Source organism: Phoca vitulina, unplaced genomic scaffold (genome assembly GCF_004348235.1).
Source record: "Phoca vitulina isolate PV1807 unplaced genomic scaffold, GSC_HSeal_1.0 scaffold12, whole genome shotgun sequence".
Lineage (NCBI taxonomy): Eukaryota > Metazoa > Chordata > Mammalia > Carnivora > Phocidae > Phoca > Phoca vitulina.
In genome coordinates this window covers 35,731,904-35,803,992 of record NW_022589715.1, presented here as the reverse complement: position 1 = coordinate 35,803,992, position 72,089 = coordinate 35,731,904, and the positions used below count along the sequence as shown (strand labels likewise).

The 72,089-nt window shown below is 41.4% G+C and overlaps 1 long non-coding RNA gene and 1 pseudogene across 1 annotated transcript; both read left to right on the top strand.

Annotated features, from left to right (window-relative positions):
• Nucleotides 1-18,380: 18,380 nt before the first annotated feature.
• Nucleotides 18,381-57,107, top strand: LOC116636278. The gene is made up of 3 exons (XR_004300307.1): nt 18,381-18,533; nt 25,944-26,065; nt 45,579-57,107. It is a non-coding gene; the product is annotated as an uncharacterized LOC116636278 (long non-coding RNA).
• On the top strand, nt 30,522-30,630 carry LOC116636510 (annotated as a pseudogene).
• Nucleotides 57,108-72,089: the final 14,982 nt, after the last annotated feature.

Sequence of the window (72,089 nt, the reverse complement as noted above, 5' to 3'; positions counted from 1 at the left end):
CAAAGTTGCACTTACACAGCATTCTGTCTAGGTCCATAAACTCTATTCAAGTGAATCAGATGGAAGACAGAAGCTTTATATGATGCAACAAAATACTTCTAAGGAACATGAGTGACTTTGTAGTAGTCTGGAATGGAATGAGAAATGCAGTCACAGGATTAATAACGTACTAGGGTAAGAGACAGTGAATACCATCATCCTCTCCCTGCCCCCCCACCCCATGATCTTTATTAGCTTTGTCCTGACAATCTGACCTTACAGAGTTCGACCCAGTCCTGACAGCCGCATAAACCCCACAAACAAATAGGGAACTGGTGCAGCCTTTTCAGATTTAGGATCATGTTTAAGCTTATGAATCAGATTTTTCTATGTGTGGACATGACAACTATGGAAAAACTGTAATTTAGGACATATTCTCTTTATCCTTTTATGTAGAATTTCACTTTAATGTGATGCAAATGACAGTAAGAAATACATTCAGTGAATGTTAAAGCCTTCCCATTAAAAATTCTGTATGCATTTTACATTCTAATTCATGTACAGTCAAAAACCCTGATAAAATCACAGTGCTGATTTGACTGCTGCACTTATCGTATTAATGAGGATACTTTATGCCTTTTGAAAATTGGGATATGGTCCATTATGTGATTGTAAATGATGTGATTGTATCACATAAATTTGTTATTCAATCCCCCCCTCCCTCCAGTCAGCTTTGTATATAAGAAGATTCATTGGTGAGCCAGAACTGAGGCCGGAAAACTGAACCACAAATTAGACTTTCCTCCTTTTGTCTCTATTTCCATTTATAGAAAAGAACATAATAAACATGCACACGTGTGTGTGTATGTCAGTATCTGTGTGTATTTTTTCTTCTCCTTCTTCTCCTTCTTTTATAAATTTCCCTAAAAGCCACAGGGAAAAGTGCACCAAGGAAGTCAAAATGAAAGAAAGAAGCAGACGGGCCTGCGGCTCCCAGAGGTACGTAGTGATTTTTCCCACAGCCCCAGCAACTCCCTTGGCTTCTGAGCCGATGCTGGATTGCTTGCAGATCTTTCCTTCTCCCCTCTTGCAACAAGTGAAAGGTTTGAGAACGGTCGTTGGCTAAGGTTGCCTGATTTGAGTTGCATTTGCATTCCTAAAAATACCAGCTCCTTTTTCTATTTATTTATTTTTCTGCCATGCCCGCCTAATTAGTCATCATTTGCTCCCAGGAGCACCGGGTGGGAGTGATCTATGAACACAGCTGCAGGAGGCCTTTGGCTTCTTTCTGCCCCTGTACCTTCTGTTTCTGAATCCTGGCATAGATGTCTACCTTGGTAAAGGTCAAAGAACTATTTTTTTCCCACCTGTTTATCACTGGAGACACAAACACCTCCCCTGGCATTAAGATCTTCAGAGTCGCCACAGAAGGAGTTAGAGCACTGCCAACAGAAGTGGCCTTAGAACCCTCGGGTTAAAGCAAGGGAGGGACCACCGGCCCTCAGCTGAGTAGCTCTCATAGCCTCGAAGGGCTACACCCGTCATTGCCTCTTTAATAATGGTCTCTGGTTTTACCTCGCTGTTGCCCAAGAGGAGCCCACAGCCTGAAGAGCTCCCTTGTGCCCACACGTGGGTGATGGTCAGTTGTTGCCTGTACTGCGGTGTTTCTCAAACGTTTGGTTTGGGATTCTCGAGCGCTCTGTAGGCTGGATTTTTTTTTTTTTTTCTTTCATTCCTTCAAAAACCTATCTTCTGTTGCCTGGAACCTGGAGAAGTGGCAATGCCCTTCGCATTGGAGCAACCTTTGGGGTGGAGTCCTCAGAGTTTGGAAATACAAATGCCCAAGTTCTTGACACCCACCTGGCAATTTCACATTTCTGACTCTTGTTCTTGCTCACCTTGAAAGCTGACCTTTAGGTTTTATGAAGCTCTGTGTTTTCCCAGAGCTCAGCTATTATGGATGAAATTGCTTTCTTCTCTTTAAGGTCTCTGTCATGTGTAACATCAAAAATACAGTACCATGTGCTTCTTCCCCCGACCCTCACCCAAAAGGAGAGATGCTACAGGGAATGATTTGCCTAGGAGAATACAAATATGGTTGTAAATTGTATCTTTTAAATGGCTTATGGGAAAAGATAAGTTGCTTGACTAAGATGCCAAAAGCTCACAGGGGGTCTTTTGTGATGGGAGGTAAATTTTTTACCTTATTTCAGATTCAGGACCAATAAGAACTTTATACAATCTTCTGGACAAGCTTGCTACATCCTAATCTCTGCAAATCCACTCTGTTTTGTTCACCGCTCTCCGTATTAATCAGTTCTACACAACTGTACCTTTCTCAGTACTTTTACACACACTGCATTTTTATGCTTCTGTTACTGAGTGGCCTTTTCTATATTTTTGCTTTATCTTGCATTCAGTTACTCACAAGTTGGTCTTTAGAATAGGATACTATCATTGCCTACATTTAGGCAACAGCACATTATGTCATCTTGCTTCATATATTTTACTTCTATCTCTTTTAAGGGGAAGCACATCTGAGAAATTTTGGCTCTGCCTTTGGGGAGGAATCATTTACCTTCTTTCATTCAGGCTGAAATTTATCTTCTCACTCCCTTTGGTAATAAAAAAAAAAAACTTATTTACATCTTCTCAGATCCTATTAGTTGGCTCAATTGCCTAATTGTTGTAGTTTTAAGAAAGACCGTCATTTTCTTGCTTTCAGTCATTTCTGGTCTATTTTATGGGGTCCACAATGTCACATTCACGTGTCTGCTTACTTTCCTCAGAAAACTTTTTCTATTTCGCTCTGACGTGCAACATCACGTACATGGTCCATTTCCCTCCCACAAATAGGAAATGTGGCTAAACTATCTTCCTCTAAAAGAGCAGAGAGGAAGATATCCATCCTTGCCCATTGGACTCTATGTCCGAGGCTGAGCGTATTTGATTCTATATGAATTTGCTCTGGTTTTTCTTCTCTCTTGTCTTTCCTAGTGTCTTAATACTTCCTTGGAATAAATTTTCCTTCCTAAGATGGATCTCCCCTTTTCTCTCTTGACAGTGCTGAGTAAATCAGGGTGTGGAATATTACCCATGCAACCCACTCTCTGAGAGGTCTTGCTGGCTGAAGCCACGCTGTTCGTATGCCATTCTATACCCAACTGTGGATGATAACAGAATTGATTTTACCCGAGGAAAGACAAAGGAACCTCAGGGCTGCTTTCTGCATTATTTTGTTCTCAGGTTATTCTGTTCTGAATGGTAAGATCTCTCACTAGAATATTGGGTCACATTTAGCTTCCTTTATAGCAAATCCCCTGTGGGGGAACTTCTGGCATTGGGCTATGAGGTGTTACTGTTCTGTGCCTCCACGTGTGTGTGTGTGTGTGTGTGTGTGTGTGTGTGTTGTTGTTGTTGTTGTCAAATTGTAACATAAATAAGTTTGTGTTTTCAAGTCCCCATGAATACCTACTTCTTTTTTATAATTATTAAGAAAGTATATTTTAAGCTAAAGACTAAAACTTGGCTTTCAGATACCATGAAAGGGAGGTTTAAAGAAGAATGTTCTTTAATAAATTATATGATGACCATGAATAAATCAACCTACACAAATTATAAGGGCAATGCTGATAATAGACACTATAAATCGGGTGCTTAGTACATCTCGTGTATGTTCCAATTGCCTCAGGCTTACTAATTCACTAATTTTTTCAACTCCATTAGGTATGTATTACTATTATCCCTATCTTCCAGATGTAGACACTGAGGCATAGACCGAGGTTTTACATGTTCAAGCCACCGGTGGTAAGTGGCAGATCCAAGATTCAAACCAGGTGGCATTAGCTCCTGAATCTTGAGTCTTGAATACTGCACTTTCTGCCTCATTGAGATAAAAATCTACAGCCTTTCATATACTGAGCATCCTATCAGCAAGATCTTTCACAAATAATTTAAGGAAATTCTAATGAAATAATGTGTAATGGTAATGACCTCATTCCTAATACCTTAATTGTGATTCTTTCAACTACATTATCCCTTAATATTTAAACAACCCAGCACTCTATCTTGAATAATGTAGAGAATTCCGGGAAGTTAATAACATATAATGGTGGTTGCCTTTTAAAAAAAATTCCACATCTGGTGTGTTTGTGATATGATTCTTTATAGTGTTACTTAGAATTTACATTTCTGTCTCACTCGACTTTCTGTGGATGATCCCTGATTCTTTTATGAAGGTGAGTAGGTACCTACCCATCAAGGGTGTGTCTGGAAAGCTCAGAGAGAGAATCAACTAGAAGTCTCAGTTTCTGCCTGTGCTTAAACTGTGCACTACCAGATGTGCACTTTAGGGCTGATCTTCACAATGAGATGTTTGCAGAGAAAGTTAGTGAATGTTTAAGGGTCCATGCTCAAGGCAACTTTCTGAGCATTGTTAACTTGAGGTCGAGTTCTTTTAGCTCACTGCCCCAGAGTTGCCATGAATGCACTCGAGAGTCCTACATACACACAGACAAAGAATGTATTGGATGTTCTGGAATTTTGAAAGTTCGAAGAATAGTGGATTTTATGTTTCATATATTATCTATTACTAGCTGATGATTGCTTGCATCTACTTTGTATAGAATTAAGAATAGGGAAAGGAATGTTACCCATTGGATTGCATGAATAAGCATCAAATTACTGGTCAAGAATTACAAACTAGTACAATTTAGCATAAATACCATAAAGCTTTCTGGATCCCCCAAAGAATTCTCTCTATCTAGCTCTGGCTCCAACTAAGTTTTTACTATTTGATCAATACATCAGATCAAGAATAAGTGGAGCCCCAAAGTCACACCATCTTATCAAAATAATTATCTTCAATTAATATAATTATTGATCATGTAGTAGAAGTCACTGTCTACATGATATAAGGCTTTTAGGATTTCATGGGAATGCTTTAAAACTTAATTATGTTTCCCTAGGAGATTATAACATAATTCAATTTATTTTCCCATGTGTTTCATCAATCATTATGTGAATAGAAGGGATATCAGAATCTCATTTCTATGTCAATTCCTGAAGAATTTCGACAAGTCATTTCAGTAGTACGTTGCTGATTAGAAGACAAAGTCCCTCCCACATGAGAAGGATCACCTGCATCACTGTGGTGCTGGTGCCACGTTCTGTTGGTTTTGTAGTATGTGATGAGGCTAACTGAAAAAGCCTGTGATAGCGGGGCGCCTGGGTGGCTCAGTCGTTAAGCGTCTGCCTTCGGCTCCGGTCATGATCCCAGAGTCCTGGGATGGAGCCCCGCATCGGGCTCCCTGCTCGGCAGGAAGCCTGCTTCTCCCTCTCCCACTCCCCCTGCTTATATTCCCTCTCTCGCTGTGTCTCTCTCTATCAAATAAATAAATAAAATCTTAAAAAAAAAAAAAAGCCTGTGATAGCTCGTGTGTGTTCCAGCTTTCCTAGCAGACTAAATTCAGGCCTATGTAAAGTTTCCTTCCCAGATGTGTAAGGAACTGTATTCTTCTCAGAGCCTCGGTTTCCTTATCCAAAGAGGCAGGTGGTATCTGGGCTTCCCTTCCACTTGTAAAGCTCAGTGCTCTAGTTTTGCTTGCGATTAGCTCCAGTGTAGACACCTCCAGTGTCTACAGTGGTGCCTCACAAAGTCTAGTGTACTTCTGAATTACTGCGAATCTTGTTAAAATGCAGACTCTGAATCAGTAAGTCTAGGTGGGACCTGGGCTCCTGCCTTTCTAACAGGCTCGCAGGTGATGCTGAAGCTGCTGGTCTGTGAATCACTCTTAGTAGCAGGGATCTAAATGATGCACAGAGACAAAGGGGGAAAGACTAGCTCTTTATCTTCCTTTGGTAGCGTATCCATTTGCTTTCCTCCCAGGGCTACGATTCTCGATGACTTTCTTCTGCAGATCGCTGCAGCATGCCTCCTCTTTCCTAGCTATACTACACAGAACTGGGGCTTCAAGAAGACTGAGTGCATCCATACAGAGCACAAATCCCTTTGCCAAGAAGGAAACAACAGAGCTTATCAGGAAAGATGTGTGCTTGTAATGTCAGCCATCCCCAGCATGCTGAAATATGAAATAAATGAGGTGGAGTTTAATTTTAGGGTCTACAAATTTGTAATGTGTTCGTCATTCCTGCTGCCATTTTGCATGGCAGGTTGAAGTTGGCAGACATGTTTTGTGAGGGGAGCCGCATCGGAGTCCGGGTTAAATCAAGCACTCAGCCCCTCTCCTGTCCCTTCTCTCATCTCCTCTTGCAGTGATGAGAAAGAGATGCCACTCGTCTACCAGGGGGTCCCTCCTGGAGATGCCCATCTCTTTTGCTTTCCTGGGGGCAGGCTCTTTGAGGGATTTTCCCAAGCTGGACTGCAGACTGGCTTCCCAGCAGAGGGCGCGCTGCCCCAGTGCCGCAACCCCAGAGCAGTTCCTCCTCTCCTGGGGTTGACTTCTCTCCCCACTGGGCTGGTCAGGGCTCCTGGAGGATCAGACGTGGGCTCTTGCAAAGGGAGGAGATGAAGAATATTGTAAGGGAGAAAATCAAATCAAATCGTTTCCCATCTGAGTCAGTGACTTTTAAAATGAAAGGTCTACTTGGCTACTGTTAATGGGCAGCTTTTCATAATTCTCTGCTATTACAAGACTAACTCTCCTTTCTTAAAGCTTCTCTGAACCTTGCATTGTCCAGCATTTGTATCTTTCACTTTAATGAGAGCTAAATAAGAATTATATAGAGAATTTTAATAATTCTCACTGGACAGTTAATTAAGCAGTGAGAAGTCTTTAGAACTGTTACTCTTTCTGCCTTTTACAGACAAGTGCTTCCACAGATTCCAACGAAAAGAGGTCACATTTATACATATATATAAAATGATGTGTGGGTTAGTAATTTTTCTCAGTAACAAATGACCTCCCTAACGAGCTGAAATAGTGAAGTAAAAATCCACCTTTTGTGGCCCACTTTCCCTGAACTCTACTCTCCACTTTTCCTCAAACTTTTTTTGCACAGGAAATGAATTCCTCTACCTTTGGGGGGTGAGGGGGGCTTAAATGTGTTGATCTCAAGTTTTCCAAATTTGTTGTTCCTCTGTAAATCATAGGGGCATGACCCAGCCTAGTCATTCATTACAAAATTCTTTTCTTTTCTTTTCTTTCTTTTTTAAAAACAGCTTCTGTTTTTCCTCATTTTTGATGGATCCTACTATAAACTTCAGCTAGAGTGAGTGCAGACGACCATAACATTACTCTCACATAGAGGGTATTTTATTAAGTCCAGCAGTTAAAAATGTACAAAGTTCCTTGTAATAATCCATTCATTCTGTTCTCGCCTGATTCTTGGAGTAAGCCTGCACAATTATTCAAATCCCAGCTTTTAGCTACAGCATACACCTCGCCATGGGGCTATGCCTCTGTAATCTTGCTTTGGTCTTGCATGTCAAATGGAATTAACTCCCATAAGAAATGTGTGCGAAGACAACCCAAAGTGTCTAATCCTGCTGCTGTCTTAAATTTCTGAAACTCTGAGCTGTCATCTTTTTCTATTGCTTTGTTGAAGTTCTCACTTATGCTTCAGTCCATCCAAAGCTGGAGTTTAGGAAAATTTGCATTTTTATATATTTTTTCAGTTATGCTCTCCCTTGGCCTTTTCACATGTTCTCTTTGTAGAAGGATTTTTTTTCCCTTCCTTCAGATTCCAAGACCATTTTATACACAGTGGAATTTCAACGAGAGGTGAATTCACTTTTTTTTTCCCTGGGAGTACACAACTTGAAACGCAGACAACACTAGTTGAAGATTCACAAAGCCAAATCCAAACAGATATGGGCGAGGGGGTGTGTGTGTGTCTGTGTGTCTGCATGCGTCTGTGTGTCTGAATGTGTCTCAGAGTATTGTATGAGAGAGAGGAGAGAAGGAATAATGATATCATTATTACTATACCTTAACCACTCACCTAGCTAATCACAAAAACTAATTCTATCTCGATTGAATCTCAAACTGCATCATCTCCCTCATGAATAAAATTCTTGGTGAAATGAGCTTGGTGAGTCTACTTGTATGTTGTATTAAGAGTAGATTAGCTCGATGAGTAATTTCGTACTCTTCCTTCTCTAGGGGGCATACTGTTTTAAAATCTTGAATGTTGAGGGTGTCCTCTTCCTTCTTTACCATATCCTGAACTCCATTTACCACCTCCTGCTATCCCTAGACGTGAAGAATCTGGAAGAATACTCAGTATCTGCAATGCAAAGCAAGCCCTTAATAAATATGTGTTAAAGTCCTTTGGATGAGTAAGAACAGCTTGTTCTATTCTTTCTGAGTGACTTATCCTGTTGCCTCAATTTACAAATTATATCATTCAGTCTGGAAATGAAAGCTGCCCAGGTTTTAGTAAACTTTCCTCACAGCCTGTGTGTTCAGTCTGATAATTACACGTGGTACCTATTTTTAAATCACCAGTAATTCAGCATCGTGAGTTTTCCGAGGTGTCTTGACTAAGTGAGGTATGGAAGGGTGAAATTGTAACTTGGTGTGGTGGATATTTAATAAGTGGTAAACCACAGCATTCTCCATTTGGAAGTTAATTAAGGCCACTAGCTGACCGGGCTTGTGCAGAAAACATGTTCATGGTTTAGCCATGGAAACAGTCACAACAGCGCTCAGCTAAAAATAAATGGCCTTAAGAGACATTTTCACTGATCACTCCCGAATGCTTATTGTTTTCTTAATAAAGGAATTGTCACACTTTTGAGGTAATACCCAGCACTTTCGAGGTAATACCCAGTAGCACCAGCTCCTTCAGGGACTTGGAAGTTTTACTTCTGCCAGGCCAGTAGAAATCAAAGTGAAGAGTGATGTGCGGGGACAGCCGCAGGACCAAATCGTGTTTTTAATGCTGTGTGCAAGAATATCTCTTAGAAGGTAATCATCTGTTCTGTTCTCTTGAATCTCTTTGCCTAGTTAATAATGGCCTTTAATATGTGGATGCAACTAGTTTTGGCACAAGATAAGTGAACTCTCTAGCATCAAGCGGCTTATTTTATCCAAATTGGGTTTGAGTTTGTTGAAGAGCCCTTCTCTAGTGACAGACAATATAATATGAATTATGTTTCTGTGTGCTCATTGTTTCTTCATGATGAAAGTACTGTAATAAGACAATATATTTTACTGTACAATATATTACTTGGGCTAATAGGATTGAAAAAGCACATTAAATGTAAATGTCCTTTCAGCATCTGGATGGTGAAGTTAGATTGTCTTATCAAATATCTTAATGCTGTTCTAGAATTCAGCAATATTTAGGGCAGCTGAAATAGGTGATAGCAACGAATCAGGCAACTGTGATGAGGGTGTAACTAAGGTAAAGTGGTATCGAGGAGGCCAAAGTGACTCTGAGGCTTCGTTAGGCTGCTTGATTTCGAGTTGTTTTTAATGGAACTATAAGGACTCTGTTTTAAATCACTCCGGTAATGGACACACTGTACTCTTGGTCTCTGAATCCTTCCATGTGATTTTAAACTATCTTACGGACATTAGAGCGTATTGGGAGCAGGTACTACACAAATTCATCTGCCTTCCCATCCATCCACACTCCAGTGGGTCTCTCTAGGCACATCTTGAGCAGAATTTCAAGCTCAAATGCCACTTCGTCCTTGGCAGGATTTGATAGAGGAAAAAGTGGCACAATGGGACAAATATTCTTACCACCTTCTGAGATCGGTACCTTGTATGTTACAGACACCATCGGGTAAGCAAATAGAGATCATATCGTAGTCTGAGAGCCATAAAAATTCAGGTCTAGATTTAAAACATCCTCCTGTTTCTCTTGCCCATATCTACATCAGAATATTCTATACAAAACTGACCTGGAGTTGTCATCCCTACACATTCTCACTTGTGGCTCTTTTTAGCATCAGATGAGCCAGCAAACGTCAGTCTCTGCTGATATCAGTTGAGTTTTTCAGGCTCCATTTTCCTCATTGGCTACTTTACATGAATACGGTTTTGCTGGTTTGTGCCTCCTCCTTCCCACTCTCCTTTCATTTTTGTTATTTGTTCTAATTTAATTTGAAATGCCCAGCATCTGACTGTAATCAGGTGAGGAGGCTCGGGAGACTTCCAGCAAGAGCAGGTCTCCTGAAAAGGGTCTTTTGGACACAACAGAATGAGCCTTTATTTATTATCTCAGGGATAACAAAACCGGGAGAGAGCAAGACGGCGTGGCGGCTGTCCTTTCAAGCGGCAGCAACTTAGTGAAACACTCCTGTCCCTAGGGTGTGAACAGCCCGCCCCTTGGCTCAAAGTCATCCTGCTGTCCCTGGCTGCTGGTTCTCTAGGCCAACAAAAACAAGCATAACAAAACATACAGAGAAAGTGTCAACAGAAACCCCTCTCTTAGAGCCTGGCTTTTGGAAGTAGACTGGATTTGCAGTCCACACAAAGGCTCTGGGCAAGCTTTCATTGGCCATGGTCCATACTTAACACTGCGACTCCTGTCCATGAGGTGGGGCACGTGGCTGATTAGGCACATGTGATCTAGTTCTTCCGTGATTCCCTAAGGAAGAACCTCAGTTTCTCCGTGCACCAAATGAAGATTATTGAAGAGCTGGACTTTGCCAAGAATGATGTGGGCTTAAATTCTAGCTTTATAACCTGTGAAAAGTACCCTCCCTAACCCTCAGTTTCTTCTTTGGTAAACTGGGCACAGCAATATTTCTCTTCCTGATTGTGGCAATCAAATGAAATATAGAGATGTGTTATCATTGAGAAAAATATTAAAATGTTTATACCAGTGTAAAGTTTGGTGCGTAGAGCCCAGGAAACCATGCTGTGAACGTGCTTGAGAAATAGGGAAGCACTACAGAAGGACAAGATATTACCATCCTTAGTAGTAGTATTATCTTCAAAATAGTAGGTCATTTTTCTCCACACCGGAAATGGGTGATGATCCTCATCCCAAAATTCAGGCCTGGATCTACCATATCCAGTGGCTCTTCGGCTCTCTTGCAAAGAGTAGGCAGCTTATGTCTGCTCCTTCACTTCACAGAAATATTGCAGAACAGCTCAGTTAGAAGGGATGGAAGGCAGCATCCCCCGGGTCCTTCATGCCACAGATATTACAGATAAGCAATTATCTTGGGTATTTAATGTTCATGTGTTGTGAGTTTTCAGGGAGGGTTGAGAAAAAGTCAAAAGTTCATGATAGTCTGTGGTTCAGTTCTTGCAGGAGAGAAGCATGATGAAGTGGGAAACTGACAGCTCTAACCTATCAGACCATAACCAGTGTCCAGCTACATGATCTTTTCAGGATGTGGATATATTAGCTTTTCTGTAGTTAGTAGCCAAATGGATTTTTGGTCAATGCAGGTACTTCATCCTGCCACATAATCTGCCCAAGACTTGTATGTATAAAGAGAGATAATGAGACTCCTTAGGAAACAGGGATAGAACAAAGGAAGGATGAAAAGAAATGATAAAATCTACGACCCAGGCATGTTTGTTCCTTTTATCCCTAGCATTTAACCCAGGGGCTGTTTTTTTTTTTTTTTTTTTTAATGTTTCATGATTGAAAATAATTGTAGAAGACTGTGACCGTGCTGTCTTTTTTTTTTCCTTTTTTTAATTTAACACTCCACTCCCTTAAACCTATGCAGAACCTATCACAGTGCCATATACAGAGTGGGCACCCAGTGCTTTGTGGTACCAAAAGAAATTTGCCAGAATATTCCACGCTCACCAATAAAGTGGAAGGCCCTGGAGGTGTTGACAACATCTGGATGATGGACAGAATACAGTGGAGTCTGTTTCTGGCAGTCTGTGGACTACATGAACCATTGAGCCTTTTTCCAATGTAAGGGAAGGAGTGGCCGTGTTCTGAAGCCCAGACATCAACCTGAATTGCCTGGCATCTGGGCATTTCCCAGCTGCTTTTGCAACGCACACCCACAAGCCCATCCAGGGGGGTCGGGGGAGTGGAGAAGCAGAAAGTAGAAGCTGTTTAACCCCCATGAGCCTTCGTGTCCTCATCTATAAAATGGGCTAGAGCTTTTGGAGTCCCAGAATTGTAGGAAATGAATGAAATAATGTAGGTTAAACCGTATCCCAGTGTCTGGCTTAGAGGAAGCATTCCACAAAAGGGAGCAATTTTTATTAGGAGGAAGCATATAACTCTTATCTTTGAAAAGAGCCCCTTCTCTCTCCCTGCCTCCTCCTTCAAGCCTTTGAGGCATTTCTGTAGTAATTGGCTGCTGGGGCTTGGCATCTATCTGTAGAGAAGTACATTTTTGTGAAAGGGCTCTGAGGTGGTGGTGTGAGGCGTTTATTAGTGATCTAAGGCAACATAAGTTGCCTCTGGTTTTTATTGACGGTTTCTAGCTGGAGGCACAGAAATGCACAGGCACTAAAGGGTGAGTTACTGTTGGTTGCTACTCTCTGGACCAGCAGGGACTTGGCGAGCTCTTGGAGGACAGAGTGTCTTGCATCAATCAACAGTGACCCCTCTGGCTGAATATGTACAGGCATAAAGAGGCTCCTAAATTAGCCTCTGTTCTCCTTAGCTGGATGGAAAGAAGATGAAATGCAATCCCTGGAGTGGGAGGAAATGTGTGGTAGAGGATTGAGCCCTACTCTGGAAATTCAGGCTGACCTCTCCTGCCCAAAACAAATCTGATGTGGTTTTCTTTTCTATGGGCCTATTAAAGCATATATATTTAATAATCTGACATCATGGGAGAAAACAAAGGGAATGGGAGATCCAGGGAGAGAAAGGAGTAGAAGATCCAGGGATAGAAGAGAATGGACAGAGGGAATAATACCCAGAACTACTTGCCTGATGAATGAATTAAAATGGAGCAGGGGTGGCTTAGGACTGACTTCAACATTTTTCCCAAGTGTGTATTGATGAGATGGACTTACCCTCTGGGCAGGCATTTGAGGTGTGGTATTAAGCCAACTGATCAATTTTTAATACCATCTAGAAAATTTTTGTGTGTTTATTAAAAATTTCAGTGAATATTAATTTACCAAAGACTGCTAAAGAGCTGGCTAAACCCCATAAAAGCCAGAAATCATATAAAAGTCACTTTTTGAGGGTACGGTGAGGGTGCTCTAGAAATAATACTCTTATTTCTAAAAAATGTTAACAGATACCCAAGGAGTCTTCTTCTCCCTCCTCTCTAGTTATACTTTCTCCTCTGGTCAAAAAAGGGAGGAAAGAGAACGACTCTCCAGGTAAAAGCACAACTTTGTGCCTCACATTTTCTAGGTTTTTGATATATTTCAGTAGTATTCATTCCAATGCCTGTTTGAGAGCCGTTAATATTCAGAAAGGCTGGTGAGAAAATAGTAAATCCATGAGCTCAACATTATTTTTGTGTTATGAAATTTCCATTGCTTGCTTTCTATGAGGCATAAGACCAGTATTTTGAACCCTGTCCCAGTTGCATATGTCACAAAACTACATCCAGGGCCATGGAGTCATCCCAGAGACAACCAAGCCAGAAAGTGTGGCTAACTCACCACAAATGCAGCCCTGCTGCTGCCAAAGCGAATTCAGAAGGCTTACTCCACATCTGTTCATGCATACATTGGTCACCACCACACACGCTTGAACTGTGAAGAACTATGAGAAGTATTTCTTCCTCAGAATTACCAGGCCATCTCAGGATTATCTTCCTTGAGGGGCGATAGGTTGTAAATCTCAGAGGATTGTGGTGGTCTGGATAGGATTCCCTTCTTAATAACGATTCATGCTTATGGAGTCCTTAGTAAGGCCAGATGCTGTTCACATCACACTTTCCATATACTGATGCATTTAAATCTCTCAAGAACCCTCTGAAACTGGTCCTGTTATAATCCCCATGTATGATGAGGCGTTTAAGCAAACAGGTTGAGTGATTTCTCCAAGGTCATGTAACTAACAAGTGGTAGAGCTGGGATGTGAATCAGGCTGTCTGACTTCGTGTCATATGCTCTTCACCATTAAAGCATACTTATTCCACCGTAAGCTTGCACAGGGAAACCTGGACAGTGCAAACAGACTCTTTGTCAACAAATTATTCCTCTTTTAATCTGAGGGAGAGGGATGCTAAGGAGATCCAAATTTGGAGAGTATTCTTAGAATTTGTCCTTCTGAGATCTGCAGGTCCTCCCTCTCAAACAAATAAAAAACTCAAATTCAAGAGACAGTTTTCAGATTCAAAGTTGTCCTAATCAGGACTCCCTTCTAGGACCACTCTTAACAATATAGATAAGGAGGTGGCCTCAGGATTCACACAAGGAGAACAATAGCTCTGAGGTACTTTTGACTCTATTGAAGGAGGTCCATTGCTCTTAGCAGCAAATGATACAGAAAAATGTCAGCTTGAAGGTGTGTACCATGTTATCACAGGCCTGGGATTAACTTGTAAAAATTGTGAGCATTCAGGAATGCCACACAGTGACACCATTTACTTCTGTTTGCAAATTAATTCAGGAAGGACCTTTGAAACTTTTGTTATGAAAAGATACAACCTAGTTCCTCCTTTTGTGCCTCCTTCCCCTACCCCCTGACTCCCCTGTCTCCCACCACCAATACCACCATACATTCTTAAAGTCCTTTAAAGTTTCAAAGTGCTTTCATATACATACTCCATTCTTTATGTCAGGTCAGGGCAAAATTTTATTGCATTTGGCCAAAGGCCATTTTGAAACTTTAAGAGAAAAAAGGACATACAACGTGATCTTTGAAATAAAGGGATTACAACAGAGCAAAGTTAAAGTTAGAAAGAATTTATGAGTTTTTTATATATATTTATATGTATGTGTGTATATATGTATATGTGTGTGTGTGTGTGTGTATATATATATATATATATATATATATATGTAACAGACTGACCAAATACTTCATGTGTTTTTTTTAACAGTTGGGGTTTAGACAAAAACAACTAGAAGATGTAAACAGATTATTTAAAAATAGCATTTATCCATCTTTGGTTTTAAACAGCTAATACATGCTCATGACAGAAAAATTGAGGGATGTGAAAGTGAAAAATCAAAAATATAAACATCCATAATCTCATTATGCAGAAAAAAATGATTATATTTAGAGTACAATCCTCTAGTTTTATGTTACACACACACACACACACACACACACACAATGGAGTTGGAAATTTCTTCATGCTACGCTCAGATATGCAGAAAATAAATGCTGCCCTTTAATTTCTAAAAACTCTGATCTGGTCCGTGTAATTCCACTTCACTGAATGGTAAAAACAACTTATTATCCATTAGCAATATTTCAGTCATTTCTGGTTTGTGGGTCTCCTTTCATTTTAACATTCAATCCATTCAAAGTTATGATGGTTTATATAGAGTCTTCTTTGAAAGACTTAGTCTCTTGAGGAAAATGCTCAGTCTTTCAGATTGTCCTCGTACTCCCCCCTCCTTCCCTTCCTCAAGATGATGTCCTGGTGTCTGAGAAACAAGGCTATAGCTAACACAGACTTCAACCTAGAATGAAATACGAAAAGGCAAAGAAGACCACTCTTCTGAGATGACTGATGTCAGAGGAACTCCTGACCCCAGCCCAGGGCACATGGCTTGCCAAGCGAGGGTGACACCTTGAAGCACACGTTTGGGCACAGCTTTCCCAACCCTAAGGTACATGCCTGCCGAGGGGCTTGGTCAGAGGCAGAGGAAAGGGGTGCTTGAGTCCTTGTCCTGTGTCTGGTCCTGCAGCTCTCCGTGGCCAGGTCTCTCCTGGGCCTGGCTGCTCTTTGCCCCGCGGGTGTCTACAGCAGGTTTGAATTGGGACCTGCTCTTCTATTGTTTGGTCAGCACTCTCAGGTAACCCGCGGATGCCTCTGACTCACCTCAGTTTTGGTTGATGCTTTTTGAGTTTGTGCTATATAGCGTAGCCAGCCTCAGTCCTGGAAAGTCCTCTTTGAGTGTCTGCTGGGAAGGCACCATGTCCTCCATCACAGGGAGCCCCATGCTCAGCCCATGACGCTCAGCCAGGCCACTCTGAGTTCTGGGTCTTGCTCCTGCTACACGGGAGGTGGGAACAGCTTATAGAATATAAATTCCCCACCTTCCTCTTCCTGCCAAGACAATACCACTGGATTCCTTTTATGTGTGGCCATTCCCCATTGTGCTTCTAATTGAGATGATTTCAACTTCTACCTGAATTAGAACTGTTAAATTAATGGAAGGTCAGAGGAACAAAGGGAGAGGTTTTAAGAAACTTTTGTCGAATTTACAATGTGTGTTCTAACAAGTGGTAGAGCTGGGATGTCTCATCCCAAATTCCCACTTTTTCCTCATGAAGAACTTGAACCTCTTTGGAAGTGTCTTAGTGCTGTACCTCCTGAATCCAGAAGAATTTTCGAGGGAATCATCTGCTTCAGTGCTTTTGGCTTCTGCTTAAGTTTATGTTTGGCATCTAGAACAACTTCTGGTGAAAACTCACAGCATGCTATACAGAAACAATTTTAGCTGAAAGTTTGCATTTCCGCTCAAATTCTCACTTTGTTCTTTTTAAAAATAATTAGTGTTCTTAGCAATTGTTATCGAATTCGAATACTAGCCTTTTGAAACTTATACAGAATGAAACAGCAGAATCTTCAACATTGAGAAGATAAGAGGTTTCCTTCTGGTTACTTAAAGGAGCAAGAATTATGGAACTTTATAGCCATTTAATTATGTCATTAACGTGAGAGTTGGCTAGCAATGGAGGGGAGAGACCGCCTGATCTTTCAGGGCTCTGTCAGGGCTCAGACTGTGACTCACTGCATTTTTGAAAGATTGTTAACTAGATGGGCACATTGGTTAGAAAGATATTTAATAACTTAGTTAAAACGGCATCAATACATATTTTCCTAATAGGTTCTTTTGTTGTTGTTGTTAGAAGTGTTAAACATGGACACTGAATATTGCAAGCTAAAAGTGAAAATTTTCCTTCAGTGTGGTCAACAGTGTAGTTAGGCACACTTCCGGACACGTATGTCAGGTGGAAAAAATAATAATACCTTTGCCATACTGATCCTAGATGGTATTTGTATTTATTTATTTACTTTATAAATCAATATTATTTATTTAATCCTATGTACCAAGGCCTTTGTTTTCCCTCATTTAATCTTCTCAACAAACCTATGAGGTAAGTTTTATTATACCTGTTTTACAAACAATGGCCACTGGGCTCCAGAGACATTAACTAACCTGCCCTACATCCTACAGCTAATGAGTGGGATTCTATCTAGGCATTAATGACTAAAAAACCCTCTTCCCTACCTACTTTGATGCGCTACCTCCCTTCCCTACACTACCCTACCAAATTTGTTATGAAGCTCAAATACATAATCTGATATGCAATTTGATAATACAAAATAGGCATGTAAATACATAAGCTATTGTCAACTAGGCAAATTTTTTTCAAGGTATTTTTTTCCCTCTCAATGTTCAGTTACATTTTGTATCTTTGCACCATTAATAAAAATATATAAAGGAAGACAATGGAAAATAACAATTATTATATGTGTTGATGATTATAAAGAATTAAAGAGAAAAAAGAGGATATAATGGCATCTGCCTATTTGCACCATTTTTTGATTTGCCTTTGGCTTCTGTCAGAAGAATCATAAAATTATTTATAGTTTATGTATTAGAACTTGTGGTTGGGAGGGAATTATCTATGATTTTCCCTTATTTGTATTGCAGTTAATAAAGAAATGTGGTCGAACTCCTATTAATGTTATCCCTTGAAAGCAAGGTTGTCTGGGAAATTATATGCTCTCTGGGAGATATGCTCTCCTACTAAAATTATCTTCTTTGAAAAAGACATACACTTACGTGAGAAACAATTTTTTTCAGGAAGTATTAGAGTAAGATTTGCTATTAGAACATTGAATCCACGTAGCCTTCCAGGATGGTGGGAGTAGAAGTTAGAGCAGAGTGATACAGAGAGAAGGAAAGATAAATATTGTTAAAAGGCTAACTCTTCCATGTCATTGGCACAGTTTCGTTCTGACAGATATGAAAGATTAAAAAATAGAAAGCAGACATAGAACAAACACTTTTGGGGGATATACATTTACTTCACAAATTCAGTTAACTAAACATTTTCCAGCTATCTTCAAAATGCCTTCTGCTAAGTCAGAAAACTTTTAAATTGACCACATAAACTCTTGACCCCTTGGCTTCAGGGCACCTTCTCTTGTCTAATCAATCAACTCACAAGAATTGTTTTTGAGTTTCTGTGAAGTGCTCCAGATTCTGATGATCCTTTGTCCCTTCACACCCTGGTCTTGGCAGACCAAATTCCATCCTGGCTTCTCCTCTATTATACAATTTGGTCTTCTTCTTACATTCTAGACTTTCTTCATTTACTTTTTAATTTCTCTTTACAGACTCCCAGTGCCATTCCAAGAAAAAAAAAAATAAAGGCATTTTCAACAAGTGGACAAAACTGCTTCATTCAAGAGATTTTTGCTTTTTTCTCTCCTGGAATAATTGCTGTGTTTTGCTTCCTTGACATTTCATCATGTTCCTTGAGATTGTGGTAAGGTATGTATACTATATGGCAGGAGAGAGTCTTCTAGGACTCTGCAAACTCTTTTTTTTTTTTTTTTCCTCTTCCATTATACTAAAGTGTATACCTGGTCATTCCTGTAATTTTCCTTTAGGGATACACTGGTGTTTATTTTCTTGTATGGGGGCCACCCTTCCTATAAGCTTAAGCAAAAATCTGTTTGGGAACATTTCTTTTACATCACTATCTCCCTTCTGTATCTCCTCTTCTATTTCAAATCCCACTCTTTGTTGGTCCCTCAGTATCATCGAGATGCCCTACTTTTGTGTTCTTATGATGTATTGTTCAGTTGTAGCATTTACTTTAAAACAACATCATCCAATTATTTGTCTTCCTTCTCCAATAGACACCTCAGTGGCAAGAACTTTGTCTAACTTATAGCCCCAGGATTTAGCACAGGATATAGTCCGTAGTAGAGGCTGGGTGACAACGGATGGAAAATAGACTGTTCAGTGGAATCACTGCATGAAATGAAGGGTGGGGTGTTTGGGCTAAGGGAAAGGATTGCTAAGGAAGAATAAGAAAGTAACAGGAGTTGATTTGGAGAATACAAAAAGCTAAAAACCAAGTTCTGTTAGTATCTGCAGAGTTCCTCACTTTTCATCTGTGGAAACAGAAGAGAGTACTTTGCTTGACCCACAGGCATAATCTAGCTCCTCCCAAGTTAGAGAATTTCCAGCAGAGTGAAGAATTAAGCACAGGCCTGCATTATTTGCTGATGTCTTAATATCTTCCATAACTAAAAGCCAAGTAGAGTATAAGAAGCTTCTATGAGCTCTGAAAGTCAATTCATTTTAAAATAAATGTATCGAGAGCCCACTTTGTGTTGCAACTATGGATATAAAGACAACTGGGACATTGTCTCATAATAATTCCCTTTTCTCAACCGAATTAGCTGTTCTCATCACTATAGCTGTCTCTATATCAGACATTCATAACACCACTTGAGGAGATCTCTAATACTTTCTTGTGAAGAACTCCAAATAGCTTCTTTTCCTATAGGTATGCCATTCTTCTGTGCCCACTGCCAATTTAACCTTAAGTTTTCAGTAAATGAGATAGCCAAATCGGGTTCTAATAGTTAGTGTTAAATTGGTAGTTTCTTGGGGCATGTGGGTGGCTCAGTCAGTTAAGTATCTGCTTTCCCCTCAGGTCATGATCCCAGGGTCTTGGGATTGAGCCCCACGTCAGACTCCCTGCTTAGCAGGGAGTCTGCTTCTACCTCTCCCTCTGCCTCTGCCACCTGCTTCTGCATTCTCTCTCTCTCAAATAAATAAATTTTTAAAATGTTAAAAAATAAGAATAAGTTGGTAGTTTCTTACTATATATTACATTTTCATCTATCCATTTAAAATGTGTATTGTGCAATGACCATAAACCTAGAATGTTTCTGTCCACAGGAATATATACACGAACAATATAGAAAATATTCCTATTTTCATAGACCTTTTATGCCCATGCGGCAGACAATAAACAAACATGTAAATGGTATCAACCAGCATTTTTTCTACAATAATGCTGTGAAACAAATAGCTCTAAAATCTCTGAATTAAAACACCAAACACTCACTTATCTCATTAGCAATTCTTAGGTAAGCTGGAATTGTAGGTTCAGCTTACCATGGCTTGAAACTGTCAGTTGGGATCTGATTCGCTAGTCCAGAGAAACCAAATCCCTGGACCAGTTGCTATCTGGGGCCTGTGCTTCTCATGAAGAATGGCAAGAGTGCAAGAGAACAAGCAAGATCATGCCAGCAAGTCTAAAACTCTGCTTCTGTCACATTTATTAACATTTTATTAACCAAGACAATTCACATGCCAAACCCACTATGAATGGATCAAGGAAATATTTTTCATTCATAGTGGGAATACCTGTAAGTCCTATGGAAAAAAAATGTGAATGTGTAATTTTATGCTAGGAAATAAATGAAGAATTAAAAGTAATAATTCAATCTATCTACCAGTGTCTTCCCTCTTGGTCACAATTTTTTAGGATCCTTCTGCATTTGAGATATACTCAGTGCCATCCCAGGAAACCTACAAAGGCTCACCCAGTTGTTGTTGTTGTTGTTTTAAGATTTTATTTATTTATATAGACAGAGAGAGAGAGAGAGCACACAAGCAGGGGAAACAGCAGAGGGAGAGGGAGAAGCAGGTTCCCCGCTGAGCAGGGAGCCAATGAGGGGCTTGATCCCAGGACCCTGGGACCATGACCTGAGCCGAAGGCAGATGCTTAACCGACTGAGCCACCCATGCGCCCCATGGCTCACCCAGTTATGGCATCAGGTTCAAAGTCCATGATCTCATGAGCCATGTCAGGTCTAGATGGAACTGCTCTTGATTTAGACATCTATGGCATCTGTGAATTGAAAAGATATGTTATCTGCCTCCACATATCTAATATACAGTGTTGGAACAGGGACAGGATAAACAAACACTTGCATTCAACATGGAGAAAACTAGGAGAAAGATAGAAGTCACATAGAAGTCACAGCTCTATAGCAATTTTGAAATTCTGCTGGGTAAATTTTGCTGGTTCCCCTACAAAGAGGTTGGTTTATACCTTGGTTAGGCCCTGGTTCTACACCTGAGAGTTGATCAGCAGTCTACTCTGCCCTTGGAACTTCTTCTTTTTTCATCTTGGCCTTTCTGACAAGTACTGGAGAATATGCCCTTCTTTGTTGCTGAGCAGAGTTCTCAGCCTGCTTCCTGCCTGTAAAATTTTGGGGGCCCAGAGATCTTTATGTATCTCAAACAGACATAGTCTTTTTAAACCCAGGCTAGTGGCAATTTTTCCAATACAATTCTCTCAGAATTTTTTGTGGGATTCCCATGTAGATTTTAGTCAACTACATGTGCCAAATGCCTAACCCACTATTCTTTTAGAGACATGATTCTTTCTAGATGTAAGTGTAGGTCCTTTGCTCATTTATGAGTTACACCCTTGATCTCCTTAATCTTTTCAGGGGTCTTAACAAAGGGTGTGACAACCACTTCTTTTATTTTGTCTTTGCTGTACGGCAGTGTTCTAATGCCACACCTTTACAGGGAAATGGTTTAAGTTTTCAAACTCATAATCCCCAGAATTTCTAGGTTCTTTCAAGTCCCCTCATTCCTCCTGGCAAACTAGTCCATTTTTTCCAAGCTCATTTCTCTCTTGTAATTACTTATCACATGTGGCTGATAGCAGCCAACTCATACCATGAATATTCTGCCTCAGAAATGTCCCAGCCCATGCAGTGACTGTAGTATATCCTTCTGCCTTCTAAGTTATTGCAGATAATAGTTTTATCAAGTGTTTTGTTACTATTACAATATGGATTGTCATTTTTTTCCAGCTTCTTATTACAGTTTTTTATCATTTCCTCTCTACTTACTACATGATCCCAAACCAAATGATGCATATTTTAAAGGATTTTGACAGCAGAAGGCCATTTCTGGTATAATTTCTATGTTAATTAGCAATTGCCACATTAATGATGAATGATAAGCCTCACACTCAAACCCAAATATCAGAGGCTCAAACAACAAGTGTTTATTTTCTTGTTAATGGTCCCGTGGGTTCGCTGAAATAGCACTACTTCAGGTCATGGGGGGTTTGATTCTAGGCTTCTGATTAGGTTCAGTTTTGTTCTAACAGTGTCCTCATTCTTCTTCAAAAAATGACTAATTATGACATGTTTTTCTTATAGGGAATAGTAAGAGCACCAGGACACACAGCATATTTAAAGTCTGTTCGTATCAAGTCTGCCAACATTTAATTAACCAATGCAAGTTAGTCACATAGCTAAGCCTAACGTCATTTGGGTGGGGGTCATTTTCTACCTGTAGTTACATGGCATGCATGTTATAGCAGGTTGGGAATTAAAAATTGAGAACAGTTCGATCTAGCACACATGCCAACAAGAAAATATCAACTAGTATAAAGGCTGTTAAGAAAATAGAGCAGAGTCATGTTTAGAGAATGCCCAGAAAACTATTAAGAATAGTTTCTTGGAGATGACATTTACACTGAGGCCGAATGTCTCCCAGCCTGAAGGAATAGATGGTGTAAAGACCCGGATGCAAGGATAAGCTGAGGGTGATGGGGGAACTGAAATAAGACCATGGGGAGGATGGTAGGAGATGAAATCAATGAAGCAGGTAAAGGCCAGGTTATTTAGACCTCTGTTATAATTACTATTATATGCAATATCATTCTGGACATTTCAGAGGATTATTTACCAAATGCTGAAAAATAATTGTGAGTTTTACTGGCTGTCATAATAACGCATGAATTCAACCAGTCAGGAAATTTTTATATGAATTGAATTGTATAATCAATTCCAAATAATTTACCCTTTTGCCAGTTCTTATAACCTGCAAAGTGTTGACCTACTAAGTTGTTTCAATGGGAATACCTGAAGATACAAAGGATTCTTGACTAGAGAGGGACCAGCTAAAATACTCAGAGAAAATGGTGGCCTCTGAAACTACTTGGATTCTTAACAACTCCAGGTATTTATTTCCCCGTGAGCTTCTTAGAGCTAAATGGAGATATAAAGGCATTGGAGCCTCCGTTCTCCCCTTACTCTCACTCTTGGGAAAAATCTCTTATTCTTTTGCTCCCCAGAGGGTTTTCTAGAGCTGAAATAGCAACAGCTCCGATTGCTGGTGATATCTCCTCCTGGGGAAGTTATGTGCTGGCGCTCTGGCGGACAGGGTGGTCAGCTAAGGTGTAGAACCCTGGAGGTATAGCCCATGCCCTTGAGAAGTTCATGACTGATCAGGGTGAAGAATGACTTTCAATGGGGCTTACTCACAACCACACAGAGTGTGGGTTACATGCAAAGTTCGTTTTAAGTATCTCAGAATTTCACTAAACCAAAACCTCAAAGATGCTAAACACTCTGCCCCAAATCATGAGGTCTTGAGCACTTTCTAGAAATGACCGTTGATCTTTGTCCTATGTGAAAACTTTTGTTAAAAATTGGTATTTAATTAACCAGATTTTCTTTTGTCCTCGTCTTTCTGTAGACTTAAGGAAAAGAGAACTATTCTTTTTTCAAATACATGAAAAAAGTAAATGAAAACCAGCAACAGGGAGAAGCTACTGCTGTCCCTGGGTTATAATGACACCTCCACAGGTGTGCCCTTGACTTCTATTAAGAACGACCAGCTAAAGAGGTAAACTACACAGCTATAAATTTTCACCGCAGCATCTTTTAGCAAGAAAGGGACCGTGTCTAGATGAATCAGAATATGCTGGCTGGCAGAGCTCAGACACAATGTAGTTTTTCAGAAGAAATAAATGCGACAGTGTCTATCTCACACACATTTGTTTGTCAGACTTCAGAGCACTGGGCAGAGATCAGTTAAGCATCGCCACCTGTCCCATAGGTGGCGCCTCATTTTCAGGTGGGTCTCTGAGGTCATTAGCCCTGAGGCAGCCCCTCCTCAGTTCAGCTCCTGTGCTACAAGATAGGACAGGAATCCCACCAGCGGGAGGACCTGGGTCCTGGCTCCTAAGCATCCCCGTGGGACTCCAACTGCTAGCACCGCCCAAAGAAGAGAGCATGCCGCCTGGCCTGAAGAAAGCTCCCAGCCCAGGAGAGTGGCAGGTTAAAAGCCTATAGGATGGTTCAATCAAAGGCATTGCCTTCCTCTGTCCTGTGCCACTGTTGTACATTGGAACGCATGCTGCTAGGAGACAAAGAGGACACACGGTTATTTTCAAGCGTAGGACTTTGGAACCACTTGGGAAGAATATTCTTGATTGAGAACCAAAACATTCCATGATGCTTAACAAACCTGCAAATTGAAAAATCAGCATCGGCCTGTGCAGCCAGGAGGCAAGAGAAGGACCTATACCCTGAAAAAAAAAAAGATTCAGAATATTCCTTAAATGATATTTGTGTGCATTTGCAAAATTACCGCTTTCTGAATCAAAGTCTCAAGCTGTTTTCGTCTGAGAACATATGTTGTTCCGTGAGACAATATCTAGGCTGCCGCCGCCCATGACATACCCCGCCGCATTGCATAATGGACAGTCCTGCGAAGAAGGCGCTGCAGCTCAGTCAATGCCCCTGTAATAATATTTTAAAATAAATGATATGCATCATTAAATCACCGAGGATGACTAACTCAATTTTAGAAAACCCACAACTCCAGCAATCATAGTTACAGCTCTGATTTGAATATTTTCACTTTCACCTGAGCAGCCAGTGGGAGCCAGTCAAGCAGATTCGCATCCAGACTGTACTCTCAAAGGAGCAGGAAGGAACCTGTGATTATGTAGTTACAGTAACGTCGGCTCCATGCCTGCCGTCCGCCTGGGCTTTTTAGACTTTTGCTTCCTCCCTTCTTGCCTTCTTATTTACGTATCACAGGCATCCTCTTTGTAAAGTTATTTTAAATAATTTATTAGATTGATCTTTTTAAAATTCTACCTTGGCTAAATGTCATAAGGAGAGGAAAAAAAAAAAAAGTCTTCTAAACTTATTTAAAGGTTTCTACTGGAGTAGGCCAGTTACCTGCTTCACTGCTGATATTCTAAAAATACCTCCATGTCCGTACTATTATCCATTCTTCACGTCCAATTGCTCTGTTATGGTAATAGTCAGAAGCACACCATGCAGTAATTACTTACAGCTGACTGAAGAAAAGAATATTCAACTCCCCCACTGTTCCACTAGAAGGTCTTTATGCACTATTAACTCATTCCTGTTTATTAATACTCTACTGGTAATTCAGACTGCTGCCTCTCAGGTTTGTAATAGGAGGACTATTAAACAGCAATTACTGACCATATGGGTTGGCGAATATTTGTTGTTTTTTTTGGTGGGCATCCCCCCCCTTCCAACTTGTTTTTTAAGAAGCCGTATTACAACGTAGTAAAAGTAACATCACATCTGCATGAGATTAACAGGCTTGGCAATATTTCTCCCTTAGAAAATGCGAATTTATTCCCAGATTATCATTACTGGCTTAGGAGACCGAGATCATGGGAGAAAGAGGAAAATGGGGAAAGATTGTGTGAGTGTGGGAAGACCCCTACTTTGGATATCTCGGCTCTTACCTTCTCTATGTCACTCCATAGGCTGTTTTCTCTTCCTGCCTTTGAGAGACACTGACCAGCCCTCAACTTCTGAAAAAAATAAGCATATTTATTGAGGAATCCGAATCGAATACCATTTTCCCTTTCAAGTTCCCCCAAGCATTTGGAAGTAGCCGCTTTAAAATTTAGCATTTGGTAAATGCATCCCCCAAAGAGCACGTATGTATAGGACCCTGGGAGATGGCAAAAGGCCCCTCCTGGGAGAGGGATGGCATGAGTAATGGGTTCAAGTGTGGCAGGCAGGTGGTAAACGATGATTATGGCAATAATAACTCGTGCTTCTCTCACAGGTAGTGAGCTCCAAGCACGTGGCAAGCATTAAACGCATTGAAATGGAGATGCATCTTTGAGATAAATAGGAGTCCAGGAGCTGCTTTCCATGGAGGAGCTGAGGGGTTGAGATCCGGAGCAGGTGAGGCACTTGGTGGGCCACCTCCACTGAGGCAGTGGCAGAGACTGCCTGCCTGAGCTCTCCACACAGCCGGCTTTGGCTCCAGAGCAGCCAGCCTCCTTAGTGCTCCTTGGGACTTCTCTTTCCACTCTCTCCCCTTTCCCATAAGGATCATTCTCTGGGTCCAAACTCTTTTAGCCCGTCAACAAACAGGTCAAACCTCTAAAAATGCTAGCTTGCCCCAATCTCACCCTTTCCATTCTGCCAAGTAAATCTAGTGTTTACCGTTGGCAGGTGATCCGAGCTGGTTTAGCACTCTTCCTTTGTTACCTGCTCGTGTTACCTGTGGGAGGCCTTTCTCTCAGACACACTCTAAATCCCTGAAGATAGGGCCCATGTTCTTTAAACTTTTCTTCTATTTATCCCTGCACCTCATTTGGTAATGGACACTCAGTTGGTGTTAAGCAGAGATTGGAAGAATTCAATGGAAATATGTAAGGGAAAAAAAGGACACCAGTCCCTACATTTCCCTACTCTATGGAGAGGTAGGAGTTACAGTTTCTGTGTGAAGTATGGAAAAATAAACAAAAAATAACAAAAATAAACAACAACAAAAACAAAATGACAAATATCAGCCCCAAAGCATAACAGTACCAAGCGAATGCATAACATATAATTGATGTTCAATGAAATGAATTCAATTAAATCAGATCAGAGCTTCTTCACAGTGGGTCTAAGCCCTAGGGAAAACTACAAGGAATTTACTTCATCCATGACCTGATTTGAACTAGAATTCTGGATTGCTTTATGGCCTGGAGGATCCTCAAGGGGAAGGGGTGTTTCTCGAAGAATCTCTGTGGTGGGCTCCTTTAAAAACACAGACTGATCGCAGGCCGGATCAGACCTACTTGGGATGATTTGAACAGCACCCTAGGCTCAGTCTGCCCACAAATGTCTAATAGATTAAAGGACCTGGTAGGCACCTTAGACATTAGCTACTCCAGTGGATTTCCAAAGTAATTTTGTTTTTATTACTATTGTTTTTAAAGCAGAATTTATTTTTTTCCGATTAAGCATTATGCAGGATACTGACACAGATGAAGACAGAATAGTTCTGAAGTCAGGTTGGGAGGTGTGGATGCCCAATGTGATAACGCAGCTGATAAAGCCACAGAGACCCTCCTAGGAGACCCTACTGTACCTCTATGAAACTATCTGAGCACTGTATGGAAAGCATTTTTCTAACCCCAGCCCCCTTTTGATACAAGTGTGTCGACTGAATGCCTAATTTCAAATCCACACAGTTAAGACAACAGCAGGATTATCTCTGGAATCCAGTCTCTTGGCTAATTAGCCAAGTTTTTTTTGTTTTTGTTTTTGTTTTTGTTTTTGTTTTTTTCCTGTATCACCTACCTGTGCTAGTGGGTTACGTCTTTGTGACCAGCAGGCCACTGTTAATAGGTACGTGTGGGACATTGGGAGGACCAGTACATTGGGCCTCCTCTTACCACAGAGCTGAGACAGGTCGGAAGTCCTATGAGTCAAGGTGAATTGGATGGAGTAAGCAGAAGCCCTTGATGATCCTAAATGCCACACACGTGGGGCCGAGGTGGTTCGTTCCCACTTGGCCACTCCCGCACTTCATGGTTGAGTCTCAGCTCTGGCTTCAGCTCATTTGGGTATCACACGTGTGTCTGGGCCTGGATCAAACGCATGTACCCGTCTCAGTCCAGCCCGAGTTGAGTGGAACTGCCATAGGGACTTGCTCAGGGTGCTGGAAATTCTGCTCCTCCTGCTCACAGCACAGGATACGTTGTGCTGTCATCTTTTATAGTGTTTAAAAATGGGGTGGGGGTGGGAATGTCCCTATTGCACACTGTCCTTTCATCCTTTCACTGACAGAGGCACCAGGATATAGGAAACAATACAACATGGGGACTCAGGGGATTTGGATTCCAGACGAGATTTTTCACCAGTTAGCTGTGTGTCGTGGGGACATAGTATTTAACCTCTCTGTACCCCCATGCCCTCATCTCCAAAGTAATGGCCTCTGGCCCAGATGTGCTTCTAAAATATCTTTGGCTTTACTGGGCCATCAGAAAAATATAATGGTCTCTATATAGTAACTCTGAGTTAAATTGTATTAAAACAAAACAAATGAGTATAAATAGTCCCATTATGAATAAAATGCTCATATATGCCAAGAATTTTAAATTAGGCTGCATGACAAAAACATTTATTTCTGATATCAGTGAAAACTCAAGATAAGTCAGTAAAGATGGTATTAAGCCTTGTAAATATCATCCAACTGTGACTTGGAGCTGTGGAACTCTCCCCGTGGGTGAGAACATCTGGGCAGTCTGTTGGCTTCATTGCAGGCATTCACTTATTCCGTACATACTCACTTTGTTCTTACCATGTCTCCTTATTCAATTAATAAACATATATTAAGTTGATGCCATTGATTCATTCAGTAAGTGTTATTCAATGCACCTTTAAGGAGGAAGCTGCTACATATGTAACACTGTTTTCACTGTTAAAAAGAATAACAATAACAACAATAATAATAATAGTAAAAAGGTAAGTCCCTGATATGAAGAGCTAATACTCTCATTCAGAAGGGAAAATGTATATGGTAAAAAGATAAATAACTGTACATAACAGTGATAATAAGAGTCCAAGAGAAGTATAAAAGCTATAAGGTTTGGGAGTATGGGGGACTGGTTACGTGGCTAGTGTGCACCAGGAGGGTTCTAGCAGGCCTCGGGCTGTTCCTTGACACGTGATGATATTAGCACAGGGGGAGAGGATGAGAGAGGTCACTTAGGTAAGGGAACAGTAGGTGCAAAAGCAGTGACTTGGATAAGATTAAGAGGTGTGTGAATTTAGTAACAATCCAGGTCCATCTGGAGAAAAGGGTTTCCATAAGAGACTCGTGGAAGCAGTGAGTGCGGAGTCTTCCATTTTGGAGAAGTACGGAAAGCCAGGTGAAGGATTTTGGCCATTATATCATAGGCAGAGAGATTTTCCTTTTTCTTTTTCTTTTTTAAGGTGTTTTGATTAATGGAAATGTTTTTATTAGTGAAATCACAGAAGAGTCTTAAGGATCAACATGGAAAGAAAAAGGGAGACTGCAGAAAATCACTGGGGGAGCAGGGGAGACAAGAGAGGTGTTAAAACATCAGAAAACATGACTGAGGCCACAGAGCTTGGAGGGCCTGTGAGGGAGGCAGAGACCAGACGGGGGCCTCCATTTCGGGGTTTGGCTTCTCTTGCTCTGGATTCTGTGGGCTAGAAGGTAGTGTGCAGTACAAAAGGAAATATCTGGAGGAGGATACTGGGGGAAGGAAGAATAAAAGGAAGAAATGGGGAGAAGATAGATGGCAACAGAGATCAGACAAGAGTGAGGGGATGAGAGGAACCAAGAGCACACGGTCAATGAGGTGGAAGACAAAGGAAATTAATCAAAATTATTATGTGGCGGGTTGGAGTTCAACTCATAGATTCAGGTGTGCAAGTAAATATAACCATTCTTATGTGAATTTTTATCCTATTTCAAGGCCATGTTTTGCAGGAGGCAGTCATGTCAACCCAGTCTCTGTAGCTGCCTCCCATCAAATCCCTGAGATTTTCTCTCATCATAGTTCCGAGGTGATGGAGGTGCCTGGAAGGGGTGGGGCGTCTGCCCTTGGTTGCTGTCTGTCCGCTGGGCATGTGTCAGTACTGCCACAGTCACCAGACCATACAGATCACCTCTGAGGCAAGCTGCTTTCAGGGCCAACCAGGGCTGCTTCCGGGCTCTTCTCCACTACAGAATCATGGTGCTTGTTCCATGCTGGGGGTGGGGAAGTTCACCAGCCCACTGGCCTGGAAGGACCATGCAGGGCCATCTTCTTAACAGAGTTCCTATATCACTGGCTGGGTCTTCCTTGCTTTTGGAAAACAAAGGTATCTGAGGTTCTGCCCCCTGCCTTCTCCCCACCCCCAGAGACCCAACCCCACAGTAGGACCAACCTGTTTCTAGATCTTCCTCCCTTCTACTCCAACTTTCCTCCCCTCCTTCCCCCACAAATGCAGACAATTGTCTCTATTCTTGAGGGCATCCCATCTATGATGACACTCAAACATTTATGGGCAGGAAAAATGACAAAGAGGGTTATGTGACTTACTTAAGGTCACCCATCTTGTTAGTGAAAAAAATGAGTAAAAATGAAAATATTCTAGCTTGACTACCTTTTTCTTTTCCTTCCTCACTCCCTTCTTTCCTTTTCTCTCTGTTTTTCTCTTTCTTTCTTTGTTACTTTCTTTCTCTTCTTTCCTCCTGGTCTCCAAGAGGACTTAAAATGTGCCAGGTGGTATATAGGTACTGGGTATATCATCCCGAACAAATGGAACATACTGCTTTCATGAACTGCCATTCTAGTAGGGGAGATGGACATTGAACACATGCATACACAGACAATTTAAATTGTGGTCAGTACTCTGCTCACTCTGGCAGCACATATACTAAAATTGGAATGATACAGAGATAAGCATGGCCCCTGTGCAAGGATGACAGGCAAATTCATGAAGTGTTCCATATTTCTTAGAGAACAAACTGATGGTTACCAGAAGGGAGGTGGGCAGGGGGATGGATTGAATAGGGGGTGGGAATTAAGGAGTGGACTTGTGATGAGCACCGGGTGATGTATGGAAGTGTTGAATCACTATATTGTACACCTGAAACTAATATAGCACTGTATGTTAACTAACTGGAATTTAAATAAAAACTTAAATAATTCGTGATAAGCACTATGGGTTCTATGGGAAAACTCTAGGGAGGATTAATTTAGGTTAGGCAATCAAGGAAGATCTATCAGAGGAAGACACATTTGAGCTGAGAACTCGAAGACAGGGATGGGAGCATTGCAGGTAGAGAGGATGGCGTAGGCAAAGACTTGATATGTTCACAGAGCTCAAAAACATTTGTGTGACAGAAGTACTCCAAAAAGGGAAAATGGAACAAGATGTGGTTGGAGAAACAGACAGGATCAAAGTCTATAGGGCTATATCAGGCAAGTTAAGAAATTTGGATTTTATTTTAAGCTTAATAGAAAATAAACTTAAGCAGCAGAATGACATAATCTGATTAACATTTTAAAAATTATTCTGGCTGCACTGTGGAAAATGGGTTGAAATGAGGAAGTTTGGAAAAGAAGAAAGTCGTGGGAGTTGGGGGCTCTTCAGGCAGTCCTGGGCGACATGATGTGGCTTTGGAGCAGAGTTCTCCAAGTGCAGATGGAAAGAAATGGAAGAATCAGGTCATGTTTTGGAGGAAGAGTTGTCAAATTATTGGATTTTAAGTGTTAGGGGAACAAATGTCCCCAATTGCAGACATGAATGACTGGTTGTATGTGGTTCTATTTACTGATGAGAAAGACTACGAAAAGAACAGTTTTGGACAGGAAGATTTTTTTTTTTAAGATTTTATTTATTTATTTTGAGGGGGCGGGAGGGGCAGAGGGAGAGGGAGAGAGAGAATCCCAAGCAGATTCTGCACTGAGCACGGAGCCCAATGTGGGGCTTGAGCTCACGATCCGGAGATCATGACCTGAACCAAAATCAAGAGTTAGATGCCCAACTAGCTGAGCCACCCAGGTGCCCCTGGACAGGAAGATTTTTGGTTCCCTGCAAGAAGATATTTCATCTTGTGGTGGTGTGACCATAGCAGACAATGTATAGACTAACTCAGTGTTTCCAATTCCTGAGCATGAGAAAGAAAACGTTTACCAGCCTTGTCATAAATTGCAATCTTTTAAACAAGTTCAAGAAAATGAATTTTAAGGAAAATATGTCATTTTCTGTCCAACTCATGTGACCATCCCACCTCTTTCTGTCGTAATTTTGGAGGCAGTCTTTTCTAGATGGCACAGCTGCAAGATGGTGGAGCCTTTTCAGCCTGGGTCCCTGAGCGACTGCCTTAGAGCTCTCTGCTCACCCTCAGTGTATCCTTCATATGAGTCAGGATATGCTGAGATTGTGAGAACTGATGGCTAACTCTTCAGGAATTTTCTGAGTTGCTTATTAGGTACAACCACTATTAAAAATTAAATAAGGAAAACTTAGAGAAATCATGTTACAAAGAAAGGTAATATATATTCAACACTTCTCCCTTCCCAATTATCTTACCACATTCATCTGTACTCTTGAGGTGTTTAGGTCAATTGTATCCTGTGCTAAAATACTACAGGATGGTGTGATACTGTGCATCTCTTTCCCACTTTGTGCTCAATAGCATCATGTTGGGAGCCTGAACTCAGCCATGGTGGGAGTATTTGTACCTTGAAAATGAGCACATGCTGCAAATCAGGGCTTGGTAAATTGTTGATTTGAAAACTTATGAAAATGGTGGGGGAAATGTCAATAATACAGGTTAAAGGTATCTTGGGTTTGTAGCTGTTACATTGTGAACAGCATAAAAAGTTAAGAAAACATTCAAAATGATTATCTAATCAGCAAAGAAGTTGCCGATATCATTGATGGAGGGAAGTTCAGCACTGGTCTTTGCAGTTTCACTTTTGTCTAACTTGTCAATATAAGAAGGTTAGTGAGTCAGAGATTGAATAAACAAGTGTGGGGTTTTTTTCAATGGCAAGAGTGAGTGGTGCATTTCTACACTATCTATAGGCAATCTTTATAGCCATGGGTTTGTTTGCTTTTTTTTTTTTTTTTTTTTTAATATGGGGTAACATAATGGCCTCAGCAAAATCCTGTGCTGAGACACCAGTAAAGTTATATGAATTCGGGGTAAAGAAGGAAAACCTCCCTCTCTCTTTCAGACCCTGCATCTAACTCATGTTGTTCATTCTGCATCCTGTAACTCTCTCCACTTTGTCGTCCACGCTCTCTGCTGACATTGCCCTAGTTGAGCTCTTTGTCATAGTTTTCTGAGCTCAAAATAGTTCCAGTGTGTCCCTCTAGGTCTTCTGCCACATTAATGCTAGATGTATTTACTTTAAAATGCTGAAACCAGATTCAGGTACTCCAGAAGATGTGGTATAAGCATACAGTGGAGTATTATTCAGCCATGAGAAAGAGGGAATTCTGCTGTTTGCAACAACTTGGATGGACCTTAAGAGCATTAAGTTGAGTGAAATAAGTCAGAGAAAGACAAACACTATATGATATCACTTATATGTAGAATATAAAAGAGCCAAACTTAGAAAAACAGAGTAGAGTGGTAATTACCAGGGGTTGGGGAACATGCGGAGATATCAGTCATAGGTCATAAACTTCTAGTTACAAGGTTAAGTTTGGGGACCTCATGTACAGTATGGTGATTGTAGCTAGTAGTACTGTATCATATACTTGAATATTACAAAGAGAGTAGATCTGAAATGTTCTCACCACGAAAAAATGGTAATTATGGGACACGATGGAGGGAGTAGCTAATACTATGGTGGTAATTATTTTACAATTTATAAATATATCAAATCAACACATCGTAAAACTTAAACTTATACAAAGTTAAATTTCAATTACATCTCAATAAAGCTAGCAAAAATAAATTAAAAAAAATAAATACTGGTCTTCATTGTCCAAAAGACAGTATCTGGACATTTCAGTATGTGTACAAGGTCCTTTACTGGGTGTCCCTATCCTACTTTCAAACCTTAACTTCCATTTCTCTCTCACTCCCCTCACACAGCCACATCACCACTTGCTGGTTGCTGAATACGCCACACACTTTCAAATGTCCATGACTTGCCCCACTTTTCTACCTGTGATATCATTGTTTCAAAGCCTCATCAAATGTTACACTCTCAGTAAGCTTTCTTCAGTCTCTCCAAATCGTGGTCCTGCCAGTGTGCCCCTCTCTCAAGCAGCACATTGTCTCATCATCACTCAGGTAGGTGTCTGACCTGTCCACAAGCCTTGAGGGCAGGCACCTCAGACCCCCCCAGTGCTCAACACAAAGCAGGCACCCAAAAGTTTTTTGGGTATTTTTCTTTCCAAGTGATTCTTATGGACTTAAAACCCTTCTCTGATGTCATCCACAGCCCTGAAATGAAGTACAATTTATTGAAAAGCCCAGAACCCCAGATCAACTAGCTAAGTAGTGGTTTGCCTAAAATGAACTGCACACGTGGCAACTTTTCCAAGTTCTTCATCCCAAGTCAGCCACAATACACCACTGACTTATCTGAGAACATTGCACAGGACACACTTGAAGATTTCTCTTCATGCCAGGAGGCTCCCACCATATAGGCTTGATGAACATTCTCATATGCATTTGTCTAGTTATAGGCTAAACAATTGCTACATTAATTTATTTGCAATTTAGACAACTTACTTTAATGTCATGTTTATTGCTGTTTTACTGTTTAAAAAAGTAGTAGGTCCAGAACGATCCTTGGGCATCAGAGCTCAATGCTCTACAGTCCATAAAAAGTAAGTGACATCAAAGAGTGTTATTATATCCAGGATCTCTGCACACTGATATATGCTCCTCCACACTTGTGCATAAAGTCTAAGTTTCCAAGCATGCGGTATTAGGTAGTTAAAGCACAATGATGTTAATTTGTGAAAAAGTTGACTCACATAGCCATGCAATAATCACTAACCCAAGACTAGAATTAAGTGGAAGTAGACAGAATGGGTTTTGTTCCCATGTATTGGCGGGATGACTTGTACATCCCTTACTGTTATGGGCTGAATTGTATCCTCCCAAAATTCATTTGTTGAAGTCCTAACCCCCAGCACCTTAGAATGTAATTGTATTTGGAGACAGAGCCTTTAAAATGAGATCACCAGGTTGGACCCTGATCCAATATGATTTCTTTTTTTTTTTTTTTTTTTTTTTTTTTTTAATTTTTTTTATTGTTATGTTAATCCCCATACATTACATCATTAGTTTTAGATATAGTGTTCCATGATTCATTGTTTGTGCATAACACCCAGTGCTCCATGCAGAACGTGCCCTCCTCAATACCCATCACCAGGCTAACCCATCCTCCCAACCCCCTCCCCTCTAGAACCCTCAGTTTGTTTTTCAGAGTCCATCGTCTCTCATGGTTCTTCTCCCCCTCCGATTTCCCCCCCTTCATTCTTCCCCTCCTGCTACATTCTTCTTCTTCTTTTTTTCTTTCTTAACATATATTGCATTATTTGTTTCAGAGGTACAGATCTGAGATTCAACAGTCCTGCACAGTTCACAGCGCTTACCAGAACACATACCCTCCCCAGTGTCCATCACCCAGTCACCCCATCCCTCCCACCCCACCTCCCACTCCAGCAACCCTCAGTTTGTTTCCTGAGATTAAGAATTCCTCATATCAGTGAGGTCATATGATACATGTCTTTCTCTGTTTGACTTATTTCGCTCAGCATAATACCCTCCAGTTCCATCCACGTCGTTGCAAATGGCAAGATCTCATTCCTTTTGATGGCTGCATAATATTCCATTGTATATATATACCACATCTTCTTTATCCATTCATCTGTTGATGGACATCTTGGCTCTTTCCACAGTTTGGCTATTGTGGACATTGCTGCTATAAACATCGGGGTGCACGTAGCCTTTCGGGTCCCTACTTTTGTATCTTTGGGGTAAATACCCAGTAGTGCAATTGCTGGATCGTATGGTAGCTCTATTTTCAACTTTTTGAGGAACCTCCATACTGTTTTCCAGAGTGGCTGCACCAGCTTGCATTCCCACCAACAGTGTAGGAGGGTTCCCCTTTCTCCGCATCCCCGCCAACATCTGTCATTTCCTGACTTGTTAATTTTAGCCATTCTGACTTGTGTGAGGTGGTATCTCATTGAGGTTTTGATTTGGATTTCCCTGATGCCGAGCGATATTGAACACTTTTTCATGTGTCTGTTGGCCATTTGGATGTCTTCTTTGGAGAAATGTCTGTTCATGTCTTCTGCCCATTTCTTGATTGGATTCTTTGTTCTTTTGGTGTTGAGTTTGATGAGTTCTTTATAGATTTTGGATACTAGCCCTTTATCTGATATGTCATTTGCAAATATCTTCTCCCATTCTGTCAGTTGTCTTTTGGTTTTGTTGACTGTTTCCTTTGCTTTGCAAAAGCTTTTTATCTTGATGAAGTCCCAATAGTTCATTTTTGCCCTTGCTTCCCTTGCCTTTGGCGATGTTTCTAGGAAGAAGTTGCTGCGGCTGAGGTCGAAGAGGTTGCTGCCTGTGTTCTCCTTTAGGATTTTGATGGACTCCTGTCTCACATTGAGGTCTTTCAACCATTTGGAGTCTATTTTTGTGTGTGGTGTAAGGAAATGGTCCAGTTTCATTCTTCTGCATGTGGCTGTCCAATTTTCCCAACACCATTTGTTGAAGAGACTGTCTTTTTTCCATTGGACATTCTTTCCTGCTTTGTCGAAGATTAGTTGACCATAGAGATGAGGGTCCATTTCTGGGCTCTCTATTCTGTTCCATTGATCTATGTGCCTGTTTTTGTGCCAGTACCATACTGTCTTGATGATGACAGCTTTGTAGTAGAGCTGGAAGTCTGGAATTGTGATGCCGCCAGCTTTGCTTTTCTTTTTCAACATTCCTCTGGCTATGCGGGGTCTTTTCTGGTTCCATACAAATTTTAGGATTATTTGTTCCATTTCTTTGAAGAAAGTGGATGGTATTTTGATGGGGATTGCATTGAATGTGTAGATTGCTCTAGGTAGGATTGACATCTTCACAATATTTGTTCTTCCAATCCATGAGCATGGAACGTTTTTCCATTTCTTTGTGTCTTCCTCAATTTCTTTCATGAGTATTTTATAGTTTTCTGAGTACAGATCCTTTGCCTCTTTGGTTAGATTTATTCCTAGGTATCTTATGGTTTTGGGTGCAATTGTAAATGGGATCGACTCCTTAATTTCTCTTTCTTCTGACTTGTTGTTGGTGTATAGGAATGCCACTGACTTCTGTGCATTGATTTTATATCCTGCCACTTGACTGAATTCCTGTATGAGTTCTAGCAGTTTTGGGGTGGAGTCTTTGGGATTTTCCACATAAAGTATCATATCATCTGCAAAGAGTGAGAGTTTGACTTCTTCTTTGCCAATTTGGATGCCTTTGATTTCTTTTTGTTGTCTGATTGCTGTGGCTAGGACTTCCAATACTATGTTGAATAGCAGTGGTGATAGTGGACATCCCTGCCGCGTTCCTGACCTTAGGGGGAAAGCTCTCAGTTTTTCCCCATTGAGAATGATATTCGCTGTAGGTTTTTCATAGATGGCTTTTATGATATTGAGGTATGTACCCTCTATCCCTATACTCTGAAGAGTTTTGATCAAGAAAGGATGCTGTACTTTGTCAAATGCTTTTTCTGCATCTATTGAGAGGATCATGTGATTCTTGTTTTTTCTTTTGTTAATGTATTGTATCACGTTGATTGATTTGCGGATGTTGAACCAACCTTGCAGCCCAGGGATAAATCCCACTTGGTCGTGGTGAATAATCCTTTTAATGTACTGTTGGATCCTATTGGCTAGTATTTTGGTGAGAATTTTTGCATCCATGTTCATCAGGGATATTGGTCTGTAATTCTCCTTTTTGATGGGGTCTTTGTCTGGTTTTGGGATCAAGGTAATGCTGGCCTCATAAAATGAGTTCGGAAGTTTTCCTTCCGTTTCTATTTTTTGGAACAGTTTCAGAAGGATAGGTATTAATTCTTCTTGAAATGTTTGGTAGAATTCCCCTGGGAAGCCATCTGGCCCTGGGCTTTTGTGTTTTGGGAGATTTTTGATGACTGCTTCTATTTCCTTAGTGGTTATAGGTCTGTTCAGGTGTTCTATTTCTTCCTGGTTCAGTTTTGGTAGTTGATACATCTCTAGGAAATCATCCATTACTTCCAGGTTATCTAATTTGTTGGCATAGAGTTGCTCATAATATGTTCTTATAATTGTTTGTATTTCCTTGGTGTTGGTTGTGATTTCTCCTCTTTCATTCATGATTTTGTTGATTTGGGTCATTTCTCTTTTCTTTTTGATAAGTCTGGCCAGGGGCTTATCAATCTTGTTAATTCTTTCAAAGAACCAGCTCCTAGTTTCATTGATCTGTTCTACTGTTCTTTTGGTTTCTATTTCATTGATTTCTGCTCTGATCTTTATTATTTCTCTTCTCCTGCTGGGTTTAGGCTTTATTTGCTGTTCTTTCTCCAGCTCCTTTAGGTGTAGGGTTAGGTTGTGTACTTGAGACCTTTCTTGTTTCTTGAGAAAGGCTTGTATTGCTATATACTTTCCTCTTAGGACTGCCTTTGCTGTATCCCAAAGATTTTGAATAGTTGTGTTTTCATTTTCATTGGTTTCCATGAATTTTTTTAATTCTTCTTTAATTTCCTGGTTGACCCATTCATTCTTCAGTAGGATGCTCTTTAGCCTCCATGTATTTGAGTTCTTTCTGACTTTCCTCTTGTGATTGAGTTCTAGTTTCAAAGCATTGTGGTCTGAAAATAGGCAGGGGATGATCCCAATCTTCTGGTACCAGTTGAGACCTGATTTATGACCTAGGATGTGATCTATTCTGGAGAATGTTCCATGGGCACTAGAGAAGAATGTGTATTCTGTTGCTTTGGGATGGAATGTTCTGAATATGTCTGTGAAGTCCATTTGGTCCAGTGTGTCATTTAAAGTCTTTATTTCCTTGTTGATCTTTTGCTTAGACGATCTGTCCATTTCAGTGAGGGGGGTGTTAAAGTCCCCCACTATTATTGTATTGTTGTCGATGTGTTTCTTTGCTTTTGTTATTAATTGCCTTATATAATTGGCTGCTCCCATGTTAGGGGCATAGATATTTACAATTGTTAGATCTTCTTGTTGGATAGACCCTTTAAGTATGATATAGTGTCCTTCCTCATCTCTTATTACAGTCTTTGGTTTAAAATCTAATTTGTCTGATATAAGGATTGCCACCCCAGCTTTCTTTTGGTGTCCATTAGCATGGCAAATGGTTTTCCACCCCCTCACTTTCAATCTGGGGGTGTCTTTGGGTCTAAAATGAGTCTCTTGCAGACAGCATATCGATGGGTCTTGTTTTTTAATCCAATCTGATAGCCTGTGTCTTTTGATTGGGGCATTTAGCCCATTTACATTCAGGGTAACTATTGAAAGATAGGAGTTCAGTGCCATTGTATTGCCTGTAAAGTGACTGTTACTGTATATTGTTTGTGTTCCTTTCTGGTCTATGTTGCTTTTAGGCTCTCTCTTTGCTTAGAGGACCCCTTTCAATATTTGTTGTAGGGCTGGTTTCGTGTTTGCAAATTCCTTTAGTTTTTGTTTGTCCTGGAAGCTTTTTATCTCTCCTTCAATTTTCAATGACAGCCTAGCTGGATATAGTATTCTTGGCTGCATATTTTTCTCATTTAGTGCTCTGAATATGTCCTGCCAGTCCTTTCTGGCCTGCCAGGTCTCTGTGGATAAGTCTGTTGCCAATCTAATGTTTCTACCATTGTAGGTTACATATCTCTTCTCCCGAGCTGCTTTCAGGATTTTCTCTTTGTCTCTGAGACTCGTAAGTTTTACTATTAGATGTCGGGGTGTTGACCTATTTTTATTGATTTTGAGAGGGGTTCTCTGTGCCTCCTGGATTTTGATGCCTGTTTCCTTCCCCAAATTAGGGAAGTTCTCTGCTATAATTTGCTCCATTATACCTTCTGCACCTCTCTCTCTTTCTTCTTCTTCTGGGATCCCAATTATTCTAATGTTGTTTCGTCTTATGGTATCGTTTATTTCTCGAATTCTGCCCTCGTGATCCAGTAGTTGTTTATCTCTCTTTTTCTCAGCTTCTTTATTTTCCATCATTTGGTCTTCTATCTCACTGATTCTTTCTTCTGCCTCATTTATCCTAGCAGTTAGTGCCCCCATATTTGATTGCACCTCATTAATAGCCTTTTTGATTTCTACTTGGTTCGATTTTAGTTCTTTTACTTCTCCAGAAAGGGTTTCTCTAATAACTTCCATGTTTTTTTCAAGCCCAGCTAGTATCTTTAAAGTGATGATTCTGAACTCTAGATCTGACATCGTACTAATGTCCGTATTGAGTAGGTCCCTGGCAGTCGGTACTACCTCTTGTTCTTTTTGTTGAGGTGATTTTTTCCGTCTTGTCATTTTGTGCAGAGGAGAATAGATTAATGAGAGAACAAAATGCTAGCAGGGTAACAACGTCCCCAGAAAATATACTCTAAACAAATCAGAAAAGACCTGAAGCAGTGGGAAAAGAAAGGGAAAGAGAGAAAAAAGAAAAGGAAAGAAAAAAAGAAAAAAGAAAAAGATAAAGATAAAAACAAACAAAAGCAGAACAAAACAAAACAAAACAAAAACAGAATGTGATCAAATATGATCAGGCTGGATTATAGATCAGTGCCACACACTAGATTTTGGGTGTATTTTGGTCTGTTAAAAGAAAGTCCCTCCCAAAATTTTAAAGAAAGAAAAACTTATATATGTACAAAAATAAGGGTTGATATGATGAAGGGATGGAATATGACTGTAAAGATGGAAATTATAAAAAATTTTAAAAAAGGATTTGATAAGTTGTTTGAAAAAAGAAAGAAGAGGATTGAAAAAAAAAGAAAGAAAAAAGGGAGAGAATGTGATCAGGCAGGGGAGTAGAAAAAAACCATACACTAGAGATTTAGAGTATATTTTGATCTGTTAGAAGAAACTATCTCAAGATTTTAAAGAGAGAACAACTTATATATATATGCCAAAAATACGGGTAACTACTATGAAGGGATAGAATATGACTTTAAAAATGAAAAATAAAAATGTTTTTTTTTAAAAAAGGGATTGATAAGATGTTGGTTGAAAAAGGGAAAAAGAAAAATTCAAAAAAAAAGACAGTTAAAAAAAAATTAACTTTGAAAGACTACAGAATCATGGTAAAAAAAGCCATGGATTCTATGTGCAGTATTCCCCTAGCACTGGAGTTCTGCCGTTCTCATTAATCGGTAAACTTGGTCTTGGCTGGCTGTTCTCGCTGATCTTCTGGGGGAGGGGCCTGTTGCCGTGGTTCCCAAATGTCTTTGCCGGAGGCAAAATTGCCCCGCCCTTGCCGGTCCGGGCTAAGTAATCTGCTCGGGTTTGCTCTCCGGAGCTTTTGTTCCCTGCAAGCTTTCCGTACAGCTTTGGAGGCGGAGAGTGAAAATGGCAGCCTCCCAGTCTCCGCCCCGGCGGAGCCGAGAACTCGGGGTCCCGCTCCTCAGCGAGCCCCCAGAGAAAAGCAGTCAGTCACTCCCGTCTCCCCGGTCTCCGGCCGCACTCCGCGCTCACCCGGCCTGTGACCGCGCCTTTCTATCTGGCACCCGACCCCGGGTGTAGTCTCCAAACCCAGCAGATCCCCGCGGTGCGCTCCCGCACCTCTCCTCCCGGGGGAAGAAGGTGAGTCTCCCCGGATCTGCCGCTTGTTGGGTCCCTGCTGGAGGAGCAGTGGCCCGACTGTGCCGCGGATCACGGTCTATGACAACCCCGAGCTGAGAGCCCGCGCCTGGGCTCCGTCTCTGCAGCCGGCTTCCCTGCTCCGATACTTGGGAGCTCTGCCGCACTCAGGCACCCCCGGTCTTTCTGTGACCCCGAGGGTCCTGAGACCACACTGTCCCGCGAGGGTTCCACCCCCCACTTCGCCACCAGAGTGACGTCCCTCAGCGGAGCAGACTTTTAAAAGTTCCGAGTTTGTGCTCCGTGGCTCTATCACTTGCCGGAAGCGGCCGTCGGAGGCCCCTCCCCCGCCGTCTATCCTCCCGAATATCGCCTCGGATTCACTTCTCCGCACGTCCTACCTTCCAAAAAGTGGTCGCTTTTCTGTTCAGAGAGTTGTTGCTCTTCTTTTCTTTGATCTCCTGTTGAGTTTGTAGGTGTTCAGAATGGTTTGATCCCTATCCAGCTGAATTCCTGAGAGGAGACGAAATCCAGGTCTCCTACTCCTCCGCCATCTTGCTCTGCCCCTCTGATCCAATATGATTTCTGTCCTTAAAAGAAGAGATTAGGACACAGGCATACTCAAAGAGGGAAGAGCTTTTTTTGACACTGGGAGAAGTTGGCCATCTATAAGCCAAGGAGAAAGGCCTGGAACAGACCCTTTCCTCATGGCTCAGAAGTGGCTAACCCTTCCAACAATATGATATTGGACTTCTAGCCTCCAGAATTGTGAGAAAATAAATTTTTGTTTCTTCAGCCTCCCAGTCTGCCTAGCAAATATAGGCCAACCCATGCTAAATAGTCTTTAGAAAAGAATTGAGGTTCAAGAATATCATTGCATGATTATTACACCTGATTCCCATGGCCCAAGATTCAGAGCCTATTCTTATAGAAAAGATGTGAAATCATTGCTAAATCTTAGCTTTGAGGACGTAGAAAAAATGGAAATGATTGTTATTTTTCCCTCTACTCTAGAAACCCCATTGAATCCCATTAAGAGACAAGTTCAGCTATTATAATAGAAAACTATGTGAAATGGCCTTTTCTAGAATAGCAGATGTCAGTGCTTTGAGGATGGATGGCATCAAGATGACTGTATATTTTGTGGCCTATAGATTAGATAGCAAGTGGATAAATCAGGAATCTTGTATAAGAAATGTGTTTACAACATCCAAGCTTGTTCTTACTTAGTAATAATGATTTTTCTAACCAAATAAGGCCCAAACTTATTATTAATGTCGATCACAGGACACTTGTAAATTTTCAGCCACATTTTTGCCTCTTGCCTATATTTGATCCCTCTGATAAATAAGGTGGATTTTCCCCCATGCAATAGAAATAAATAGGCCCCCGTAACTGTTGACATTTGCCATAGATCAAATAACAATTTGGAGCTGGAGGAATGACTGGAAACTTTACCTCTGTAACAATCATTGAGATCTAGGGAGAGACAGAGCTGCCTCACAGTCCTTTACACATGTTGATTCATTCCAGTTTGGGTTGTTTTCACTGTAAAATTTAGAAAGGCAGTGTGTAAAATGGTCCCTGGGCCTTGGTGAGATTTCTCAAAAGCAGTCTGAGGTCCACGTGAGCAGTTAGGATGAGAATAACCATCAGTGTTTCACAGTATGTGCTCACTCCAACATCCCAATTCCTATTTGGTCTCCCAATTTGGGACAGTTTGACATCCTAACAGAAGGTAGTTTAGTCACCTTGGTAAATGACTTCATGTAGGTTATTCTTCCTGGATGTAGTTCTACCAAGCAAAGAAAAGAAACCTGAACAAAAACAATGCTGGAGCAGGTGTTCTAGCCATTGGAGAGGAGTCATTAGCGTGACATTACTCAATCACTTTGTTTCTCTTATAATAATATATTATTTATTAGAAGCATTGCTTGTGTCTGTGTCACTTTTTATAAATCTCACATCTAACATTTTTCCACTTTGGGTGTGCCACAGGCAGAAGCAAGTTATGTTTGCAGAAGGTGAGCCAGAGAAATTGTAATCCTGTTTTGACTAAAGCTCTCTCCTAAGCTCATTTAGAAACCAGTATAACATTTAGCAAGACACTGCTGATACTTTTTTGTCTTTTATTTGGGTTTCTCAAATCCAAAATGTTGCATTTTAGAGCTTAGAGGAAATTAAAAACAAAAAACCTATTTCTCATGTCCCTCCATTGAAAAGCATGAAAGGAAAAGTAGCTGCATTAAATTATTCTGTGAACACTTTAATAAGCAGACCAGACACAGATCTTCATGGTAGTGCATTTTCTTGCAGTGTGCGAAGAGCAGTGATACAGTGGAGTGCTTTCCCCTCATCCATACCAGTTGAGAGTAAAAGGGATTCCATTTCCTTAGGTATCTTATTTAGTAAAACTAAACAAAGCTTCTGGATTTAGAGCCTTTAAGTGAAGACAATAGAGTGTGTTAAGTAGCCAGCTAATATTCTGCTAAAAACCCGACAACCCTCAGGGAGGCCTCATAGAGTGTCTATTATTGGATTGTGAGTCTCATCCGACATGTTTTTGATTTGGATAACTCCAATTCTACCCCATTCCCTCGCCATTTCAAGCAGCATTATCACAGTTCAGGCAATCAACAGAGACCTGGAGGAAGAGAACATTAGATCTGCTCTTGGGAACACAGGGGAGACAGCATGTTAAAACTGGGGCATTTGCCTCAAAATTGGGGCATGTGGTGCTCTTACAGAGAAGACTCTCCTCAGAAACTTGCTGTCATTCCCTCGAGACTATTATCAAGTTATCTTGGATGTGGCTCTATGAAAATGCTACAGATGCAGCAGGAGAGAGCATTTCTTTTCCTAAGATGATTACTGCCAATAAAGAACTCATGTCAAAAATAAGTAAACTTACCTGAGGAGCTTAATAAGCACTGATTGGTGGAAGGAGAGGGAAGGTGAAGCTTGGAAATTTTGCACTTCCTGCGTGTTCGTCTTCTGTAGTCTGGCTGGGTGAGTAGGGTCGCTTAGGAAGGAAAGGAGGCCAAAATGAGAGGCAGACAATAAAAAGGAACTTTTCTTTTTTTAATCAGGAAGTTTCCCATATTATTGATAGTGTCATTGTTAGTATCTAGTGTTTCCACTAGAAACATCAAATATGCAAATAAAAAGTGGTTATGAATGTAGTCACTTCACAATTAGCCACATGATGGAAGACAAAAATACCTTGGAGATTTGGGGAAGTAGAGAGAATACATATACTCAGATTATTTTTCATTACCTTAGGCTCCTATTGGCATTAATAATGTTTCACAAGGGCTTAGAATTTAGGGAATAGGCTAAATGAAAATGAACAGGTACAATATAGCAGTGAGTGTGTATGAATGCCATCCAAGGCCAGCATGATTACTGCAGCTTCCACTATAATTAGCACACATTGACTATCCCCTCATAATGTGCCAGGCAAAGCTCTAAGTCCCCTCTGTGATAAGGCATTTAAATCCCCACAACAATGGGAATTGTTATTTCCATTTTACAGCAAGTGGAACCAAAGCACCGAGAGGTTGAGTAACTTGCTCTTAGGACCATGGGACTCATAGCAGAACTAGGATATAAAGTACATTATTATGCTTCTTCACAAAGATGACTCTATGATGCATCTGTAATGGGAGGACAAAATGGAACTCAGACCTGAATGGAAAACCTATATAGCAAATAGGCTGTACATGGTTAAATAGGTAGCCTATAGGGTATTATGTTTTAAGGGTTGCCTAATTGATGGCTTAGGAATAAGTCAATTCTAGAAATAGTTTAGGAGTACACAGTTGAACAAATAATGGTATAATACCATGCTCACTCTAATACACAACATGTTTTAGTTCTGTAGGACCTTGTGGCCAAATGATGTATACTTTGGATTCTTTCTTTCTGAAGTAAACTAAACGAACTCATGAACAATAAGGCATACTCGGTACTTTTACCCATGTACACTGATTTGAATAACATCTCAATGAAGTACTGGGACACTCCATTCTTGAATCTCTATCTCTCATCCTGACAATTTTTGGATGGGAATTGTATGGAACTCATCCTAAAAATAAATAATTGTCCTATTTCACTGAAGATATTATTTTATAACTATGTCTAAATGTTATTTGTCTTCTAGAAAACACAGTAAAGAGAAGAGCCCAAGGATTTGAGAGAAGGAACGTGTTGATGGAGGAATAGCTCTCCCAGGGGAAATGAAAGGACTTTCTCATCCGTGGTTCACCTGAATGTGCGGCGTCCAGTGCAAGTGACAAGAGAATATGTTGTTTGTGAAATGTGCACCTCCAGTGACATCCTCACCTTTCCAACACTGATGCCACTGTAGATGTTTTTCCAGCCCTCTTTACACTCTTCAGACAGCGTGATCTACCGTGGCAGGCCTTTTTCCTAAATTTTAACCCTCAAAGATGCTAAGATGGAGCTACACATATGGTACGAGCAGAATGAATGGAAGCAACTGAGTGCAAAGAGAAGCATTTATTTAACCTCAGGAAGAGAGACAAATAGGCCTTTTTTAAATTGGTTTAGAACTATTCGGTCGTTCTTTATGTGATTGTTCCTTCTTAATTTTAGTAAAATATTTCAGTTTGGGGGAAATACCTTTCCTAGCTAATAAGATATAAAAAGAAAACACTTCAAATATTTGCAACTCTTCCTCTAGAATTTCATGCTAATTTTGCCTCTCTCCCTCCTCCATTTCTTTCTATGCAAATCATTCTTGTATATGTCTTCCAATGTATTTTTCATGAAGAAAACATAGTAGAAAATCAAAGGTAAGCAGAACAGATCAAGGCAGAGCTTCACCTTTCTCCAAGAAGTCTTCCAGACTTCTTTAGATGTAATGCTCTTGAAGGCAAGAAACATGTCAATTTTATCTCTGTTGGTACCTGGCACGTATTAGATACACAGTAAATTATCTGACTCTATCAATAAATGAGCAAACAAGAATGGATGAAGAAAGGAGATGTTTTTCTAAGGCTCTCAAAGATGATTTATAGAACATTTTGGAAATGGGCCCACTTTGTTTCCAAAGGAAATTTTACTTTCAAATTAAAAAAAAAAATTTACCCAAATGAGATTTTGGGGGATTTCATGTGATTAACTCTTTACATTATCTTGTAGTAATTATACAGAAATCTCTATTTATGTAAACATGGTGAATGCATCATAACACTAGAATAAGTGTACAAATACTGCATGTCAAATTAGGTTATAATCACTTTCAAGGGACGTGATTTCCTAGTTAAACAGATTCGTTTACATCTTGCGAAATAAAAAATAAGTGAAAATAACTATATAAAATCAGGCTTACAGCTGGACAGATCTTCTTGGCAATGGTCCAGGCACTGAGCGGGGAAAGCCCCTCCAGCTGAGGGATGCTCAGGATGCCCAAGATGACTGCAGGCTCGGCCTGGAGAGGGGCCTTCAGCTGCCGTCCTGACTGCTCTGGGTCTCTGGCTATCTGTGGGGAGATGGGCTGTCTTCACATTTCAGATGAGACTCTCCGCTCGAGGGGTTTGGGGGGGGAATGGGAACTTGCTCAGTGGAGGAGAAAAAGCCAGTTCAACATATCACCCTTAGGGAAAAAGCATAATAGAATAAGTTAGGGCTCTACCTAAAAAGCAAATAGTTGAAGTAGCATTGGCATCAGAGGGGCTTAGAGTCAGAGTTTGAGAACCACTGATCATATGGTCCAGTGCTCATAATACAGATGAGGAAACCGGCCACAAGGCGAGAAGCAGGACAAGATGGAGACCCATAACTTTTCTTCCCAAATCTGGTGCTTGTTTATGGGACAACTGAAGCTCACCCTTTCGAGGGAGATAACTTTTTAAACGCTGCTCATTTTGATGCATATTTTTTTAAAAATACATTTCACATCACCCTGACTTAGCCAATGTCATTGGCGGAGGGGCATGTTGTAAACCTCAGCCACACGTGGCATGGTAACGTGGTGGCGCTGTCTATGGCTAATTGGCTTCGGTAAACAGGGGGCTCTTGGTTATCTTTTCTCTGTGTTGCCATCATATTCATCTGCTACTTATTTTCATTAGTTACAAGAAGTTACTGAAGCAGTGATTTTTTTTTGAACCCATGAATTCTGACTTGGAGATAATCCTGCATTTCTGCTATTGAGTATGTTTTTGTTTGTTGCATTGATACTCACGTTTGTTTAAAATATATTTGTTGAACACTAGTTCTCTGCCATGCTGTGTGTACATTAGCTTCTCCTCATGTTCCATTGGTTGAATTGTCCAGAGCAGGGCTTGGCAAATGACGGCCAGTGAGCCAAATCTGGCCCACTGCCTCTTTTTGTAAATAAAATTTTATTGGAACACAGTCACACACATTTGTTTGCATATTGTCCGTGGCTGTTTCCACACTACAACAGCAGTGCTGAGTAGTTGGGATAGAGACTAGATGGCCCATAAAGACTAAAATATTTGCAGTTTGGCCCTTGACAGGAAATTTTGCCAACCATGATCTTGAGTGTGAACGCTCGAGGATCTAGCTGGCTTGGTAAGAGAGCCAAATAAAATAGATGGTACTAAATTAGCCACCCCCGGGCACGACTCACTCTCAAGTGTTTGTGGCCACGAGTCATAACCGTGGCACTAAACAATGAGGAGAGTACGGGCAAAATAGTCTTCTGAGAAATACAAGCCTCCTTCAGATTCCTTTAAATTATTTTCAAACCCTGTTCCTGGAACCATCCCTAATCTGTACTAATACTACAAACTTGTAGCTTTTGCATTACGAATTTATTGTTATTTCTTTTACCTCCTTTTTTTCAGGGAAAAGGTAATTAGGCTATAAACAGAGGTCTGACAACTAATTTCAGTCAAGGCAAAATTAATACAAAACAAGCAGATAATTTTAGTCACGTGAAATTAAAATAGATATTTTTTAATGACATTCTAAAAGAAAAATCCAAGTCTCTCTCTCTTTTTTTTTTTTTTTTGCCCTTTGTTTTCCCCTACCTTACCCTGTTCTCATGTAATCCCCTACTCGTGTAGGTAGTGACATGTGCTATTTTAGGTGAAGTACCAGCCCACAGCTACAGCTGTCCTCACTGCTCCTCCTTCCCATCCCCACTATTGATCTTTGTGTGGAGACCTGCTTCTTCTCTCTCCTTCTCAGGGATTCTGGGACACTGAAAAGACAGCAGGCACATCTGTGGGAAAGGTAGGCACTGCCCACCCCTTAAATTTCCACATTTTCACTGACATTAATAAGAGCCCCTTTGCTAAATCTATTTTAGAACTTCAAAAATTTAAAAGTTAGTGGCACCGTGGGTGTGTGTGTATTTCTGGGGGGGAGAGATTCCAACATGGCTGTGCTCTGTCACTCCAAGAACATATTAAATATGCATCTCAATGTCAGCAACACCTTGAGATGCTATCTCCAAAATTATCACCTGCCTTCTGAAAACCATAACCCTAAAAATATTGATTGGTTAAAAGGCAGGATCTGAAGGAATGAGCCAGTGTCTCTGTGAATTATCCTAATCAAATAAGGATAGTATTAACCTAGATACTCACTGATCTGCCAGTATTTGGTTTGAAATGTAGGCATCTCTACTGAAGTTATGTGTTTCATTCTTTTGAATATTTCTTCCAGACATTTAAATACATTACCACTAAGCCAGAACCAAGAAAAGCATAAAAAGCATTTTAGGGAATAAATTCAGCAAGTTTCCATTTGTACCAGATAGTAAAATTGTTGACATGCATTATGAGGCCTGTGTATTTTTCAGCCTGTCAGGTCTCAGTCACGTGCTCAAGGTGGACTATTTTGGCTGCTCAAGGTGATGTGGGAAGGTCTCAGCCCATCCAGGTAGCGGTGCTCCCTAATAAAGAGAGAATTTCCAAGTCACCTGGCATAGCTAGTTAGGCAAGTCAGAAGAAAAGCTTATTTCATTAATTATGCTATCAGTGTAACTTCAGCAAAGGGTAGCCAGCTAAGTACAAGGTGGAAGGGCTGGTAGGGATCCTCTCCATTGAAGTGTGGAGCTTCACGCAATTTTATTTAGAAGCACTTCCATTACTAAGGAGGCTATGAGTTGATCGACTGTGTCTTAGAATTAACTACAGTGGTGGAAACACAAATTGCAAACCAGCATGAAGTCACAAAGGGAACAGAGAAAAGAGAAGAGGTAGAAGTCGGGGACTCATGTGTGCTCCTCATTTGCCTTCACGGAAATAAGTGTGCGCCCAGCTGCCGGGAGTCCGCCGTTAGCCGAGCGAGCCTGATTATTGCCAGGCAGAGCGCCTAATGAGACGCACGCCACCTTCCTGTCTCTTCTCCGGCGCTTCTGGTTTCAGGGCAGCCTGGATTTTTGTTGGAGGCAAATGATTGTGTCCCCTCTGCTCGATATGCTGGAATCAAATAGGATTGGTAAGGAAGAGAGGACCTGGCCTGGAAAGGTCTTGGCCACGAGTTATCTGTGTGGGCACCTGAGGAAGGTTCCAGTGTAATACCGTGTGTAGTGAGGGGAGGAGGCCATGCGGGCCCCTGAGCGCCACCACCATCTCTGAAGCCTTGGGCGGGCGCCCCTCAATCCTGCCGGGGACTGTCAGCCCTAGCCTTCTCAGCGCTCACTTTGTCCTTCCCAATGGAGAAGGCCAGCTCAGATCAAAATTAAGCTTTAATCCTCTCCGAGAGTCATAGTACTTTTTTTCTCTTTCCCTGATGCCTTGACTGATTTTTCTCCAGATTCAGGGCTCAGAAAAATACTTAAATTTCCCACAAATGACTGGGATGCAATTTCGTCTTGAAAACCCTAAATCACAATCTATCGAAGAGTAATTCTGTGCACTCTGTCATGTACGTCTCTGTGTTTCCCATGGTGACCTTGAGACACTGTTGGTGACTAAACCGATCATTGTTAAATGAACCCTGACGATATTTAGCCTTTATTTGCATATCCCTTTCAGTTTGCCAAGTGATTCTACAACTATTAGCTCTTTTGCCATTAGAAGATAAGCCCACAGCAGAGCAAACTCCGTTCTCATTGTAGACATGAGGAGACAGACTCCAGGGCAAAGATGCGGCGCAGGTTAGGTGGTTGTGCATTGCCAGATTCTTGCCCGAAACTCCTGACTCTAGGTTGGTAAGCATTATGCCAAGTTTCCCGACAGTCTGTAACATCTTTGAAACACCTCTCCAGTGTGGAAACCTTGTTTCTTATTGGCCTTTTGTCTCTAGAGGTGCCAAATCCGAGAAGAGCCAGTTGAAAACCCCCAGGCAAGTGGGAGGTGCTGGAGGCAGTGGTGTGCTTGGTGCTTCGGGCTCATGCGGGCCAACGGAGACCGTCTCTTCCCACCTCCAGGTTCAGTGATGTCACGTCAGTAGCTTGAAACTGGCCATGACAGCAGTGTTTACACCATGGAAATTGTCGACCACCACGAATCAGAGAGTCGTGGTTAGTTACCTCCCAAGAGAGTTGGTTGTCAAATATCAACCAGTGCACTGCTGGTTAGAAATCTGGGCAACTCCGCAAAGAACCTGCATCCAGGTTTCCTAACGCTTAGAATATGTTCCAATGTGCTTGATTTGTAAGATACTAAATTTCTTTGTGAAACCTTTTAAATATATCCTTTTGCAGTCTTTTGAAACTACAAGTAGGAGAACATCAAAGTATCTTCCAGGAGAGGGAGAGTGAGGTCTGGGAATAAAATTAGCTACTTGTTTAAGGCTATGGGTGTTTGTGAACATGCGAGTGTGCTTTAAATTACACATAATTTTAAACAACTGTGTAAAAAGAGTTTTAAAAGTTTAATGGTGCTGAACCACGAATAGGAATTAAAAATTGAAAAGGAAATACAAAACTATACCTTGTTTTTCTGCTTTAAAAAATAAGTTTCCTTCTCATTTGCAATTAAGATGGAAGAATTTGCATAAAATGTGTAAAATTAGAGATAATTGAACTACAGTAGCTATAAAAGTGGCTTTTCCACTTAAAAAATAAATCAGATGTCCACTAAAAGGGTGTAAGAGCCATGTCTCCCCCCCGCCTTGCCTCCCTCTCGCATTTAGGTCTCTGGTATTTTTCACACTTTTATAGCTGATTTTTATTGCCAAACAATCCTTGGAGTTTGTGGCAGCTCAGAGACAGCAGCTGGCCCAGGCAGGCCTGTTAAGTCTGGCATGTTAAGGACCCTTCAGAAGATTTCAAATCCAGCCTCAGCACCCAGGTCAGTAGATCAAATCCAGGGAGACCTTAGGGAGGCTGCAAGTGGGCGTCGGAGGAAAAGGGAACATGGGGAGAAAGGAAGACAAGAAAAGCCAAAGTACAGAAATGCCTTGAAACTAAACATCAATAGCTGTTTTTGTTTCCCTGTACCAGGATCCCCCCGCTTGGGAACCTCAAGTTTTAAAGGGCCAGTCTGGAAAAGATTGCCCCAGTGATCAAAGTGGCCACATGTGATGTTCCAGACTGATGTCTGTGTTCCCACTGAAGGAGACTTTCTTCCCAGGATGAGATGTAGTCTCCACTCTGAAGGGAAGCTCAGGACTAGCAACTGAGCAACTTCAGGAAACATATGCTAGGCCTATTCCTGATTGCCCGTGGCTGAGGTAGACTTTGCCTCTCCCATTTGGCGTCCAGGCCTGTGATGATGCACCCAACAACAGTGTGCCGTCTGTTTGTTGTTCTCCCTGAGGTGTTTGTGACATGCAGTATTGGGAGGTATTCTAGCCACTTGCCTCATCTGTCCTCTTCCTCGAAACCAGAAGCACTTCAAGGGCAGACATTGGTGGGGGGGAGGATTTCACAGGTAAAATGTGGTATTGAAAGTGCCCACGTGGTTCTCAGAAATGTGACAAAGCTCTCCAAGCTATACAAATGGGGAAATGCTAGCTGTAGTTCTCTATCTTCTGCTACAGAGTAAAAAAAAATCTGTTTTTAAAAAAATCATGAAAATAAGTAAAAACAAAGATAAGTGGTCTCTCAAAGCACGGTGAGATCTCTCCTACTAAGCCATTTTATCGGTGACCCTCGACCATCTGTTCATGCCATGCCTGTGTGTTGTGCAGTGGATCCCAGAGCATCTAAGAGGTAAGTAAAAACTGTTCGTGGATTTGATTTGACATCCTCTCTTCTCAGGAACCCAGAGCCTTCACAGTCAGCTCTGTCCAGAGAGGCCTTTTCCAGCACAGCTCTTTGCGGCTAATGTTCCTACTCAATCTACGTCACATCTTTTTAAAATAAGTAACAGAGAAGATCCTGCAGTTCCCTTAACTCCTACCCTCTCTTTGGAAGTTATTAGCTGATTGGATGATAGGGAATAGGGTTATTGGTTTTGTGCGTGACCCCTGCCTAGTAGTGTGTTTGCCTTCAATTTGGGGCATCCTGGAGATGATGTATCAACTCATAGTAGCAATTCTGCTGGCCTGGGAGACGCCAGTGGGGGATATCAGCAGCAGGATGTGAATATTTTGAATTCCAGCAAAGCTACACTACCCAGAGAGCTGTCTTCTCCATTTTTCCATTAGGCCAACCTGGATGTGCTCCCCCTTAGCCATGGGGACGTCCGTTTCACTTACACCAGGGCATGTCCATTTCCCAGAAAGAATCAACATAAACATCAACTTATTTTTACACATTCTATTTTCCATGTGAAGGTGTGTGGCTAAAAACTGATTCATATTTAATAACACATAGAACATAAACCTGATATCTAACGTGAATATGTACAATCATTCTTTATATAGTCTGACCTAAAGTTCTTAGCAAGCCAAGATGTGTTCTGTGAGGTTGCATCTTGAAGAATGAGGAATGTGGAGGGGTCGCTCAGACCAGAGAGGATGGCAGTGCTTAGTGAATGACATCTGAAGCTGGTCATTGGCACCTGAGGGTTGAGAGAGCTGGAATACACACCGCCATTCCCTTCTTTGTGGGTGTTGAGACCTCCTGTGACTTCAGAATCTTCCTCAGCACAGGTGTCCCAAGAGCAGTTCATTGAGGTTGGCCAGAGCAACAATGCTGCTTTGGCACTCGTGATATTTATCCTAGAAAAGTATGGTAAACACTGCTGGAAGTAGAATGTGCAAGTTTCTGGATTATTTTTTTCTAGTTGATGAGTAGAGTCTCTTCCAAATCTTGGGAAAGACTTGTGCTTTCTGGATACTTTAATTCTGTTATTTTTTCCTCATACTCCACCCCCAGCTTTTTACCCTGTTTACATGGGTACGGATGCAAAGCTAGTTTTCATGTAAAGCTAGAAAAATCAAAAAGGAAAAAAGTAAAAGTAAAATATGTACCATATGATCTTCAGCATTTTTGCCCATGGACCCAAAACTTGGATTTCAATTTTCTAGCTCTCTACCATCAAAGAATGTCCTTCCCCAGCCCATCTGATCGATGACTGGGACAACAAAGACAGGGCTCCACAATGCTTGAGGTCACTGGGGACCACCTTACCTTCATCTTTGCACTCAGACTGTCCTTTGCACTCCTTCCTGAATGTCCCTTCCCTCCCCATGGGAAATGACCCCTTAGTGCCTTCTTTCCTACTAGGAAACTTCCATCTTCATGGAAGTAATATAAATTCTACTCAACGTAAATTCTATAATTTTTCAAGAGTCTTTTGTTTAACACGGAAACTTCAAGCAGAGGACCCAGGGCATTTTCTTTCATCAACCTGGCTCTAATTTTACTGGAGCACTAAAAAGAAATCTACTTGGCTTTTCTCTTGTCCGGCACTCCACTTGCTCTGAAGCACATTCGAAAGCCACCTCTGATTTGAAGACGCCTCCACGGACTGATGTAATTGGACCAGCATTGCCAGCCCCCCACACTCTTCGCTACTCCACGTTATTGCAGAGCAGACTACTGTTTTGCAGACCTTCCTTATTGCGTAAATGGCTACATTATCACTGTGTACACATTAGGACAAGCAAATGGGCCCCTTAAGGCAAATAAGGGTTCAAATAACCCAGACAAGGTAGCCCAACTGAATTGAGGATTCACCCTTGTTACAACCTTATTGCTTTATGGCACATGAACCAGTGGAAGGGACAGACTGTTGCAAGTGTGTTTCTACTGATCCTGCTGGCAAATCACAGCTTTATTACAGTAATGAGCCTGACCATATTTCTGTGCTTATGCATATTAGGCACCAAATGTATTTTCTGGCCTGCCAGCCTGTGGTAGTAACTAACACGAGCAATTTGTCCTGGGTTACAGTGTGTGTGCATGCATTAGGTATGAGCATGTTAGTTGCTTTGGGTGATAAAATACTACATGTTTCATCATGCGTATTTTTATATGCACAACTTAACTGTATGCAAAATAGCTTGGCAATTAACCAATACAACTTATTAGCTTATTACAAGATTATTGCATAAATATGTGAATTGGGGACAACCACACTTTCAAGTTAGCAATATTAAAAATTTCGTAGGATTATTAAATATCTAAAGAAAAATGGTGTCTTTTTTCCCCCCCTCTATGGTATAAGTGTTAAGGTTCTTTAAAAAAATATCTTGATTCTCCTCTCAGTTTCATTTCCATAAATAACCCTGAGCGGCCCCCTTTTTAGGAGGCTGTGGGATTTGAGACTGTGAATTCCCCCATACTCATTGTGAGCTGACATTTGGCCTCTGACCCCATCAGCTTTCAGTAAAGGTGAATGGTCATTATTGTAATTTCTTCCTCAGGATCATATTTTATGTATGCCAGTTATTGGGTCCATGATTATTAAAAAGTGACATCAGCATAATTCAGCTCAGCCGCTAAAAACAATGTATATTCTCCCCCCTCTCTCTGTTGAGCGCCGGGATCGTAAAGCTCCGCGCTGCTTGCTCAGTGACTGCCCGGGCGGGGTACAGGACTTACTCCAAAAGCGCAGACACACGGAACCCCGTCTTCCCGAGCTCTTCATTAAAACGAACTCTTTTCTCTGGCTCTGCTGCCAGACAAAGACACGGACAAAAAATAAGTACAGACTATAGGATTGGTGCAAAATAAAGGGCTAGCTGGGTGGGAGGTTTCTGCTGAGGGGACCGCTGCTGTTGCTGCCTCCGCACACGGCACGCCCCGGACAGGGTGGTGGCAGAGAATGACTTTTTTTTTTTTCCCTCCATTCGGGTTGGATTTATGTAAATGACCGCACAGAACAGGGGCCTTTATTTAGTTGCTACTAAAGCTGGAATCGTGTTGTACAAGAGCTGATAACATGAAATAACATGAAATAAGTGGGCTTATCCCTTCTGAACCTTGTTTTACAGTACTGGTATTTCTCTTTCGCAAATCCTGCTGCGTTTTTAAGTAATACGATAAAACAACATAAATGTCTTTGTGGCTAAAACTGATTGTTTCAGAAGGAACGTGGCTGTTTTATTCTTGTCTTTTATCTCCTCACCACTGAATTTTTGAAAACAGGACCTGCTCCCCGGCCTGCGTGGATATAATAGGTTATTTGCGCAGAGACCCCCACAATTATTCAGGCACCAAAGAGAGGGAGAGTGGGAGGGAACCCCGTGCTGATAATAGCAACACCCCAAATAAATAGAAAACCAAAACCGAAATGTGCCTTTTGCAGTCCTGTCACAGATTAATATGGCTCATGATAGATACTTAGTTCTCTGACAGTTTCCCCTGCACCTTCGCTGGGAAGTTGATAGAAATTACTCCAGCTGAATGCTTAAAGCAGATGTTATCCCATTAATTAGCTCTGGACCCGGGTACACTCGAGACTTTCCCATTTTCAGGCCGAAAGGAATTGGTCCCAGTGAGCGTGCTCCATATCCACATTTAGTATCATCTCATAAACAGCAGTGAAAACACAGCAGGCCCTTGATGAAGATACATTAGCTTATTTCTAATTTAAAGTTATGTTGCTTAACCTTAATGTAATTGGTCACCGGTGGCCAACTGTTTGTATAGTGTGTTGATGACCAAAGAGATGTAATAAATTATAAAACTCTCTGCTTAAATGGAGGGAACGACTGTTTTGTTAAAAGCTTTGCATGTAATAATGGTAAAATAATTACACCTCAAGCCGAATAACTGTGAAGCTGTTAATACTAACAACAGAGTTGTTCTCAGAATAGCTCAGTTCAACCTCACTTAAAACAAGTCCAGGAACCTGGCTCTTGTATGTAGCGAAAGAGTAACTCTTTGAAAGTTCAATCTCACATTGATTAAAATAAATGGGTAAGTCATACTGTTACCTTATTTGGGGATGATGGTGATGGGTAGTAGGGTGGTGGAGTGAATTAAAATAACCAATTGCTGCGGCTAATGAGGAGACAGAAAACACAAACAGTTCTCTCCTGTACATTGGTTCGCGGTCACCGCCAGACACGTCTTTAAAGAAGACTTGATTAGCTGGTGCAATAACGGGGATAATAATCAAATATGAGAGTAATTGACACAACGTTAATGTTTAATAATGAATAACATGCCAGGGGCAAAATAAAGGGAAACTATCTTCTTTTCTGAGAACAAGTTCTGACTTAAAATTTCTTAGGCCAAATAGAGAGAGCGATTACTTGAGGTTTGTGAACTACAATTCCAGGATTATAATTAAAGTTATAAATATGGTTAAAGTAAAGTCACGCGATTAACAATATTCAATCTATCAGGGGTAACGGTATTCATTCCATAGGTTTTCTATGTCACTGTTAAAAATCTAGTCCCTCCCCCCCACCGCCCTTCCCCGCCCCTGTTAAAGGCTTGTGACTTTAGTTTGAAATGCAAAAGTGAAATAAACAGCGTGTGCTTCTGTCTGGATGTTCTTTTTTCCATCCTGGTTGGATTGTGTTAACTAGCTTCGCCGTAACAAGTAAGAAAAGTTTTTGCTTTTCTCAAAAGATAGTCCTTTTCTCTAAATATTTGCGTTGTGAATTTGGATCACCTCCAAAGGGTACTCGCCTCACAATAGAGAAAAAGCATTTCTCTCCCTTCTCACATTACATTTCTTAGAAAGACCTTCCAATAATTTAAACTATTTACAGTACCTCCAGGTCATTATTTCCCCCCACCTCCGCTGGAATACCCTGGGACACTATTTACGGCTGACTTTCTGAGTTACCCCACAGGATCAGTTTACAAAACGAGACTTCACCATGTGAAAGTCATTATTTCGTTTAACACAACTTGCAATGTTAAGGGATTCCCCCCCTTTTTTTTTTAATTTGCCATTTATGCACAGACACTGAGTGACTGGTAGTGTCAGTTCTGAAAACCCCACAGCTCAGATGTGAAGACATGTATCTCTTCAGGGTCAATCTATCAGTATTATTTGGGGCTAATTCATAAAATCAAAGATACTGATGACAAAACAAGAGGAGGATTAACAGATTTATTTTTTTTCCTTCCGGGGGTGGGGGGCGGGGAATGAAAGAAAAACTTCCTATGGAATTAACAATTCTGCATGATGGATAATAACCTAACAGAGGCTTCTAAGCAATCAGAGGCCAGTGGGCCATCCCATGAAGACCATGCTAATTGAAGCTGTGAAAGGGGAAGTCCCCAAGTTTGTACAGAAAAGAGATGTGCTCTGGGAATAAGTTCGGAGCTACCCTTCTTAATGGTAAAAATGACTCTGTTGCTCTTCCAACTAAAAATCAATGTGGCTAACAATTTTAATAAGGAACATGAATCTGAAAACGTGTTTAGTATCAGGTTATATAAACACACCCTAATGAGATACCATAACATCCATCACATTAAAGGCTGGTTTCCTGCAAGGTATATTAGCTAAAAATGCTCCATATATTAGGTCAGTATACAACAGTACACATAATAAAGCAGCTCTGTCAAGATAAGATGCATGTTTTGCCCCTTAAAACTGTTATGTTTTGCACATTTTATAAGGTTCCTTGAATACATGAATAAGATAAGTTATTCCCATCTCTTTTTTAAGCAATCTCAGAAATGGCTATGACCTGAAATTGGAATTCTTGTAAACACCCATCCGAAGAAAATGTGTGTGGCTCTGTCTTAAAGAGACGGTACACGTTTAATTATCCCAACTTCTTCTAGCAGAATACTATTAACATGCACATTAGCATCATCTCATTGGTTCATCCTGCTGCTCCACCTCAGGGGCAGCGGTAGGAGCTAATCTTATTGCTCCCATGCGCATAATAATGAAATTTGGTCTTGTCTCAAGGCAGCGTTCTTTGGTCTAAAGTACAGCTGGAGACATTACTGTTCTGGAAAATTTCTGACCAATTCACTGTAAAAGATAAAGAAATAAAATAAAATATAGTCCCAAACAACGATGGGGAAATGTATTGTTTTACCTTGGTTATCAAATATTAAGCGACTGAAGATACAGATGACTTCGTGTTTGAATAAAGACAGGAGAGGAAACTAAATTCTTAGATGCCTGTATTTGTATACATCCCAAGGAGCACACCCCACATGTAAACTCCAGATAATCAGCGGATACCAGTGAAAGTTCTGCTCCTGAACACTGTATCTCTGGCTGCGTATAGGTGGGTTAAAAATAAACCCAAACCATCGAAAGCACCCTTTTCTCACGTCTTTTTCATCCGTTTTCCAAGAAACAATGACAAGATCTCATGGAATATATAATACCTTTGCCTTTTTGCATGCAATGTTGGAAAGCTCTAATAAAAGAAATATGCATACACCGCCTAGCACACACAAAAATACATGTGAATTCAAGGCTACTGAATTAAGGGAGGTTGTTCCAACATTTCCCCCACTGTCCATTATTTGTATTCAAGGTTTTTGAAATGACATTGTAATCTGATGATGCACCAGCCTATTATATTGTCTAGCAGGACAAATATCCTTGCGTTTTCTCTGTAGAACTAACACAATTTTTCCATGTCAGAGGTGCATAATATCCTGGCGGTCATAAGGAATGATGCTATTAATCCTCTTGGGCAATCTCCAGGTCTGATTATTAGGGAAATAAATTTGCATGCTGCATATGAGCTAGGTGAATCACCGAGAGCACAAATTATATTTCCTGACAGCAAGTTAGAGGATGGAGCCGTGTCGCTTTTTTATCTTTCCCCCCCTCTGAAAGCTATAGAATTTCAATTCATTACATGAGATTGGTTAGAATTCAAGTCTCTTTTTAAGTTGATATTAAGTTGAGTCTGTTATCTCTGTGAAGGCTGGTAGGTTCCCCAGAGTATCCACCTAATCACTACTTAAAAAAATCGAAACGTATAGTTAGTGTCATGATTTAGGTACCAGAGCTCCTTTATTTATCAGCACAGAGTGAGATAATTTCAATTTGAGCCTCCATAGCCCTCATGAATTTAACTGACTTGAAAGCTTTTCACCCCTGCTCCCTTTCTCCCTCCCCCTTTTGTTGCATATTGTAATAATAGTTCTTCCGGGCACCTTCGTTGCTGCCATGCCCAGCATTGCACAAGGCGCCTTCCTCCATCGTGGAGGCTCGCTCCCCGCCGGCCCGGCTTGTGCACGCAGCCCCGACTTCTCTCTCCACATCTGACTGCGTCCTCTTTGCCGGCAGTACCACTAGGCGTGTCTGCATTCAATATCCATGATGAATGTATTTTTATTATTTCCAGCGGTTGGCATCTGAGAAACCTTTTTGCATTATTAAATTTGAGCAGGGAGAATGATAGCAAATAAGAGCATAATAAATTGCTTTATGTCCTAATGTATTAATTAAGCAGACATTTATTATAATGGTTGTTTTATAGGCCCATTGTAAAAATGTATGATTGTGTGGTGATACTCCGAGCTGGAGTCACATATGGTAACCCGGGTGGGTGGGTTGTGACGTTTGTCAGACTGGAAAGGGTTCGCCAGGCCCGGTCTGCAAATTCACAGGGAAGCAGAGGAGCTGGCGGAGGGGTGAGTTTGGTGAAATAGTATGGCTAGCCTCCAACCAAGTCAGGAATCCTTTTATTATTATCGTGGTTACGTATAAAAATAATAAAAAAAAATACACCTTGCACACGCAGTAAATACCTTTTGTTGTATAGTGCTTTGCAGTTTTTAAAGTACATTTACAGATGAATGCACCACAAAAAGATACACTAGATTATAGAGCCTTCCTTCAATTCAAAAATGTGTATTATTACCATTGCTTGAAACAGAAATATGGGTACACTTTGGAATAATAAGAATAATGGCAAATTCAGGAGGCAGACAATCTTGGAATATGTAAGATCAAAGTGTTTTAGGTTATATTTATTTATTCAGAGCGAACCCAAAGCAGCACAGCTCCGAGGGTTCTAGCTTGGCCTTCTGATTACTGGAGCCTCGGGTAATTGTCAGAAAAACAATTCTTTCTTTACCGTGCTTCTTCTCAGTGGGTTAAGTGATTCAGCTACCATTTTCCCCAATAAATAAAAGGTTCTAGCAAGTTCTTCCATCACTTTGCTTTCCCATGCACTCAACAGAGTTTTGGTGCAATACTTTTCAGAACGGAAATACCTGGGTGTCACGGGTGTGCTTTCTAAGGCACGTGGCGTGTGATTTTGCATCGTCAGAAAATCGTCTCCACATTTAAGGAAAGGAAGTTGGAAGGAATTCAGGGAATGTCCGTGGGGAGGGATGCCGGGGGGCTCGGGGCCTATTTCCTGTCCCTCACGTGGGGCCTACTTTGGGCTTCAGACAGTAGTGGTTTTCAGCACTGTTTGCTTTAACTCCTGCCTCATACTGGACACTGAGGCTGGTAATTAGAGGCAACGTATGACAAGCTCAGAAAAGGACAGGAGGTTAGAAGCTGATAATGCCTAAAACCAGTAACTGCAAAGTAAAGCAAACCAAACCCATTCCCAGAACCCTCCCAGACTCCTCTTCGGGACTTCGGCACTTGGGCTGGCTGCAAAGCAGGTGTCGGAATGACCAGGGAGAGGGAGAGCTGGAGAAGGGACGAGGCTGGAATATACTGCTCACCGAGCACGTGTGAGAGTCCTTGAGGCCGACCACTGGCCGACCGTGGAAGAGAATGGTAGAGGCCATGCAAGGTGCATCCATGAGCTGGTAGCCAAATGACACACGATCCAGAAAAACACTGCCTCCCTCTGCGTGATGTGAAAACAGTCGCTCAATTCAGTGAAAATACATCAATGTGATAGGAATCTTCATATTTAGAAAGTGATAAAATCTGAGTGATCTGAATTTGCTCTTCCCGGACCAGTTGTTCAGATACTATGTATATGTTCGAGGAGGAATTTCTCTTCCTTAATGGAGAGCATCCTGTTAGGGTCCTTGTTTATGCTGTTTTCCATGGCCCACCCATGGCCTTACATAGAGGGGAGGAGTGTAGCTTTATCTCAGATGCGAGGACGCGGAGGTCCGAGCAGTTCAGTCAATACCTAAGCTCAGAGCTAGGAGGTAGTAGAGCTTTTGTTCAAATATGGTTCTGATGCCCAAAAATCTTGTGTTCTTATTCCTGGGCCAATGTTTCTCCTAGGAGAGGCAGAGAGAAAAAAAAAAGGGTAGAAGGAGACATAGGAAGAAGGAGAGACAGAGAGAGAGAAACAGGGAGGAGAGGAGGGAGAAGGAGAGGAGGGAGAAGGAGAGAGAGAATTTGAGTCTTCCAAATGAAAGGGAGGTAAATTCAAACTAAAACATTCCTCTATTTTTTCTTTTCACACTTCTGCTCCAAATTTGAGACTGGGTGCTCTGTCTTTACATCTACAGGAATCACATGTAAACCATTTCTATTTGCTCTTGGGAATTAAAGGAAAGAGCTTAAGGTAACATGACTTTCGGTCATCGCCTTCCTCGGAAGATTCATCCGGTAGAGCATCTGTGAAGCCACACGCCTCTGGGTTATGCTGTTTGGACCCAGACAGAGTTGGGTGTAAATTAAGTCTTGATCTTTACTAGCCATTATGTCTTAGAGAAAGCCATTTACCCTCTGTGAGTGTTCAATTATTATTATTATTGTTATTATTAATATTATGATACATAATAGACTCAACTGTAAAACCTCATGAAGCACAGTAAATTCTTCCAGGTTTCTGGTCAAAAGGCAAATTTGTATAGTCCAGACCATAAACCAGGCAGAATCCAATCCTCCTAGGTCGTTATCGACCCCACATTAAACCAGCACCTGATTGGCCGGGCCCCACACACTGAGCATAAAACCAAGCTCTGAAAATGCCCGTGATTAGCCTCTCGCCGGGATTGTGTGCGATCTGATAACACGTCCGACTGTAATCATAGTCATTTCTGTGCTTACATTCGTCCTGGCCTGTGCAGTGAGCAAGAATTTTTACTTCAGTGTTTTCCCACGAGCCCCATAATTACTCCAAGAGAGAAACGGTACTTTCGTTGACATTTTACAGATGTGGAAACCGAGTGGCAGAGATTTGGGAAGACCGGCGCAACGTCGCCAGTAACTAACAGAATGGGACCCGAAACTCAAGGTTTTGGCACCTTGCGGTTCCTCTCTCGAGTACCGAAATTTTGGATCTTGAACCTAAAGCTGAAGTGTTTAGAAAAGAGAATGAAATACTTTCTTCCAAGTTACTCTGCCAGCGTAAGGAACTAGAGAACACCAAACTTTGTAGAGGGTCTGGATCCATAAAGTGAGTTGATTGATATGTCTTTAAAAATTGCGCGATTAGACCAACACTAATACCACTTACATTTATCTAGGGCTTGGATTCCAACCATCGCATACTTGTCCTGAAAACAAAAGCTAGCTTTGCAGGATTTCGCCCAGGGCCCTGGCCTCCACCAGGGAGCTGGCAGTCTTCGGTTAGCTTCTGTGCAGTGACCTATCATGACAAAAAAAGGGATTTCACACAGCCCAAGCAACTGACAACACAGCTCACCTTTCAGGGAAAATGTAATATTTTCTGATAAGCAGCTTATGCTAGTTTTCTTAGCAAATAGCCCGGAAGCATTTCTGTCTGTGGCATTTCTAGATGTGATAAGTTGAAGGGAACCCTTTTCTGACCATGCCATAGTCAGGCAGGCCCTTTTGGTTCAGGAGACAGCTATTTGGAAAGATGTAAACATGTGGCAATTTGAAAATGATATAAAGTAATTGATCATGGAGACAGCCCAGAGCATGCATTGTTAAGAGAAATACATGTCCCTCTTTATGGAGTTGTAAACAGAGGAGTGTATATTTATTGTTGGAGGCAGAGGCCAAAGCCTGGGGCGAGATTAGGTCAAAGCCTTGTCACTTTTGCACATGGCCATGCATAAAAGCTCTACACATATTTTAGCAGGAGTATTTTCTAACTCGCGTTCAAAGAACAAGGCACCAGGGCTCGATGTTCCCATTCCGGGTTTCACTTGCTCGTCATGGCAACTTAATGAGGTGCTCCTCTTGCCATTTTGTGACTGCGGACCCGAGGGCCAGGAACGTCTAGTAGCTCACCTTCCGCTAGGAAGCTGATGAACAGCAAGAGTGACAATCTGAACCGAGTTCTGACGCCAAAGCCCATAGTCTCCACCACACCATTCTCCCTCCAGAGCTGAAAGCAAACGCGAGGTGCGTTGTTGGGCACAGGGCTTGCCTACCTCTGCTGCTCGACGTGAACCCCTGGGATGACGCTCTCAGACCACGGGAGGACGAGCACCGTGGTCTTTTGTCCCTCCCTGATTATACACCCAAGAAAATTAAGGAGGTGCCTTATCTCCTCCCATGTCTGAGTACCACGGGCTTGGTCAAGCTCTGGTGAAAGATGAAGACAGTCCTTCGGGGAAACTTCCAAGTGACTTGCAGCCTTTGCATTGCAAAGAACACCACGGTGCCTTCAGAGTTTGCTTTCATAACTTTGGTTGCAGGCTATTTTGAGGGAAAATGCCTCCCATCTTCCCTTTACCTTGCAGGTATTCGGTAACTATTAGACCACATTTTAAAATGAATTGTGTGCACCGATGTTGGAGAAGGTTGGGCTCTCTGAGCTGCCCCCAGTGACATCTGACTACAGTGACAGTCAGCGGTATTCAAACTGAATTAATCAGAAAACACAGCCTACTTCAATGTGACGTTTAGAGGGAGGAGGGATAGCTACGTATTTACCAAAGGGATGTCACTGAACCATCTTTCTATCTGGAGATAGCCTATGGCTACAGAACCCTTTCAAACCAGCAGGAGAGCGATAAACTACACTCGGAGCCAGGCCTTTTAGGCCCGGGCCTCTTGTTCTCTCCTCTCATTCCTCAAGCTGGCCCTGGTTATTTTATTTGGGGCAAGGCCACCAGATGAAGTGGGGGCTTTGGATGCCGTGTGCAGGGACCGCAGGGACACAGAGAGCCTTTGGAGATGGAGGCATCGCTCTGATCATTCTCGAAAGTGAACACACATAATGCGGCAGCGCCCTGCAAGGAAGGAAATTTGGTGAGAACAGGGATCGCGGGACCTCAATTTTCCAAACATGTGATGCTAATTATGCAAACAGGTGAGAACTCTGAAATCTCTTCATCATGCGTGTCATGCAACGGAAGTATTATGCAGCCTACCTCGGCATTATACAGTAATAATGTTATTTCACATTGGCTAGTTGACAAGCATGGGCCAATGCTGTCTGTCAAACAAAACTGTTGTGCCAGATTGTATCTTGGCGATAAGTAGAAGAGCCACTCACAGTCTGTTTATGTATTAATCAAGGCATCAGACTCACATTGCTCCTTCAGATGCATCCTTTACTACAAAATATGAGACTCTTTTGGATACGAGGTGTCTTATCTCGAGCTGCCACAGCAAAGTACCATAGACTGGGTGGCTTGAACAACAGAAATGTATTTCTCACCCTTCTGGAGCCCAGAAGTGTGAGATCGGGCTGCCGGCATGGTCACCATCACCTTCTTGCTGTGACCTCACATGGCAGAGAGACAGAGAGAGAGAGAAAGCTAGCTTTCCGGTGTCTCCTCTTATAAAACCCTACCCTCATGATCTCATCTAAATCTAATTCTTTCCCAAAGGTTCCATCTTCAAATACTATCATATGAGAGGTTGGAGCTTCAACACATAAATTTTGGAGGGACAATTCAGTTCATGGCACTGGAGTGTGGCTGACACCCCCCCCCACCTCACTTCTCCTTTGCTCACAAACTTTTTTTTTGAGCTCCAAGTACGTTGTAATGAATTCTTAGAGTTGGTTCCATTTTTTCCTAAGGGTATAGGAAATCATCTTGCTGTAACTCCCCAAGTTGTGTATGCTCCTCACACTTAAACACAAGTGAGACAGACACTATGCAAATTTGCCATAAAGGCAAGCAAACTACTTTGCACCCAGGACCAGTTAGATGTGGTAAGACTTGAGGAATGATTATGACACTCGTCCCAATAAAAAGTACTTTGCGTGTTTGCTTCGGCAGCACATGTACTAAAAAGTACTTTGTTTCTGGAACAGATCCAAAATAACATGTACATTTTTACACTAAGCCACCACTCCTCCTTTCTACTTAGTGCTTAACAGACACACTTATTTTTTAACACTCCGTAATTGTCACAGTGGGTAGGAGTATTCAGATCTCCATGCCAGAAAGGTCTGGGATTCCAGTCTGAAACCAAACCTACATGACAACATCTGTTGGATACCTGAAAGCAACACTAATGATTTTCTTCACCCAGTGAGTGTTGGAGTATTTCAGATGAGTTGTTGAAATAAAAATGCCTTCAGCCCTTAGGTGATACCCGTCTAAGCGGGAATCATAGGTGAAATTCTTTCCTTTCCTTGTTTCCCTCCTTCCCTCCCTCCCTCCATTCCTTCCTTCTTTCTTTCCTTCCTTCCTTCCTTTCTAGAAGCTGTGAAAAAACTGAGGAGTTTATAGCATTGAAGGAAGAGATTATTGAGTAATTACCAGGCAGGATTGACTTGTGAAGAGCTTGGTGGAACTTAAGGGCTGAGTCTACATAGCACAATGTGAAGAGGATATTTGGTAATTATTATTTAATTTGAGCAATCTTTGCCAAGAGGTCTTTTTACAATTAATTAGTCTTCATTTAAACACAATTTCATAAGTGGACCTCCAAGTATCACCTCAGGAGAAAAAATGCAGCTCCAGTAATATTACTATACCAGGACATATCATAATGGAATCTATGACATGGCACAAATCCTTATCCATAACCCAAACAAAGCAGTCCTTCATGTTCAGAACATCAGGCCTGTATCTCTCTCTCTCTCTCAAAGAAAGATAGAACATTTTTCAAGACCTATATAGACAGACTTAGTAAAATGTTTCCATTAGTGTAGATTAGTTACCCTGGGTGACTTGAACTTAGAAAATGCTGTTAAGTAAACTTTTCGAGGATTTATCAGGGAGTTTCTTCTGTAAGTTTGTAGTACAAACAAAGGAGACTCTTCAGGCTGATCTGGAGATGATGCCAGGATGGGAGCAACCATTCTCTTCTATGTATTTTAAATTGGCTCCATTGATTTCAACTACCTATAAGGTGCACGTGTATGTGACACCTCTTCTGTTGCAGGCGCTGTGCTTTCTAGCTAATGAGCTCCTGCTAGACAGCAAGTGCTTTCCGGGCAGGAACCCGATCTTAATGGACTTGGTGTCCCTGATGCCTAACAATGATAGGCAAGTGGGGATGAGCACCGTGGGTTTGGGGAACGCGGTCCCGGATGGGACTGGGCAGTAAGTGGGAGGGTAACAGGATAGGGGACCTGATCACAGAGGGTGTGGAGGACCGTCAAGACAGTCTCAAATAATGATAGAGAAACCAGAGAACGTTCCCGTGGTAAAGACTTTAATCCACATAATACCCATGCCATTATCTAGTGCAATTTATCTAGTTGGCAATTTTTGGTTTTTGGTCTGTAAAGAGCGAGGTAATAAGTCTTTTACTGTTTTGTGGTCTCTGTTGCAGGCACTGTGGCAAGGAAAACAGCTACAGATAATATGTAAGCAAACGGGCCAGGCTGGATTTAGCCCATGGGCCACAGTTTGGGGACTTCTGATCTGGTTCAATGCTTCGTTTTCTTCCCCCCACCCCCAACAAAAGACCTTTTGACTGAAGTTTTCTGAATGACAAAAGCAGTCCCAGTGAATAGTATTATTAGTGGGTTTTTTTTATCACACACCCAATATACAGATCAAAAATAATAATAATAAATGGCAATATAACTCAGAAGTCACCATACCTTCAAAGCCTATATTTGTCATGCTCAATTTGAATTATAGGAATATGGATTGAATGGTGAGTGAATACTGCAATGATCCTACCAAAAATAATGTTCCAACAGACGAATTGAATTTCAGTAACCTGGTTAGATTAATTTAAAGTCAAAATATCAAGAAACCACTCAATTCTCCTGAGAGATCAGCATCCACTTCCAGGTGACACTCAGCAGGAAGACAAAGACAAGCTGAGTTCTTTGACCTGTGCCAGGTTTCCTCAAATGTGAAAACTTGAGTCCCACGAGGTACCCGGTCAGATTCTCAGGTGAGTCTCCGGCCTTCGGCATCCGGCAATGAAGGGGTCCGAACCCTGGACTGTGTCTGGCTTAGGAAGTCAACCACGGGCAAGAGTTTTTCAGAGCACAGTTGTCACCCCGGGAGTCAAGTGTAAGCAAACATCTGGAACTTCTACCTCCTTCCAAATACTACTGTTACAAGACTTTGTCACGTTCAAAAAGATAGTGGTGGGAACAGCAATGGCCCAGCAAGGAACCAGCTGTGGCCCTTTGGGTGAGCGAAGACTGAGTGACATTTCCCTTGCTTCCTCTCCATCCGCTCCCTGAGCATCCCTTCTGCCCAGGCGTGATTTTCCTCTCAGTAGTAGTTTTTGAGTATTTGAATGGTAGATCACACACCTTTAAGGCTGTTATTTTCAAGTTTTAATCATGTTTTGCGACTCACTTCCTGTTTCTCAGCTGCCAACCTTGCCAGAAGCATTCCTTGTCAGGTACTAATTTGGGTGACATGACGACCACTTGATCTAAAGTTTTGGTGGGTAATTACTGAGTCAGAAGTGAGTAATTTTTTGATATCCAGTGGCAGTCAGAAAGGTGGGTATTTTACTACCCACTCATTAGAGATTCTCCAGTAGTGAAATGTCCTGAATTTTGCTCTGTTTGCAGACAGAAGAAAAATCTGACTGTTCAAATGAAAAGTAACTTCCTGCTTATTTTGGCAGCACTAACGGGGTGTATTGAAGCTTTTTTTTATTATGAACCCACTCCAGAGTTTCATTGTACCTGCAATATTAATTTTGTATTGATCAAAGTCTCCTGAAATGACTTTCTCCCTTTTCTAAGTCATAAAGATCTTGCATTTAATTTAAAAAATCGTTGAAGATATTTCAGTTATTAAGGATTTAAGAAATAGTAGGAGAAGTCCTCAGTAGTAAATCTGAGTACTTGAGAGTAAAGAGCACCATCCTTTCTATGAAAGTGCTAGCCCTTTTCATGGAATGCATTTGAGTGGATACCTATCATGTTTCTAAAATTGTTCATTTGATATTTCTATCAGATGAAATAAACAATGGCAATGTCTTGGGTGAGAAATGAAATATCACTTAACCTCCAAGCAAGCTCACGTACCCATTTATTGGAAGTGGTAAAATGAAAGATGACATTTTTATTGCGGTAAACTTCTACTTTTAGTCACAGACATCAACATATCACATTGCATCATATTCCTTTAACTGCAAGCAGAAAGCTGAATTGACGTTACATACACTCAGAGATTTTTTCCTTTAATAATGTCCTATGATTAAATCACAACTTTTTGCTGTAATTAGCCCAAATGCATAATAGAGAGTTACACCTTTTTAATGCAGTTTCAATATTGAGAATGTTGTGCACAAAGATCCAGTTTAAAAGTGAAAAATTATTTAATTCATTTGCATAAACTATTTTAGAACTATTGAATTGCATTGAATACTTCCGTGTTAGTTTCCATGGCTGCTATAACAAATTCGCACAAAAACCTGTGTGGTTTAAAGCAACGTAAATTTATTCTCTCATAGTTCTGGAGACCAGAAGTCCAAAGTCTAGATTATTGGGTCTAACTCAAGATGGCAGCAGGGTTCTGCTGCCTGTGGAGGCTCTTGGGATAAGTCTGTTCCTGCTTCCTGTGATTACCAGCCTTCCTTGGCTTGTGGCTGCCTCTCTCCACTTTCTACCTTCATGGTCACATTGCCTTCTCTTCTTCTGCATGTATGTGTGCGTGTGTGTGTGTGCGTGTGCGTGCGCGTGCGTGTGTGTATGTCTGTGTGTGTGTGTGTGATCTCCCTTGTGTCCCTTTTACAAGCATACATGAGATTGCTTTCAGGTCTCACCTAGATAATCCAGGGTACTTTCCCCATCTCATTAAGACCATTAACTTAGTCATCTCTGCTAAAACCCATTTTTTCATATATAAGATAACTAGCAGGATCCAGGGAATAGTATGTGGATTTCTAGGGGGAGGGTGTTTTTCACTGACCCCAAATGCTTATTGAATATTGACACTGTGCAATACAAAATACCGTCTACATACTGATCGCAGTACTATCTTTTGCAGGGGTTTGGACAAAATAAAACTCACTCCCACTTGAGAATAGCAGAGGTTGTGAAAGAAAGGGCAGTATAAATTATGCCTTGAAAATAAGTATGGATTTGAAGGCAGGAGTAAGGTAGAGAGAAATTCCTAGTGAATGGAAGATTTGGATAGAAGCTGTAGAAAGAGAGAAGCTTGGCATGTAGATTGTGGCACTGGGTTAGAACTTTGGGTTCTAGAATCAGATCCTTGGGTTTGAATCCTCACTTTGCCTTTTTGCAGATGTGTGCTTTTGTTTGATCTCTCTGTACATCAGTTTTTTCATATTTATAATGGAGATACGAGTATCTAACTCTTAGGGGTTTTGTTAAAATACTTAGGCCACTTAGAACAGTATTTGCAATATAGTAAAATATAAGTTGCTATTATTATCTTAAATGTCTAATATTGCCTTATGTTATTAATTGCCCCCAAATCCCTTCAGAAGTAGGTAGGGTTACAAGTCTTACATGAGTTGCCAAGAGGAACTAAAGTTTCTCAAATGAATTCTTTTCTTTATTCATCACAGTTCAAGGGCGCCTGGGTGGCTGAGTCAGTTAGGCATCTGGCTCTTGATTTCAGTTCAGGTCATGATCTCAGGGTTGTGAGACTGAGCCCTACATTGGGTTCCACCCTCAGCAGGGATTCTGCTTGAGACTCTCTATCTTCCTCTCCCTCTCCCTCCTCCCTGTGCATACTCTCTCTCTCTCTCCCTCTAAAAAAAAAAAAAAAAATTATTGATCACAGACCAGGCCTATTAATCACAGAGCCCTAAGATGAAATTGTAATGATAACACTCCAGTATGTTGTGGGTTTTTTTGTTTTTTTTTTTTACCTACAGAACTTTCAAGTAAGGAGGGGGTAGAGTTCAGCAATTCTGAGATGCACACTCTCTCACTATCGTGCCTTATAATCACTGCTATGTCACAGTTTAATTGGTAACAATTTTTTTTCTTAGTGGCATGTAAAATAATGGCAAATTTTATAACCATGGCCCCTTAGATTTAATGAAATATGGGTTCTGTCTCATGATCTGGGTGGGAAGACTGAGATGCTATGTGCTTTGTTCAGGTGAGTCAAAGATTCAAGTTTAATGATAACCTTCCATTTCTGGCTCTCGGTTGCGTATTTTCTTCTCCAGACCGAGCCTCTTTCATGGTCTCTAAAAGACCCTTCATGCTGGGGAAGAGGCAGCATGTGATAGCGAGAAGAACACGTGCTTCACAATGACACAGAACTGGGTTCATGCCCAGACTCTGTCACCTGTGTGACACTGACCAACTTGCATGTCCTCTCTGAGCTGCAGTGAGCCCGTCTGTTCAAAGGGATTGATAATACATTTCTCAGAAGGTCAGAGTAAGAATCTCATCAGTTTCCTGTGGCAAAGGGAGAAGGCAAACCAAATATTCGATCTGCTCCTTCACATTGACTTGCTACCTTGCAACGAGGTGGTGCCATGTGACTAGTTCCGGCCCCTGGGCTGCAGGTGCCACTCTGGGCTGAGGCTCGGAAGAGCTGGTGTGTGACACTTCGGGTGCCTCATCCCTGAGCATCTGAGGGATCGTATGTTCTATGAGGTGCAGTTCGTGCTGTATTTCTGAAGAATTCTGGGGGGCATATCCCAGCCCAGCGCCAGACGTTGACATGAGCCACAGAGCCGGAGAAAGGGGCAGCTGTGTGTTCTGCTGACGGCTGAGGTACAGAGGAGGTTAGTTGTTACCACAGCGTGCCATGGCTCTATGCCTTCCGCGGTGCTGCATAACTACTGACCGCAAACATAGCAGTTAACACAACACACATTAATTTTTCAGTTTCTGTTGATCCGAAGTCCAGGTTGAAAGGGGCTAGATTGTCTGCTTTGGGTCTCATGGGGCTGGATCTCACTGGTTTTTGAGAGAGCTCGTTTCCTCGAGCTCCTAAGACCGAGGTCTCGTTTTCTTTGCTGGGTGCTCCGAGCTCTTGGCGGCCATCTGCCTTCCTGACCGGGTGCCCCCTTCCACCTTCAAGCCAGCGACAGAGCGTGACATTCCACACATGCTTCAAATCTCGGATTTCCTCTTCTGCGGCCAGTCAGAGAAAACTTTCTGCTTGGAAAGGGTTCGTGTGATGAGTTCAGAGCCACCCAGATAATCTCTCTATTTTAAGGTTAATTGCTTCGGGGCCTTAATTACATCGGAAAAAACCCTTCTCAGCAGTACCTAGATTAGT